General features: G+C 43.1%; 5 protein-coding genes and 1 long non-coding RNA gene across 9 annotated transcripts; 4 read left to right on the top strand and 2 right to left on the bottom strand.

Moving 5' to 3' along the window:
* The first annotated feature begins 13,098 nt into the window (after positions 1-13,098).
* On the top strand, positions 13,099-19,942 carry LOC127312435 (uncharacterized). Its single transcript, XR_007858354.1, has 2 exons — positions 13,099-13,256; positions 19,677-19,942. It is a non-coding gene; the product is annotated as an uncharacterized lncRNA (long non-coding RNA).
* A 1,704-nt stretch (positions 19,943-21,646) lies between these two features.
* On the top strand, positions 21,647-25,166 carry LOC127313756 (uncharacterized). The gene is made up of 13 exons (XM_051344222.2): positions 21,647-22,026; positions 22,136-22,303; positions 22,397-22,513; positions 22,684-22,764; positions 22,867-22,982; positions 23,211-23,312; positions 23,412-23,528; positions 23,707-23,760; positions 23,890-23,956; positions 24,052-24,105; positions 24,203-24,277; positions 24,382-24,414; positions 24,893-25,166. Exons 1-13 carry the CDS (start codon positions 21,928-21,930, stop codon positions 24,989-24,991), a joined length of 1,182 nt encoding a protein of 393 aa, XP_051200182.1. The 5' UTR covers positions 21,647-21,927; the 3' UTR covers positions 24,992-25,166.
* A 292-nt stretch (positions 25,167-25,458) lies between these two features.
* Positions 25,459-29,349, bottom strand: LOC127313757 (uncharacterized CRM domain-containing protein At3g25440, chloroplastic). Of its 4 annotated transcripts, XR_007859197.2 has the most exons (7): positions 29,211-29,349; positions 29,045-29,108; positions 28,483-28,583; positions 26,907-27,498; positions 26,399-26,803; positions 25,996-26,315; positions 25,459-25,825 (listed from the first exon to the last, which is right to left on the bottom strand). XR_007859197.2 is itself a non-coding variant. In XM_051344223.2 (6 exons), the coding sequence occupies exons 4-6, from the start codon at positions 27,324-27,326 to the stop codon at positions 26,124-26,126; spliced, it is 1,017 nt and encodes a 338-aa protein (XP_051200183.1). In that variant the 5' UTR covers positions 27,327-27,498; positions 28,483-28,583; positions 29,045-29,108; positions 29,211-29,349; the 3' UTR covers positions 25,459-26,123. The 4 variants fall into 4 exon arrangements, 3 of the variants coding, with proteins under 3 accessions (XP_051200183.1, XP_051200186.1, XP_051200185.1); XM_051344223.2 differs by having other exon boundaries at positions 25,459-26,315; XM_051344226.2 differs by having other exon boundaries at positions 25,459-26,315; positions 28,470-28,583.
* Positions 29,350-29,545: 196 nt separating this feature from the next.
* On the top strand, positions 29,546-32,151 carry LOC127312785 (probable tRNA-splicing endonuclease subunit Sen2). The gene is made up of 2 exons (XM_051343335.2): positions 29,546-29,679; positions 31,187-32,151. The coding sequence occupies exon 2, from the start codon at positions 31,197-31,199 to the stop codon at positions 32,064-32,066; it is 870 nt and encodes a 289-aa protein (XP_051199295.2). The 5' UTR covers positions 29,546-29,679; positions 31,187-31,196; the 3' UTR covers positions 32,067-32,151.
* Positions 32,152-32,457: 306 nt separating this feature from the next.
* Positions 32,458-35,256, bottom strand: LOC127313758 (uncharacterized). The gene is made up of 5 exons (XM_051344227.2): positions 35,072-35,256; positions 34,627-34,816; positions 33,710-33,916; positions 33,066-33,260; positions 32,458-32,901 (listed from the first exon to the last, which is right to left on the bottom strand). The coding sequence occupies exons 1-5, from the start codon at positions 35,152-35,154 to the stop codon at positions 32,776-32,778; spliced, it is 801 nt and encodes a 266-aa protein (XP_051200187.1). The 5' UTR covers positions 35,155-35,256; the 3' UTR covers positions 32,458-32,775.
* Positions 35,257-42,871: 7,615 nt separating this feature from the next.
* Positions 42,872-60,712, top strand: LOC127313759 (uncharacterized). The gene is made up of 25 exons (XM_051344228.2): positions 42,872-43,055; positions 43,155-43,296; positions 43,388-43,459; positions 43,649-43,750; positions 43,830-43,998; positions 44,133-44,231; positions 45,860-46,009; positions 47,206-47,245; positions 48,698-48,755; positions 49,550-49,638; positions 50,069-50,167; positions 50,241-50,356; positions 51,271-51,389; positions 52,991-53,061; positions 53,580-53,682; positions 54,114-54,253; positions 54,744-54,902; positions 54,997-55,100; positions 55,204-55,379; positions 56,267-56,456; positions 58,455-58,554; positions 58,941-59,109; positions 59,578-59,660; positions 59,744-59,820; positions 60,119-60,712. Exons 1-25 carry the CDS (start codon positions 42,996-42,998, stop codon positions 60,288-60,290), a joined length of 2,859 nt encoding a protein of 952 aa, XP_051200188.1. The 5' UTR covers positions 42,872-42,995; the 3' UTR covers positions 60,291-60,712.
* Positions 60,713-70,512: the final 9,800 nt, after the last annotated feature.

The raw sequence follows: 70,512 nt of genomic DNA on the forward strand, positions 1-70,512 counted from the left end.
CAGCATAGACCTATATGTAAGACAATGAACTAATTCTACCAAATACATTGGCAGAACTATCATCATAAGATCAAGCATATCAAAGTCCAGCAGTTAACAACATTATCATTTTCAGACTACTACTATTTCCTCTTTGGAAGTATATATTATTTAATTTCGTTTGTGAATGCTTACTGATCTGATCCATGGCGTTTCTCTAAAGCAAGAAAACATAGCATCATGGTCGCAGCTATTTCATACTCCTTTAAAAGTACATAGCACGTGCAAAATGTAAAATCATAGGTCATAACCAGGCGAGCTACAAACATGCAGAAAACATGCGAACTGTGAGCACCATGTACATACATAATTGTACTAACCAGAGATAAATATTGGTGGAAGATTATGTTGCAACGCTGATATGTAACATGATTTTCAGCAGAACTACAACTGCTTATAAACAGCTCTCATAATGGATGCATATGCCCGTGCCACTACTTAAAATCTACACCTAGGACATTGCAAAGTCAGCGAGGTCGCAGTCATCGATGCTTTGTCCCTTGGTGCTGCCAGGACATGGCTGACCACACAGGAAAATACACGATTACAGTTTCAGCAAGTTGGTAAAAGTAAATAAGATCATCGAATAGGCTGAATGAGGTAGTTTGAGGCCAACCTAGGGCAGAGAAGATTTTAAGAAATGGGACAACTCAAGAGAAGTTGTTCAAGGCCTAGAATGGTTGTTTGCATCACAAATTGGTTACTTTTTCATAGATACCTTTTGTAAGACCAGCAAAAATTATGTGGCGTGTCCTTGCTGCACACCTCCAATAGATCTTCATGTATGGATTGCAATAACAATATGCTATTTCAGTGGGTGGCTGCATATATGCGAAATGGATTGATATACCAGAAAAGAAGGGAAGAGGCACTGTGGCGTACATACTGGAATTGATTAGCATCATGCACTCCCCAGTCCCCTGCCTTGCCACACCATCTCCTGCTCCAACAAAGACGAAGAAAAAGCTGTCAATATGAGCATATTCCAAGAGAACCAATGATAAGGCAAGAATAAACGATAGGAGCAAGTAGATGCGGTGAACACCTCAAACCAGTGGGGATTAAGTGATGAACAAGCGAACCTGTCCTCACCGTGAGACCCCTTTTCCTGGCGGGATCAAACTACAGCAGCGGCCATGCTTTGCTCTTCGGTTATTGCTAGTGCTATTGTCTAACATTTGATTTTTAGTCATGCGAGAGCGAATTTCACGGGATGGTGCGCCATGGCACACCCCAGAATAAGTAAAGGTGGAGAAACCGATAAGAACACATGACACCTTAAGAAATTCACTCATACGAAGCCAATCTTCTACTATGAAAACAAATAAAATATGCAAATGATCGAGTTGCAAAGAAAAAGAGGAAGAAGCGATGACCTTAGTTTTTACGCAATTACTGAATCTTCCACAAGCACATTCGTGGTGTGTAGCTGAAGGAGTTTATAAAAATGAAAAAGTTATCCACTATCCAAAAATGGATTTCGAGATGAACTTATTAGAAAAAGTGAAACCTTGTCCAAACTAAGAAACGTATGAAAACATAATTATAGGTAGCAATAAAAATCACATTCACGTGGTTAGAAACATCCTGAGTTTCTTTCTCTACCTTACAAAGCTGTAACTGACAACTCCTAATAAGCTTACATACTTTGTAATAAAAATCACAGAAATCAAGTTTGAAGTTTCTAAAATGCTAATAGGCAGGACAATGAATAAAGCACATCACACAAATAATAGGTAAGAGCAATATAATTCTTGGCTGAATAAATGTCATAGAATAGAAGCTGGGATGCATTACAACAAAAATGAATTGCATAATCGAGTCACTTCTTGTTATTGATCAGAAATAAGAACAATTGCCAATAATCGAGGGAAACATGAAATACTGCAACAATCCTCAATGGTGGAAGGGTTACCTTAAGTGTTCATCATTAGGAATTGAGTTTTGTTACGGACCAGCCAAGGTGAGAACAAAAATGCAGAAACACATGAACATAGGACACTGTTGATTTCTCTAGAGAGTTGACGCTGAAATAGTAGGAGAATTAAATATTTAGGGTACAACTATTCAACCTACAAAAGGGCAAATGCACGAACACACAAAGCATATTTAAGATCAACAACTATAATGACTGGAAGTAAAGCACACCAATATTCTCAAATACGACCGCTGAAAGTAAAGCAAAACTTTAATTTGGTACCAAATATAAGTTATCCAAAGGCAAAAAATTACTCACGCAGAAAAATTATATTAAGGCATATGTTTGATCAACTTCATTATAGGAAAACAAGCATAACAATCGATGAAATATAAAAATTATATTACCTGACATCCAACAATCTGACCAATAAATAAAAGAGAACACTTCATAGCGCTAGTCTCATTTAATCTCTGAAATAGAAAAGCATAAGTTTTATTACAGATGAATAGTCCAAGTTGGTATACATAACTGTACTATACGTACCGTAATAGAAGAGAAAACAGCCAGGTAAAGTGACATTTTAATCTCTATGGTGTGTAAGCTAAAGATCATTTACGACATCTCAATATAACAATTATTACCATAGCAAATAATTCTTGGATTCTCCCTGTACATATAATTGATTAATTTTAACTAACTGCTGTTGAAGGTCAGTGTTGATGTGCCCAACGCCCACAATTGTGGTTGAAGGTAGAACTGCTGTTTTAGTAAGTGGATTTTTCACAACAATATACTTACGGAGAAGTAGCACTTCCTTTTTAGTCTATCTCGCCAATGTTCCAAAGTTCTACACTTACAGAGTATATAGTCTACACTAATTTTCATAAGAAAAACAACCAATTATTCAGAGAAAAATATTTAGTAATATCCTGGAAAAAGCATGGTCCCCTTATCTAAGCAATATATTCATCATAACAACCTAGATCATAGGCAACAGATTATTACCTAGCGGGAGATGGGGTTGAGTTGCCAAAATAACAATGTGATATACTACATATCCATGATAAAATTTATTCATGATGTGTAGTATAAACAAAACCTGGGGCACGAGGCAACCAACTGATAGGTGCTTTGGAGATTTTTTATCTGCACACGGCATGTAATGTTGCCGCTGACCATTGCAATACCGCACCTGTGAGCACCATCACGTGGGCACCTGAAATTAACGGGAAACACAAACAGTAGCCTGAAATTATTTGTAAATATGCTCTAATGGAATGTGCATCATGTCCAGCAGTGAAATGAAAGGTACCCAAGCCTATCCTCTGTTTGGCAACAATTTCAAATTTTTCTTTTGCGAATAAATTGAAAACTTGATTAACTTGCAAATTTAATTGATGCACGTTGAAAAAAAAATACTCCATATTCATTTATATGCGAAGATGCAAAGGAAGTTGGGAAAAGTAAATCTCACCGTATGCATTTCCTATTAGCAGTAACATGCCAAAGCATTAAATTCATAACCTTCTTCTGATCTATAGAACTTGTATAGGCTACTACATAATTGGACTGCTAAAACACTGTTGCTCACCTAAAGAACACCACAAAGAAGAAACATTATATTTCAAAAACATGTTAGACCACAGACTGCTAAAACATGTCGCTGAATCTGCACTTCTTATATAACAATAAGAACTATTCCAGCAATATTCTAGAGCAATTTTGTAGTACACCGTCGACCCCGAAGGGGAAAATAAGATCCTTTACATCAACTAACTTTGCATTCAATAGTAAAAGTGCTTCATTACAGAGAAATAAATAACATTTGAGAAGAAAATCCAAAAAGGGAGAAAATAAGTTAAAAAATGCTCAGTTAGGAATAATGTTCACCTGGCTCTTGTATTTGTCAGTTTGTATTCCTCCATGATCAATGATAATTAGAAAGCTCAACACTGAAAAAGAAAACAACAATTCAGTGATATTAGTAGTTGCATACCAAATAAACAAGTGACATTGCAGCGGTCATCTAAGAGGAAATCTAGAAAAGAAAGATAAATCACCTTAAGTGTCGATGCCATCATGCCAAATATCAACTTCAAGTCACGTATCTTCTCTGGTACATGTCCATAATATAGAGTCAAATTAGACCAAGCAAGCCAACAACTTGAGCATGTGCTACTCAAACAATCATAGAGCCACGGACCTAGATAATGGATCTTGCTAGCTAATTGATGTAGCCAAGAACCTGACCATGTATCGCAAAAAAAAAAGAACCTGACCATGTGCTAGGAAAAAAATCACACGGCAACCTAATCTAGCCAAGAGCTTGAGCATGTGCTACCAAAAGAATCACATAGCCATGGATCTAGGTAATGAAGCTAGCTAGCAATCGATCTAGCAAAAAAATCACACTACAAGCCACAGATCTAGATATGGAGCTAGCTAGCCAATTAATCTAGAAAAAAAAAATCGGACCAGCAACGCAGGGAACTGCGGGATCTGGCCGCAGGCACCATGTGCTCTGCCGCCGCACGCGCCATGCTGCCCGGCCGCCGCGACCACGAAAATAGAGACGATTAGCACTCGAAAAGAGAGGGTGTGGGATATGTACCTTGCCAAAATGAATGGTCGACGACCTGCAGGGCCGGTTCTGCTCCCATGTGCTCGCGCCTGTACCGGCGGCGCCGGTCCGTGACACAGCGTTGATCCTCCATCGGTAGCCTTGGCGGGGCTGCTCGCGCGTGCTCGCGCTTCCACCGGCGGCGGCACCCCCGCGCGCCCGAGAAACCACAGGCAGCGCCATTCTCGTGACCTCACTCATGCCGGCTCCTGCGGAGGTCGCCCGCGACGAGGTCGCCTGCGCCGCCGGTCGCCCGTGCCGCCCGTCACCGGCGCAGGAGGGGATTGGGAGAAGAGGCGCAGGAGGGGGAGGTGGCGGCGGGATGGGGGCGCGAGGGGAGAGGAGGAAGACGAGAGAGGCGGCTGGTGCGAACGAACGGGTAGGGTTTGGTCGGTGGGCTCTCTGATTTTGTCTCACGCACAACCACCCATGTCAAATGACTACTCTACCCCTGGGAGTGGAGATCTCCCACGCGATGCCTGACTGGACCAAACCGCACCCACAATCACCGACGAGTGGACCCGGCCAATGGTGGGACCCACACGCGATGCGAGGTGGGTAAAAAACGGCTGTTGCATGGGGTTAGCTAGTGGGAGGGCCAATTGGAACACTCACTTTAAACGGATGAGATGCAAAGTGGGGCAAAGATGGGGTGATCCGACGGTGGAGATGCTGAAATCGCTGTGAGAGCCCCATGGGGGTGCAACAATTATACCTTTAGATGCAAAAATGGGATTCCATCATTTCGAGGACAGGCCCCATGGAACCTTTATTGTTATTTATAGTTAACATTTTGAAGTTTTAAAATTTTTGGAAAAAACACAAATGTAGATAATGATAAAATCTACCCGTTTGTAAAACCCGATGCGACATACTATGTATTTTGAGAAGTTCAAAATTTCCTGATCGGAGGTAGTGAGCAGCGCAAAATTCAAACACCTTTCACATTTATCAGTATTTGTCTTTTTTTTGTATGCCATAATGCAAACTAATTCTCTTTGAGATTTTGCACAACCGTAGGATACGACATTATCAACATCTAGGATTGTTTTCGGAACTTTCTAAAACTTCAAATACCAATTCTGTAAAACTCAAAAAGGGCTCCAAGGAGGCCGTCATCCAAAGTGACTTTTCAGGCCAACTGGTTACTTGCTTTCGCTAAGTTGTGAGCTTCGTCATTTGATTCCCATGGCTAAAGAAGCAAACAGCACTACAGAATTGTGACTTTGGTACATATTATTATTGTAATTATCATATCACTTTGTCATAGAAGGTGTTGGGATTCTCCCACGGATCGATTACATCAAACTAGACGAACACACGCAAACACAAAATTTATCGCCAAGGGTGCATGTCACACCCTATAATTTTCCTCTCTTTATTGTTTTTCTGTTTTCTTTGTCTCAACTCACGATACAAACTTCTACACCTTTGCTACGTATATAAAGAACCTGGACCTAGCTAAAACGTTCTGCTAAACCTACTCGTACCCGAACGTGTAAATCGACACGTACTAGTACTCCTAATCCAACTTGGAAACTAACCTGACTAGGACTCTAACAAGGACCAAAACCAACTAGAGATTACAACTCACGAACACAACACGGTTTGGCATGGAAACCAAACCTAACATGGACTCTTACTAATTTGACTCACAAGTCTAATACTAGGAAAGATTATTGCTAACAATCTCTCTCTAATCTTGACTCTTGGTCTTTCGTGCTTCTCCGATCTTGACTCCTTTGCATATCTGCGTCTTGTCTAGGCCTCGCTCCACGACAAGTTTAATTGGCTCTCCCCAATTTTAACTTGGCGAATTTACGGAACAACTCAAGCTTGATCCGGACTACCCAGCCACGCTAGCAACCGTGGAACACACGTCCACCCTAGCGCAATACATGCCGACTACCTCGTGGACTACACCATCCACTCCAGCCTCATGTAGAGACAGGTTCTCATTAAAGAGACTCCCCTTCACTGGTTTACCGCCCCCTTCACACTTGACATTGATCCTCTCGTCGAGACACGTAGACGACTTGGTTGAGGCACGCTGACAGCTACCCGCTATCCTCTTGTTGCGTCTTCGCCCATGGTGATATCCCTCACCGGACAGTCCCTCAACCTCCACACGCTTCAACTGCAACAGATCCTCACAGAGACAAGCACTTGGACACAACGACGACTCACAGACTCGACGACGACCCGACGTGCCAACTTGCACGACCACGACTCCTTGACTCATCAGACTCCTCCGAAGACGACTTTGACGAAAAACCCGCGGACGACGATCTTGACGAGACTCCCGGTACCACACCTCGGCACCACCTCTCCCACCAACGACCATCCACCACCTCGCCTCGCCAACGACAACACGCTGTCAACCCTTCCGTGTTGCTCCACCGAGCAACGATCGCCCGCTGCCTCGCTAACAACAGCGCAACGCCTGCTCCACCCGGCCGCTTCGCCGAGCGACGGTCGCCTGCCCCGAGGCGCTAGTAGGGTCGCCTCCCCGGGGCAAGCGTAGCTTCAAATCTTCGACCTCGCTCTGATACCAATTGTTGGGATTCTCCCACGGATCGATTACATCAAACTAGACGAACACACGCAAACACAAAATTTATCGCCAAGGGTGCATGTCACACCCTATAATTTTCCTCTCTTTATTGTTTTTCTGTTTTCTTTGTCTCAACTCACGATACAAACTTCTACACCTTTGCTACGTATATAAAGAACCTGGACCTAGCTAAAACGTTCTGCTAAACCTACTCGTACCCGAACGTGTAAATCGACACGTACTAGTACTCCTAATCCAACTTGGAAACTAACCTGACTAGGACTCTAACAAGGACCAAAACCAACTAGAGATTACAACTCACGAACACAACACGGTTTGGCATGGAAACCAAACCTAACATGGACTCTTACTAATTTGACTCACAAGTCTAATACTAGGAAAGATTATTGCTAACAGAAGGGACCAGTAACCTCGCATACCAGGGGCGTCTGGTCATTGTCTCGTATATATATTTGGATCTTGTTACGATAATGACATTGTCATCAGATTAAGTTGTGACAGAAGAGACTAGAAACGTGTCCTGTCATGGACAATACTGCGTTGTCAGCTGCCAACATCCATAGGCCGGCAAATCGACATATCCAAGTGGCTCTGGATCAGAGGCTGCTGTGAAGGGCGGCGAAGTTTCTTTTGATTAATATATCAGGGTAGACAGTATGGTTAACGGTTGGGATCGGGCGGTTGCGTGGCAGGATGTTTGCCGCCTAATCGAGGATGACTGCGATGGACAAATCTATCTATATCTATACCTAATAATAAAGGAGCTAAGGTTTCCGTGGTTTGGTCCGTCAAGCTAAGGTTTCTGCCAAAAATTTCGTCAACGCTTTTTATTGGACTGTTTTGCCCTCCCACCAAAATACATAATACATCAGTTGCCATGGTACCGGTTCGACGCTCCTTTTTTCTAGCCCCCGAGTTCCTTCATCCCAGACCACAAGCCGCCAGTTCACAAAAAAAAAAAAGACCACAAGCCGCCGCCGGATCAATCTGGTTGACACCTGCCGAGCGTGTTGTAGGTTGGTGCTCCAGAAGTTCTCCCACGAGTGGTCTCCGTCGTGGCCGCCGTCTCCGTCGAGTTCCAAGACAAGCGCCGTCCCAGGTCCCGAGCTCCAACCCTGTCGATCTCCGGCCATAACCCCCCGCTCGACCAGATCCGCAAACCCCCGCGGCGGTTGCGCATGAGAATAGGCGGCGGCCCGACCTGCCGGCGTTCTGATGAGCAGACGGGTGGCGGAGGTGGCGTTTCTGGCAATTGGTTGCGCAGGAGAATAGGCGGCGGCCCGACCTGCCGGCGTTCTGATGAGCAGACGGGTGGCGGAGGTGGCGTTTCTGGCAATTCTTTTGTTTCTGTTTCTCGTCCCGTTCGAGCGGCCAAACCGGAGTGGCTGAGCTGCCGCCAGCGATGCCAACCGGCGCCCATCAGATCCCGCTCGCGGCGCCCCACAACCAACTCAGGAAAGAAGCAGATCGCTGTTGGACGCCGACGGGACGGCGGACGCGGTGGAGTACGACGGACGGCTTCCCCTGGACGACGCAGAGGACTCGTTGGGACGGCCTGTCGGGGATGCAGAGCAGTTTTCTTGCTAAAGCCGTGCACGAACGTTAGTACAACATCGCCAGGGGCTTTCACCGGCAAGGATTTTCGCTGGAGATGGGGACATCGCAGGCAAGCAGAACAGAAGTTCTCGCTGAAGATGTGACGTGTCCATGGTTGAGATTAAGAAGTAGGCAATCAACGATGCCAAAGTTGCAGGAGCGCGCCAGGCACAAGCTTTTCTGAAGCGGAGGATATTTGAAACGAAGCCTTTGACTCGAGCACTGAAGAGGAAGATGATGTGATCCTCTCCAAAGCTGACATTCGGTTGATTATGGATAGGTCAAGCGCAAAGTGCAACAGATTCACCGAGAGACTCCGTGCAATGCTGATTACGGACTATAGCGCGGCTGATTTAGACGATTTTGATAATGAAGAGGTCGCCCATGACCATGCTAATTAAGGTTGAGGATGCCCCGTATTACAACTCACACATGGCCCAAGACTAATGAGGTCGGTCCTGTCCAGCCTGGGACGAGTAACCATCTGAATATCCTACGCAGAGAGGGCCGCCTAGACGCACACGAGTCTGACAAAGGAAAGACTACGGGAGATGAAACAAAACTACCTGGGTACATGACGAGAACATATGCAAGACAATCCCACCACGCCGGACCGACCACACGCGCAAAATTGCATGATGGCGTTCAGGCGAGCCGAACAAGCTGTCCTCTCCTTATCACTCAGCGCCCGGCGCACAATCCAGCATAGTTCGAGAAGGATATTTCGCTACAATCGAAAACCCAGAAGAGAGAAAATCTTATAATGCCATATAATTAGGAGTCCTTTTGTTTTACGGTATGGTACTTACAAAGTCATCCCTACTTGAAAATTTGGTATGTAGTAATCCCTTAGTTTATTTTTTCTTTGTGTTTGTGTTCTCCACACGTGCAGGTGCAGCCTGGAGGTAAAGTATTTACAGACATCTCAATCTCGCGAGCTTTCAAGAAAAAGTAAGTTAATATTTTTGGTTTCACCTGAATGCTTATCTATGTGTCATGAATAATTGTGCCATATATCGAACTTGATATTTGCAACTCTCGAAAAAATTATTAGTTAATTAGTTACTAATTATCTCAAATTTTTAAACTCTTGTTGATGCTCTCATGTTGTGGATGCAACTCTTCTCTAATCTTATCATAACCATGCAACATTAGTTGGGGGAAGACTGAATGCCCAAAGCACCACACAACTATGATTAATTTTAAAACTTTAGTGTAGCTGAAAGCATTTTAAAGTAAATACTTTTAGTCATGTGAGTTGATCCGTAGCAACGCACGGGCTTTGTCCTAGTCTATCCAAAAATCTGGCCCCATTTTCATGCATGCTTGTCCGCGACATCTTGCCCTGAAAGATATTCTCCTGGCATTGACACCCTCGTGGAATTTCAGTAGCATATCAAGTCGGGCATGCATCTGCATTCTGCAGGTTTGAGTAGCATATTTGTTTGGAAAATTAAAGGAGATGCAAACTACAAACTGGGTGTCTGCAAACTACAAAAACTACCGAGTAGCCTAGCAAAAGTTGCCTAGATGTAAGATGGCTTCTCATTTTGTTAAACACATACACCGCCTGGATACGCGCGCCTGCATGGCAGCTCTGATCGGACGAGAGGGATCTCTGCTGTTCTGCAACGGGACTAAGAGTATCCCGAGCAATGAAGCAAAGTTTCTAGGTCGATCAAGAGACACAACAAAAACAATAACTAATCAAACACATTTGCTTTACTATTCGCAAAAAAAAAAAACACATTTGCTTTACTAATTAGTCCCATAGCGACAGTGACAGTGTGGTGAATATATGTGCAGCGCGGGCTTGCACATGTGCGTGCGTGCGTATCAGGCCAGCTCTTGGTTCAATCTGATTTTCTATTCTTCTTATTCACTTGTGCATGCTCTTGACCATCATAGTTTTCTATTTGTGGAGTGATTTCTTAGGACATCTTCTGTCATGTGTATGCAAATCATCATAACTTGAGTGCTTATATTGAAGGAGATAATTTTGCCTCCAAAAGAAGTATTCTTGCACGAGACTCTTCTATGAGAGTTAATTATTATAAATTTTAAAGCTTTTAAATATCAAGTAAAAAATAAATGAAGTAATTTATATATAACAGTGTGCTATATTAAATTGGCATGCAATTACTAAAAAAAATGTTGCAGTCCAGGGAGGTTTTTTTGGTTCCATAACTCTAACCTGATAAATAATCTAACATAAATGCTCCAGTTCTAAGCCGACTTTGCGTTTTGGTTATATATAATATAGTTCATCTCATTGTCCAACCATATTCTGCTTGTCCTATGGTTTGGTAGCATTTTTTCTATTTCTCAGATGTCCTTCTTTAACAGAATATATATAATAAGTTCAATGCAACAATATAGAACAACTTGACACCTAAGCCCAAAATTTGAATATTAATATAAACTTCTGAAAAATTAAGATTTGAATACAATTTTGGCCTTTTTTGGCTTAATTATATTGAAAAAACTTAACTTGGTCTCATCTTTACCATCGTCTCCGATGCCACAAGTGGTTGATCTGGTCCCGATTCAACTATGGCCCTCGTTGATCCATTTGCACACCGATGTTCTTGTGGGTTTGTGTTTGCACTGTGGTAGATTTTGATAATCTTGTTTGTGAAACCAATTTTTGGTGTGTTTAGGGTATGTTCAACCACTTCGTGCCCACTTTTATTTGTAGTTCTGTGCAATAGATTATATAATAAGCACAACACCCCCATCTAGCCTTGTCTCCAGCCTCGTCGTGCTCTATCCGCATCTTGCTTGACCTAACTAGTGCGCCTCCCTTTAACACTAACCACTGGAAGCTTAACCTCCGCCCTTGCCTGCACTATATTGCTGCAATTACGCTATGTCGCGAGTTTGCCACACCCATCTCAATCCAAATCTCGGCTTCACCGATGCCACGCTTCATGCCGTTCTTGTCTTACCCACATTCCAAAAATTAATCTACTAAAGAAAACTAATATAACTTCTTCATCTAGTATCCAGCGAATTTGTGCATGCTCGCAGGCATGGCGTAATAATGCGTGCGGAGAAAAACAAGCTAGGAGTTCGGAAAGCAAAGAAACTTCCTTTTCTTTCTATTGTTTGCACCACTTCTAGCACTACAAACTGTCGTCGATTGGAAAGGAACTGTCAAAGTTTGGGAGCTAAGCTATGTAAGTACTGGATACATGGGAGGTGGTGTTTTCGCACATAGGTGCATATGAACCTATTTTATAAAATGCAAAAAAAACAAAACTTAAAAATGTCAAAAAAAATCTGAGATAAAATTCCGCGTGTACATATGGACATTTTATATTCGCACACAAGTTTTCGGTGGAAACAAACATTTTATGTGGTCTATATAAATAGATAAAAAATGAGTCATGTTTTGAACATTAAAATTTGTCTTTTTTTCCATGAGACATAAAAAAATGTGTGTTTTCCCGAAAACTTGTGTGCGAACATAGAATGTCTATATGTACATGTGAGATTTTATTTTAAAATTTTCTAATATTTTAAAATATGTTTTCACATAACGAGTTCATATGCACCCTTGAGCCGAAATAAATATCCCTTGGGACATGGCTTTATCTCTTGGGTGCATATGCTTCCTTTTGTTTAAAATGCATTTTCAACATAATAATAAATGCTAAAGTATTCAAAAAAAATGTTCGGTGCACATTATCATATCCTACGTCCTCACAAAGATGTTTCAAGAAAACTGAATTTTTATGTGGCATATGAAAAAGGACGAAATTCAGTGCTAAAATAGGATTTTGGGGTCACGATTTTTTTCCTGTTTACACATGCCATGAAAAATGTCATTTTTTATTGAACTTTAACTGAGCATATAGAACATTGTGATATACGAGCCAAAAAATTCAGAATTTTAACATTTTGAAATTTATTTTTAGGTAAAGGAAGCATATGTAGATGGGCTCAAAAGTACATTTCCGGCATGTTTGCACAATCTTTCATTTGACTAATACTAGTACCTAGATGGGTAATCGAGATTCATCTACATAGCGATCGGATCGATCGACTGAAAGCAACCCAGGCACACCTGTCATGTACATAGTATGTTTGTATTTTGTGCTGTGAAAATGACATTATTATTATTGTTGTCGCCAAAGTGTTATTATTCCATAATAGTGACTGGAAACGCATCCAGTCCCGGTCAATCCGGCGCTGTCAGCTGCTCCCATATCCATACAATGATGGCAAACGACTTGCCCCAGTGTCTGATGTGAAGAAGCTACTGTCGGAAATATAAGTGGCGATTGCGTGACTGATTGGGTGCCCAATCGAGAGTATATATGGTGTATGCGTGCGTGTGGACGATTGGGCGGGCCATGCAGAAAATTCAAGGCGTAGAGATGCAAGTACGCTAGTTGAGCGCCGCACACATTCGGATGCCATGCTTTTGTGTCCACAGTCGGATAGCTGCCGACCTCGATATTCAGTATGCAATATGTTCTTGTGGCTTCGATATTTTGGTGGTACGTAGTTGTTTGAAAATTAAGAGCCTATTTGGTGCAAAGAATTGTTATAGAAAACTTATAGGGTTAAATTTTATGAGAAATTTATCATGATGGTTTTTTTCATTTGTAGGATTAATTTCTATAGGAATTTTCCAAGCAATCATTTGTACTTCCTCCGATTCGAATTAGTTAACTCAACTTTTTTGTTTTTGCGAAAATTCCACCGATCTATTAATAAGCAGTACAAAGATGCATAAAAGTAATAGAAATTACAAATAGGTCATTGGACCACCTAGCGATGACTACCAACACTAGCGCGAGCCGGAGGGGTGCCACCGTTCTCGCCCCTCCATCACCGGAGCCAGACAAAGCTTGTCGTACTAGAGCTTGTTGTAGTAGACAGACGGGAAGTCGTCGTGCTAAGTGTCAACACCCGGATTTTTAAGTCCGGATGCCTATTATGTCATACATCGCAATCCCAGGAATATTGTTGTTGCGAGGCATAATAGTTAAGTATCACAGTCATCATTCATTACAAACCATACGTCTTACAAATTTGGAATCACATGATCCATATTACACGAATAGTTGATCTATTGATCAACGAACAAACACAAGTTCATAGTTTAACATAGCGGAAGCGTAAGATACAAGGACTCTCTAGTCCACAGGTCAACGCTTGACGTCGGAAGACTCCTAGTTGTCGTAGGCATCCTGTTGGTCATCTCCTTGTTCATCTTCATACTCTGGCCATTTGAATAGCCAGGGACAAAGCCGTGAGTATTTCAAGTACTCGCAAACTAATACTAATGTAAGTGCTAGACATTCTAGTATGGTTTGCTAAGCTCTAGTTTATTTGCAGAAAGCTAGTTTTAGTTCACAATATCTGAGAAAAGCTTATTCAAGTGCTAACTAACTCAAGTGGGAACATTAGTGTCATTCCCATCATTCCAGTGGTGATTTCAATTCAATTCACCACAAGTCATTTCACCATCACCTTTCAACATCATTTTCAAAGATATGACATCGGAAACTGTATGGCCTTTCCAACCGTCCGTAACCGTGGACGCGGCTATTCGAATAGGTTTACACTCTGCAGAGGTTGCACACTTGTGCCACAACATTTGATTTCATCCGTCGGGATTACCCCGAATCATCGTAACACAGTACGCGGATCATCAACCATAACCTTTCACTTACGAATCCTAGTATGAGCACCTCTCCCCATGAGCTTGGCCTCCCAGTGAAGACCAACTGTCAACCTGGGAACTGCACAGGGCTTGGCCGTACAATTCACCTCAATTTCACATCATTTCTCAACAACGGAGGCAGCCTCAAGCGTAACCCCTATGACGTGTGTTCAGAGGGAACCCATACTAAGATGCATAAACTTCCAGTTAAGCCCTACCCATAATCAGGTATTGTGGGGGTACTTAATAATTGGAAAGGTATCGCATTCAAACCAGCATCATTGTTTATCAAAAATCACCATCTTCTCTTGGTCATATTCACCTTCAAAAATCATTCAATGGAATGCATCTTCATTCCAAGGTTTCAAAATTCATTTCAAATTCACATTGTTCCCATCTAGAGTAGTCAAGTTTTATTTCATTAGCACTAGCTCTAAATCATGAGGGGTGCTATCTTGCTTTGCTTGATTTAGGTCAACTTCACTACTCTAGTAACCAACTTGTACTTTGACCAAAGTTAACTATAAAAGTAACTCATTTAGAAAACAAGTAAAAACTTGGGATAGGCTCATATAAGAAAAGGTAAGAATCATGGTGCCTTGCCCCAAGGGGCTTTGCACTTTGCAAGAATAATAGCTTGCCTTGGTAGTTCTCAAACTGTTCCTCCTCCTCCTCTTGGTAGCAACCTTCTTCTTCGGTGTACTCTCCGGTGCTACCATCTAAATTTGAATACGAGTATAATTACTCACTAATTCAATGGCTATTCCATACATCACATATAAACACACAAACTATTCTATGCACACAAAATAATCTACTTAGGGTGCATGGGTTGTGTTGTTTAAGTAGAATTCACTTCTTTTTATTTAATATGTAAATGATAGTTTCCATAGGGTTCTTGAGAAATAATTTCCTCTCATTGAAATCTTCTTAAGATTTAATTTCTCAAACAATCATAGATGGACTCATATTGACCTAAGTCACATGTTCATCATCATCATTTAGGAAAATGATTTAAATGAGGTAGATCACCCTATATCATTTAATAACACTACATATGATTTAAATCTCAAGTAATTCATATAAGAGAGTTTGGGACCAGGGGTCCAAACATCTCATGAACTCATGTGAGACAAGTTTAAATGAAGTATAAGACTCCACATAATTTACTTTAATAGTTTTGGACAATATCAACTAGTTAAACTAGCCATAGTATCCATTCATTAAACTATGGCATGATCATACAAAGTGACCACACCATTTTATTGCAGAAACAGTTAGTGTAAGTCAAATGTGAGCTATTAGAGTTGGAATTAACTTAATATCTATTTTGGTTGATTTTTAAGAATTATTTGAATAGGGAAAAGTCTCTGCCTTGTTATTTTTATCACATTAATTCTACAAAGAATCTGGTCATGGGACCAGTGGCATGTTGTAGATAATTTCTCTAGCTTTCCAACAATATCAAGTTCATCCAATTTGGTTTAGCCAATTTAAATCTATTGAATTTCAAAGGGACAGCAGTATTGAAATTCATTTGTAATTTATTAAACCGGATTTGAAATAAAAAGGCCGGCGGGAAAAACTACTAGGCCAAATCATTTAAACAGGCCCAAGGCCAGCCCAGCCACGGTCAAGTGCCGCGCGGGCTGCCTGACAGTGGGGGCCACCCGTCAGTGGGTGTTTAAACCCGAAACGGTATGGGCGAGTCTGGGGCGTTGGATTAGATCGAGGATCTACGGCCGTGGTTCATCGTCGTCTTCGACGAGAACCCGACGATGCGGCGACGGAAGTAGGGGGTCGGCGGGCTAACCAGTGCTCCAGCGAGGGATGGCAGTATGCGTGGTGAAGTTGTGGACGACGGCGGAGCTCCTGGTACCGGCGGCTCCTCCTGGAACAGCTCCAATCGACGGCGGCGACCTCCGGGTACTGGCGGCGTCGATCTTCAAATTGGAGCAGCTCCGGCGATGATTGGGTGAGTGGTGGAGTGGTGGAGAGGCAGTGAAGGGTGGTGAGTGCGGGGGTGTGCTCCGTTGCTTCCAGGGAACGTGCTATTTATAGGATTGAGAGAGGGTGGCGGGGCAGTGATGCGGGCGACCATGGCGCGGCTTCTCCGGCGGCTGGTCGAGCTAGGCGAGGGTGTAGAGGTGTTCTACGTGTCCAGGCGAGGCGAATGGCGGCGACAGCTTGGTCGGGGAGGGCCTGGTTGTGTCGCATTGCTTCCAGGTCTGTTGCGCCCGCGGCGGAGCAGGGTTTCCTCCTCCGGCGGCGGTGGGCGCGGGTCGTGGTTTGACGGGTGTCTGGCGGCGTCCAGGTGTCGTGGTGGTGCTCAAGGCGTCGAGAGCGGGTCCAGGGCGAGAGCGAGGTGATGGCGCGGCGCGTGTACTGGGCGTGTCCGTGGCGTGCATGCGCGACGCGAGCGGCGTCCAGGGCGTGTGCTGGGCGCGCGTTCTCCGGCCGTTGTCGTCGTTCTCGTTGACCATGGCGATGCTAGGCGAGGCTAGGCGATGCGTTGGCGTGCTGTGGCGAGGTGGCCATGGCAGGGAAGCAAGGGGAGAGAGGGGAGGTCGTCGGGCTCGGCGACATGGCCGGCATGGCCATGCCCTAGCTGCTCTCCTCCTCTCCTTAGCATTACTATGCACCATTTAGGGTTAGAGGGGACCAGGAGACACAATGGTGTAGGTTAGGGTAGTTTAGGTGTAATACATTCACTATTTGCAATAGTTGCAAATAGTGCCCGATTTTGTAATTTGGAAAAATATCTAAATTTGAAATAATTCAAAAGGTGAATCTTTTTGAAATGTGAGTGTTGATACAAGTTGTATTTGACCAGAGGTGATTTGAGGTGGTGGTGGAAAAATTAGAATTCAAGAATTGGCAAAAATGGCTAAGTGGAGAATGTTGCATATGTTAAAAAGTTAAGACTTTGGATGAGCATAGCTCTTGATCAAGAATAATTTTGGCATGGTGATCTTTACCAAAGTTGTTCACCTTGATGTTGACTTTGAAATGGTGCAAAGAGTTAGCAAGAGTTGGTTTGGGAAAATTGAATGGCAATGGCTCAAAGTGCTGATCAGACTATAATTGTCAATTTTGACCATTATCATATGTGAGCTAGTTTTGTGTTTGAATTTCATTTGAATTGTGATTCTTTGATTCCAAAAGTTGTAATAAGTGTTTAATAACATTACTCAACTATTGGTGAAGACCAAATAGGTCTAGGGTCAAAATTTATAAAAATGCCATAGGGCATATGTGAGGGTTTTTAGGGTTTTTCAATTAATGGATTTTCTCCTTCTTTGATTTATTTGGTTGGTGATCTTAATATGATCACATTAAGGTTTTAGAGCATATCAAATACAAGTAATAACAATCATCATGTCATATCACTCAAATGCACAGGTCCTATGCATGGTACTATATGCAAATTAAAAAGTTTTTGTTGGTTTGACATTTTGCTTTCTGGAATTCTCTAACTTTCTTTTTATTGAAATTTGGGGTGTTACACTAAGGCCCCTAAGAACCAGCGCACTAGAGCAACAACCATCGCCAATAATAAAAACCGTAGATCGGAAGAGACTAACCTGAAACCACACAATCGAACACGAAAGACGACCGGATCATAGGAGATTCGCGGGACACACAACTCCACGCGTCCTTCGCCGATGCTAGATGCACCACTGGAGCGAGGATATGTGGGGAGGACAGGAAGTAGCCACGGCCTCACCATCCCGAGGAAGCCACTGAAAACAAACTAAACGAAGAACTGGAACCTTTCCACCGGCGAGAGGCCGCGGTTCGCCACACTTCCAAGGCCCCAAGGCCACCGAAGGCGGATCGGACAGGCAGCGTCGCCAACGAGAGGGACGAAACCCTAGATGGGTTTTAGAACTGCCTCTTGATCATTAGTTGACTCAACTTAATGTATTTAGATGTGTTTATTAACTAGATACAATCTATATCTAGATAAAGTTTGGTCAACTAATATGAATCGGAGGGAGTACTAGATTATATAAGAAATCTAACATATCAAACATCCACTATATCTCCTTTTGAGAGTTCTTAGCTTTTTCTGTGCTGAAATCAAACAATTTGGTTCATACGAATTCCTGTAAACGCATGCCATTACAATCCTTTCTTGTTACTACTTTTTTTCTACCCTGCCGATTAAACAGACACTACAACGGATGGTGATTAGGGGAAGCTTGGCCCGGGAGTTTACAAAATTAAAGCGGAATATTCAGATCAGAACAGAACAGAACACTGAAGCATAGTTTTCAGATCAGAACAAAAATATTAGAAGCACTGAATAATTGATCACGGAGACAATGTCGTGAATGTCTGCAGAGCAGGGCATGCACATATGCGTGCTTGTGCGTCAGGTCAGGGTCATGATCAGAATCGCACACCATCCTATCAACCTGTAAACCGTCCGTGCCGTGTGTCGTTTAAAAGCATCACATGCCCTCAAATATTGTCTGTTTGGTGGCGTTTGGATACGGGTCCTGGCCGATGTGGACGCATGTCCCAAACAGACCATCCATTTATTTATAATTTTCTAAAAACATTTAAATTCAAAGAAAGTCCAAAATTATAAAATCAGTTTGAATATAATGAAATTTGAAGAAAAACAAAGGCCAAATTTCATAGCTTGGGCGTGGCTAGCGGTAGGGCTAGGATACCCGCTACGCGAGCTCGTGCACATGCAACACCATGAAATGATTCCGGCCAAAGCCATAGTGGCATTAGCCAGCCTCCCAATTGTCGCGCCTCGACATCTTCCTACGTGGCGTATGTGGTGTCGATGGAGGCGATGGAACCGATCCGATGGCACGCGTGGGCTAGATAAGGACATGTCAGGCATAGTAGGTATCCTAGGTACGGTGGTGGCCGCACGATGTTCTTTTTACTGAAATGCCGGTCGAGGTGGGATGGAGACGACCTACCAAGGATCACGAACTCACCCCCTTGAATTAATGATCTAACCATGCAAAAGAGAGTTATTGTGCGGTGGCTTTATTGCAAGGGAAAATTTGCTGCGGGACACCGTTATTTTCGGTCATTGTGGCAAATACCATTATAGTTTTGAGGTAGGTTTGCCAAAGCACATTGGATACCCAAAACGGAAATATTTATTATTTGCATCAAAAACTTACTATATTATACATAATCAAATCGGTTTTCCTTCTAATATAGAGAAACTGAAAACCAAACCAATCTGAATATCTGATTTGGTTTTCTTCCGTAGGTGCCAAGCGACAGCAGGGGATGAAGCCTTGCATCCGCGCCCTCAGCCGCTCTCGCCAACGCCCTCGCTGAACAACGATCTGTCGGCGGCCATGGATGGCGGCAGGGCCTCTGTAGCCGAAGGGTGATTTAGTATTAGCTCACGTCCATGGCTGTAGGTAGCCCGATGATATTATTCATCAGTAGTAAGAAATTCTGAATTTGATCCAGAGACATTTCATGGTGCCTCACGTTTGTGTCTTGATCAGTATTCAGTAGTTATATCAATCAGTATTGATGATGCGATCTAATAATTTAGATTACCCTGACCAATTATCTTTTTGGAATACGAACTGACAAAGAAAAATCCATCTTTTGCGTTAGAAGACCGGGCAAAAAAATTAACTCCCAAAAAACCAATCCAAACCGGCATAGAAAATTATTGTAAACAAAAAAAAGTCCGTTTTAGGCCATATAGTGTGTTCTGGCAAACGTATGTAAAATTGTAATGGTACTTAGCAAAGACGCCATCCGAGGGTGTGTTTTAGCAAAGACCGGAAAATAACAGTGTCCCAAAGCAAATTTTCCCTTATTGCAATTACCGAGAGGTGTTACACAAGTCATTCATAGCTTCCGCTTCAAGAGTAGAGATAGCCAAACCTGATGGAACTGATCGACCATCACAATTAGCATATTAACAACGGCCAAAAGTTAGCATCAAAATAAAATAATGCTTGATCAACCAAAAACTTAAAACTGATCCCGGATGTATGTGCATCTTGTATATATAAAACATACTTTTAAAAGCTAAAAAAATAGAAAATTGTATTTGTATGTGGAGAGACATGTTCTATGTGCGCACGTAATGTTTCACATAAAACCGATATTTTGTATGCCCAAAATTTGTCTTTTTTACACACGGCACAAAATATGTTGGTTTTTGCTGAAACAACTTTATGAGCATGTAACATATTAAGATATACACGAGACAACTTTTTATATTTAAAATGCATTTCAAATAAAAGGTGCACATACACATGATGCAGAAACACCATGTCCTCGATCAATACATAGTAACAAATGGATCCACATGCCCAACGAAATAAAATTAAATAGCAACGGGGAGATCAACAACCAGTAAACAAAGAATGGACATTTGTAGCTTCCACAATTCAAAAACAAAACAGTCGTAGCTTCCGAGTTCCAGGGAAACACAAAAGCAGTTGTGGCTTTGGTACATGTCATTTTGATTATTAATATACTAGCTCATTTTGATAGTGGTGAGAAACAAGAAATACGAACACACGAAGAACTGTGATTTTGGTACAGCCCATTTTATAGCGTAAAAGGGCCGTCAAGGTCCTTGAAAACACAACAGACTGAGCCAAGCCCAATTTATAACAGTGAGTTATGGGTCAGATGGACTAATGTCAACTGAGTCAGACCAGTAAGGCGTCTTCACATTTTTCATTAATTTCTCGAAACACCCTAAAAACACTAATTTCTCAAAATGGAAAAAGCTCAAGAGTATTACTATACTACTGCCTCCATCCCAATGCTTAAGCCCTATATTTTTTTCAGAAAGTCAAACTATGTTAAGTCTGACTAAGTTTTTATCAAATATCATTAACATGAAAAGTACAACATCAATATCATTAGATAGATAATGAAATATATTTTCATATGGTACCTAGAAAATATTATATTTATTCATAAATTCTTCTAAAAGTTTGATCAAACTTAACTTCGTTTGACTTTCTGAAAGAAATATAAAACTTAAGTCTTGGGATGGAGGTAGTAGAACCTTAGGTGCGCTTTAGTATCGTGTTTGTAGTACTCATATAAAATCACAAGTGTAATTCAAATGAACAGCTAAAATTACTATTATAACTAGTATTAGATAAGTCCGAGGCCAATCCCAACGCACAAGAGGAGAGCACGTTGACCGGTCTCTTCCAGCAAACTTCTCGATTTGCTTCCATTCTATCCAATTGAAAAATGTTGTTTCCTTACTCGAATGAAACAATGTACTACTATGTGCAGTTAATGGGTGTAAGAAGTCAAACTTACGCCTCTCTATGACCGACGCAAATTAGGACTAGTTAAGCTAATTAAGCTCCTCATCTCCTTTCTCCACATAGAAAAAATTAGTCTTCTTCTCCATCACAACCTATGACAGCTAGCTCTTCTCCTACTTCACATCAGACAGACCTACGTAGAGTGAGTCAGTGAGTGAGTGAGTGAGTGGGTGAGCCAGTGAGCTGTGAGCGAGGATGAAGAAAAAAGCAATTGGCCCAGCTCTGACGGTGTTATTCGCGGCGGCGTTCGGGTTCTTCCTCGGCATCTCTGTTCCTGCAGCAATCACGCCAAAGGTAAACAAAACATCAGTTTGGTAGTATAGTATTAATTTTGATTTCACACCATCAGCTAAGATTGATTTGAAGTTCTCTGAGCTACTAAGATTGATGTACATGCCTGCAGCTTCAGTGTGGTATACTGACTTGGAGCAGCAGCAGTACTGGCGCCGCCGCCAACTGCAGCTTCGGCGACATCGGCTCGCTGGGCAGATTTTGGGCACCACTCGGCAGAAACATCACCAGTAGTAGCACCTCAAATCGGATTCCTGCCACAAACGCCACCAGCTCAGGGGTAAATTTCTCAACTTTGAGAATGGTTCAGGTTTCTTCACAGCTAAAATGGTCAGCGTTTGCATGAAATTAACAATCCATTGGTAATTTGTAGAGTGCAGAGGTTGTGACAATGAACCCTGAAGCCGGTGCGGAGAGGAGGCTGCCGCCGGGGATCGTGGTCTCGGAGACGGACCTTCACCTGCGACGGCTCTGGGGATCCCCAAAAGATGTACCGTCTGCATGCTATTTCCTTATCTGAAGTCCGAATCTGACTGACTGAATTCATGCATGACATTGCAGTTCACTCTGAATATGGATCTTATTTCATTTCATCTTAATTTCATGGTTAATTTGATTTCCGAGTGTGACTTGTTCCAGTGTCTGTGATGTGATGTGCAGGACAGCCCAACTCGCAAGTACCTCCTGGCCCTCGCGGTAGGGTACGACGAGCGAGCCAATATCAACGCGACCGTTCATAAGGTAAAGAACTACCAACATGAGATTTGGTCAAGTTTGAAATGTTTCTAAATGTTAATTCCATGGTACTCAAATGGCACGTGTGTGTGCGCACAATATATACAGTTCTCCGACAACTTCGACATCGTGTTGTTCCACTACGATGGTCACACGACGGAGTGGGATGAATTTGAGTGGTCTCGCGAGGTCACCCATATCAGTGCGAGGAAGCAGACCAAATGGTAAACATAACACATCTATTCCAGCCAAATTCAATTAGAATCCAGACTCTGTCAAGTGTGCTCAAACATGGGTTGGATTTCAGCCAAGTTCAGTTGGAAACTTCAGTCCTCTGGCCGAACTGAAAAACAAAAAAATTATAGAAATTCCACTGGTGCCCGAAATATATCTGAATTCTAAACTGCAAACAAATGCGCTGACAATCTTCAGATTTTTACCTAAATAAAAAGGTGGTTCGCCAAGAGGTTCCTGCACCCGAGCATTGTGGCGCCCTACGAGTATGTCTTCGTGTGGGACGAGGACCTTGGCGTCGACAACTTCAATGCGGAGGCGTATGTCCATGTGATCCACATGCCTCCTATGCTTTCCCCGAGCTCCAAATATCTCTCTGTGGTGATGGATGATGAAGTTCAGGTTGTGCATGGTTGTAGGTACCTTGACATCGTGAGGAAGCACGGGCTCGAGATCTCGCAGCCGGGGCTGGATGCGACCAACGTGGCACCAATGTACGACGTCACAGCCAAGAAGAACAGCAGCGAAATGCACAAGTAAGCATGCCGGCCGTGCACGCAGGATGCACCTATAATGAAAGTACATTTGTAGTTTTTTAGCACAATCTGAAGGTGCACACATAAGTAACCTACCAAAATCATGGTTATTGAGAAGTTGATGTTTTGGATAATGATGATCTCTCTGAAATTCTGGTTGTTTGTTATGAATGAACAGGACAGATGCAGGGGGTGAGCATTGTTGGAACGTGCACGAGCGGCCATGCAGCGGGTAATTAATTGAATTCTTCGCTCAGTCACATCCAGCTTGTTTTTTTATTTACGATCTTTTTATGTTTGAAAATGATGATTTTAGAACCTTTTATTTGTCATGACCTATCGAATTTACATATGGATGCAGATTCGTGGAGGTTATGGCGCCGGTCTTCTCCAGGGATGCTTGGAGATGCGTGTGGCATATGATCCAGGTAGATACGTACACTTGTCGGAATTTTAGCTATCACATGATTGGCATTTATTAATTGTCGCATCTGAAATGAAGAGTTATTGGTTTTAATTGCAGAATGATCTCGTTCACGGATGGCCTATTGACTCCCATTTCTGGAGATGTGTCGATGTAAGCAGAGTCTATAATAATTATTGAAATACGTTTGAAAAATATGCTACAGTATGTATAAATACTTAAGAATTTTGTTATATTTTTAAATTGGCAGGATCCCGAAGAGCAGATTGGCGTCGTAGACGCGCAGTACGTAGTCCATCGTGCAATTCCGACGCTCCAAGGCGAGGTGATTGTTCAAGTTTCTCAACAGTTATAGCTTCTCAAAAATCGATTGCTTGGGTTTTAATTACACTCATTTTTTTTGTATGATTGTATTTCCTTGGCCTACAGGGTGAAAAAGAAAAGCCAGGAGGCCATTGGGAGGTACGTATGTGTTTCCAGTGTCTTCACAAAATACTTCAACTGTTTGCTAGTCATGGTTAACACATATATGGTTGTGTTAACCAAGATTGAATTGTTATATTCAATAATGTCGTGTGAGAAGCTAGAGTTTGAGAGTCTTTGTATGTCGCTGTTTGTTAGTGACCAAACACATAATACTCTCTGCGTTTGACTGTTAACACAAAGCATGATGGAAAGGCTTTTGAACTCCGTAGACATCTCGGCTATTAAGAAAAATGCTACCCTTTCGGGTAGGGGCACAAAACATTTGAGATCCATCTTGCCGTGAGGGCAGATCTTATAATGTATCAATGTCGTGTGGCTTTGTTGTATCTAAACTATTTTTAACCAATCAAACATGTAAAACTTTATTCTTGTCTCAAAAGGAATATTCAAAAAAATTGTGTAGTATTAGTTCTTTCAATTATACCTTAAAATAATTGTGTGTGTCTGCTGCTAGGTAAGAAATCGTCAAATTGAGGAGCTGAAAGCCTTTAATACCAGAATCAGCAATGCGGACAAGGAACTCGCCAACAGATCATCGTCAACACTGAATTAGTTCACATAATTAACTTGTAGGGGTTGACTCCTACCTTTTTTAGTAGTCATACTTGTGGAGGATGTAACTGATATTTGACCATTAACTAACAGACCTCTATGATGGCATTTCCCTTATAAATTACAAGATACTAATTCTGGACCAGATAATTAACCATGATGTTTTTGCTAGAGAAGGATGACATGCTTTCGGTATTATCATATCTACTATATTTGTTCAGAACTATCCAAGGTTGGGTTGCTTCACTGGTGCCCATGTGCACCAAATGTCCGTCCATATTTTAGCTTCTTCAGTTACACTCAAAATTGTTACGCGTGGGTTATGGTAGAATATGATATCTCAGACAATCGAGCGGACCGCCTGACAAGCAATCAGGGCATGTACAATAACCCTCTTTAAGAGTTGCCACGTCAAATTTTTCATAGTTGGAGAACAGAGAAATAAGGAAAAAAAAAGGTCAACGTGAAGACTAGAATATTACTTTATATTAGTAACTAATAATAATCTTAGAATACTACATTTCGATCTAAAAGCATCAAAATTCCATATGTTACTATGATCTAATTGAGAGCTAGGTAAATCTTACATGTTTATATTTGAGCAGATCCTTCTCCAGAAGACACGCAATTTGATTTTCATAACTGACAATCCAAGGAAGCTCATTTCTGATGAAAGATGCAAACGCAACTCATCTCGCCTGCTATGAGCATCCAAAGCTCATGTTGCGTTCAAATGCTGCTGACTCTGAACTTCAGTATCTCTCAGTGCGACTCTTAGAGCTCAGTCTATGACAGGTGGGGTACAATGCTAGAGAAGACCGAATGCTTGCCACACCTAAAAAAAAAAGGACGTACCCAATGCTGAGAGCTCCCGCACTGTGCGGGGTCTGGGGAAGGTGTTAGTTGCAAGCCTTACCCTCATGAAGTGCAATGTGAGGAGACCGCGACTCGAACCTGGGATCTCTCGGTCACAGGCGGTGAGGCTCTACCGAATGCTTGCCACACCTGTCTACCAAAAAATAGGGAATGTTTGGTGGCAAACCAGATGCACTGAAATTTAGGGTAGCAAGATCATATCAAATCTCCATTGTGAAAGGATCTGCGCCAAGGTGCCAACTGATCAAGAAGACGATTCATTCAGTATCTGAGCTAGATGTGAGATCATCAACATCAGCGTCTCCGTCACTGATCTCCTCAGCAATAGCCCCCTCACGCTTCTTAAATAACTCAACATGCTTCTGGTAATCTTCAAGCTCCTTCTCCAGTTGCTCAATAAATTTACTGGTATGTTCAAGAGATTGTTCAAACCTATATTTCTCCAAGGCCTATGTAGTACAGGATAAAAAATGTCAATCAGCTGAACCTATCAAATGAATATGGCAAAATTGGCTTCGGTAGTGATGATTACCTTCTGCTTGGACAGAGTATCAGGAGGCGACATAACCTTCGGTTGCACATAATTTTTCCCACGATAGAAGATAATCGTATTATCCGGTTTAACATCGATGACGGTCCCCTTGCTGAGCCTGGCCAGCTCCTCGGCGTACTCGTACACCTGGCCAGGCCGGCAGGGCTTGCAAACCACCTTCATGGTCTCGTGCCTCTTCCAGTGGAGGTGCATGTTGAGGACCACGCCGCCGAACACCCCTCGCCTCCCGACGGGGACGTAGTTATTTTTCTTCTCCCCGGTTCGCTTGAGGTAAAACCTCTCCTCCTCGGTCAGAATCTCGGGGTCATGGACCGGCGCCGGACCCCTCCAGGGCGCCTCGTACTTCCGGAGCTTCTCGATCAGCCACTCCTCTTTCCTCTTCGCCTGGACCGGATCCACATTCAGAACAGCAGATTTACAATGCGGCATTTCGGCATTTCTCTCAATTCAATCTGAAGAATGTTGAGGATGAAGGGAGGGGAGAAACCTTGTCGAGCTTGTATCTGATCCGGACCTCAGGGTTGGGCGACTTCATCTTCTTCTTGGCCTTGAGGCGGAACCACTTGAGCTGGTTCACCTTGGACTTCTTCGACATCTTCTTCTTCTTCTTCCCCTGCGGCTGCGTCGTGCGCAGTTCGTCTCCGACCGAGAAGCGCGCGAAGCCGCCGTCCGTGTCCAGCGTCACCGCCGTGCTCCCGCGCCTCGCCGAGGACTGTATCCGCGCAGCTGTCGCGAATCCAGCAGCCGCACGGGAACGCTCGGGCAGTGCGCCGAGGCGTGGGGGACTGATGGTGGTTGGACCGTTGTGAAGAGGCGAGGCAATGAACCGTAGGTAGAATAGAGCCGTGGCGGAGGGCTGCAGAGTCTGTCGGCAGCGAAGGAGCAGCCAGGGCAGGATGGATGCCATCGCGACGGCGCCGGAGGAATGGGGGCGGCGCTCAGCTCCGGCGGCTACAGACGTGGGTTTTAGGCAGGCCGACTTAGTCTGTTCCTCAGTTTGGCTGGGCTACCAGGGCCGCTCCATGGGATGGTTATTCTGGGCTGGGCTACCTCCTGGCCACCTCCAGTTCAGCTCCCTCCTACAAACAGAATGCGCACACTTAGTGGCAGAAATCACTTGTTCAGATACCTGACAAGCAAACCAATAATAAATATAAAGATCTGCACGAAATGGCTCTCAAGTGCAAGGAAGCAACCAAAATATAGGTTTCCCAGATTTAACGTACATCATCAGTGTTGCATAGTCAGCAGATGATGATGAAACCTAATTTGACATACCAACTTTGCCACTAATGAGAAAAACAACAGTAAGAAGAAGCAGTCCACAAAAAGCAACAAGGCACCCAAATCGGACACTCAAATCCAAGTCATGTTTTGAAAGTCATGTATGTATCCAAGTAACATTCAGGTGCCTACCGTTTGCAGTATAAGGACATGAAGAAATAATTTGAATAGTATATGTCCATGTCCATTTAGCGGAATCAAAATTCTGTACCTCCCAGCTAGCAAAACAATTGAATTGTTCTAGCACCGGTAAAAACACAAGGAGTGAAAAATATAATCAAATCAACAGCAGAAAAAAAAGCTCTTTCTTTACCAGCATCCATCATGTATGCTTATTCACAAGACGAAAAGATAAATGGTCTCTCCACTTTAAAAACACCAGTAAAATGAAAATAAACTCAGGTACCGATCGAGCTCAAGAAAAACATGAATGAATCATCTTGAACCCAGGCATACATGTATTTTGTGCATACATGTTGTTGTCGCCCAGGTTCTGAACTTGGGACAGATACATAGCACACACACTATGTATGCCCAGGTTCTGAACTTGCAACTCCCAGCCTATGTATGTGCACCAGACGAGGACAATGGGCAGAGGGAAACAATTGCAAAGAAGTGCAACGCATGTAACCGCATTCCTCAGTGTATGATTATGAACTAATTGCTTCACTAGGTAATTGAATTTTTGGTACAGCATAAACTAGACAAGTCTCAGGAACGATTTGTGCTATGAATCTACTTAACCTTCAGCTTGTTATATTACCACCAGTATGATTTACCTGGCCTGTATGAGGGCCTGAACAGTCCTTTCCTCTTATGTAGTTCTCTGATCTTGTTTCTTCAGGTTGCTTGGAAAATGAGCACATGGCCATCTTGGGAGCTGGGGTTGATTACATGAGCAACACAGCTACGGAAATTAGTAGTGTGGAGTAGAAAAATTCTGGGAGATTACTTGTCAGACCACATCTACTCCAATCCTATAGTAAATATAGTAGTAGTACATCTTCTGAACTTAGCACAAGATGGATTTATATAGGGTTTGCCTACGTCTCAGGTGTGACTGAGTCTCAGTCACCTTAGAAAAGTGCAACTGCAGTTCAAAAAAATATGCAACTGGAACGAATTGCACTTTTCTGACACAAATGTGCAATTGCACTTTTCAGCCAGAAATGTGTAACTCATGTACATTTTTTTGGGTGACTGAGACTTAAGAAATTCTCAGTCAACTGAGACTTAGCAAAACCGTTTTATATAACCTGGCTGTCCTGCAAGATTGGTTCGTGTTGCAACAAAAATCCTGCAGCTGCAAATCTGTGCAGGACATGGAAGAATTGGTCTCACCTGCGTCGTGCTACCAATGCATCCCGCGGACGGCGGCGACCATCAGCAGCCTTCCTCCGGCTGCCTGTACGAGGAAGATGCGATTTTTTTTTCAGAATTGGGGAGAAGAGGATTCTTGAGGATTGGGGGGTTGCGCGCGAGTTGTGGGTTGGGGCACGGCTCATACCTCAACAGCGCCGGACGGTAGCGAGGTCGGGGTGGCCCGGCTGGAGGCGAGAATGGAGCGCCGGACCTGGGGCGAGGTCCCGGAGAAGCGGCGTCTCTCTAGAGGTCTGGGCGGCGGAGGTGTGGGTGGACGGCGAGATTGAGAGGTCTGCGCGAGCGACACGACGGAGATGGTGTCGGTCGCTGGCCCGTAATTTTGGACCGAAAATCACGACGCTTAGCCCGATCCAAAAGGTGTACACTTTTCAGGCATCCAGGACGACCTAGCGCCTGTCTTCCCTCCCTGGACTCCCCTGCCGGCCGCCGCAGCCACCGCCGGCCGGAAGGCGAGGCGAGAGAGCGACGCCGGCGCCTGGATCTCCCGCGAGTTGCGGAACATCGCCGCCTCCCCGCCCCTTCCTCGGGCCGGTGCCCCAAGGAGGCTCCGCCGCCTCCCTCAACGCTCGCTGCCGCCTCGTCCCCGCCGCCAGGTTCGTCCCAAGAATCCTCCACTCCCTCACCCTACGACCGGCGGCACTGCCTAGAACGATTCGTGTAGTGGCAGTGGCGCTCTCTGTCAGAGGCATCATCGATTCCTGTCTACCCCAAATCCCCAAACTAGGGCTCGGTCTATTTGGATTTGGCCCTGTATTATTGTGCAATACTACACGAATGGCACCAAATGCACGCCATTTCTTTCTTTTTGCCAAACCTGCGTAGGATGTGTCAATCGAGACGCCGGCATGTGAATGTACTACATCCTAGTGTTTATTATCTACTCTGATCTGATGCGGTGGTAAGCATCAGGTTCCAAAGTTCACGCATAATGGCGCACTAATAGGAGCCTTGGTCCTTATCCCTTCCCCGCTACAGTGAAGGCGATTTTCTGAACCCCTCCTCCCGAGCCAGCTCGCCGGCGGCGATCCGGTCGTTTCCTCACCGTCCGGCAGCCGCTCCGGCGGCGGGACGATGGGGAAACACCGGATCCCGTCGTGTACATAGTCTAGGGTCGCGGAGGTCCTCGGTTGGCGGCGTGGTGGAGGTGGCCGCGCGGTTGACCTGGTGTTTTGAGGCGGTCGTTCCCCTCTCCGGCGGTGTGGCTCTGTGGAGCTCGGCCGTCGAGCGATCTCCTTGTCGGCGTTCGAGGCTCCTCGGAGCGGTCGGGCGCCGTGCGTCTCTTCCTCCTCTGGATCGCGAGGCGGCGCATCCAGTTGTGGATCTTGAAGCTGCTGTTGGTGGGCTCGGAGGTGTTGCTGATGGAGTAGGGTGGAGGCTCTCCGGAGTTCGAGGCCCGACGACTTCCCGTCCGCAGGAGGACATCTTCCAATCCAAGGCGTGTGTGGAGATGCAGCGGCGGCGCGCCATCGGCACGTCCTGCTCCGTCGCCGGCGACATCGACCTGCAGAAGGACCGTTCTGTAATTTCTATCTTTGTGTTGTTCCTCTCTGTAATTTATGAGCTTTAATCCAATCAGTGGTTTTCTCGCAAAAAAAAAAAAAAAAAGGTTCCAAAGTTCACGCCGAATTTGCCTTCTTTTGGCAATGCTAGCCTAGGTGTGATCCGTTCTCCCCTTCGGCGTTAGTAATTATCGCTGGATAGTTTTCGGCCGGACGCACGGCGAATTGCTGTCCCTGCACCGCCCCACATGACCAGCTCATCGCAGTTCGTTGCAATACCGCGCACCACAATATTAGCCCCGCACCCCAAGTCCCTAATCAATGTTGGGGAAATCGTTAACTGGTAACTTATCGGTCAGTTGGTGGGTTGGGGATTAATGGGCGAATCGGCCAGTTAATCAATTAATCGACCGATTTGTCAGTTAATTGGCTACTCGGTGACCCTCCGAGTAGGGATTAATCGGCGAGTTAACTGGTTAATTGGCCGACTTTTTTGAACACGGCTAAAAATAGTGCCGAGTACAAGTTTAACACTACTTTGTACTGTTTCTAGTCTTTTGCCTTAGGTCATATCTTAACACTTGTGTTGTTGTGTTCTCAGCTTACTGGACATGGCGGGTCCGAGATGGAAAAAGGGCAAGGACGGCAAGGATTTCTCAGCTCTAGCAGCAGCTAGCCCCATGTCAAGCATTGTTGCCGAGCTGCAGTCTTCGCTGAAACGCTCTACGCTCTTGGCCACCTTATCTAGCCGTGGCGGGGACGCGGTTCTTGCAGTGAACCCACAGCAAGCTACGCTTCTGAACCGTGCCGCCTTTGGCCGGTCTTTGGAAAATGCTGGAGCAGAGGAACACTGGTTCCAGCTGGGCGCCGAGGAGGTCTTCTATCTTTGCCATGCTTTGAAGTGCGTCTCAGTCAGCAAGTCAGAGGGCGAGATGGGGTTGAGCGAAGGGGAGCTGTGGCATCACCTGTGCTCCGCGTCGGAGTCGTTTCCAGAGATGTACAAGGCGTACGCGCATCTCAGATCGAAGAACTGGGTGGTGCGGTCAGGTCTGCAGTACGGTACGGATTTTGTGGCTTACCGTCATCACCCAGCGCTCGTCCACTCAGAGTTTGCTGTTGTTGTTGTTCTGGAAGGAGTGGAGTTCGGCGGTAGGTGTGGCCGACTGAAGGTGTGGTCTGATCTACTGTGTGCGCTCCGAGCCTCTGGCAGCGTGGCCAAGACACTGCTGGTTCTGACCGTCTCCAGCAGTACCTGTGAACTGAGATCACCAGATTGTTTGGAACTACTGGTCGTTCATGAGAGGACAATTACAAGGTGGATAGCCCAGCAGTGCCGTGAGCAGCGATTTAAACCAAGCAGAGAAGAAGCAAATAAGGAAGACCAAGGTCACACAAGAGAAACTGTAGTTTTAAACTATTGGGGTGTAATACTAGGCTTCACAGTTCTTTCCAGCTTACTTGTATACAAGCTGAGATTTTGACAATAAAGCTTAATATTTCTGTATGCTTCTGTTGGTGAGGTGTAGCTTTTCATCTTTATGCAATCTTGTGCCGTTACCCTTGTGAGTCTTGGTTTGGTTTCTAGAAATGGTGCCTACATATATCCATCCAACTCGATTTGACTGCAGAGGAACACACTATCAATATTATTCTATACGGTTAAATCTTCTAGATATCTCAAAGAACAGCTCTGGAGAGACATTTTTTGTATTTCAAGTAATGCAGGACAAGAAATTTCAGTCTCCAGCTGACCACCACCACCACACTCCAGCCTATTAAAGAGAAGAGGTACACTAAACGCATTTTCTTCAAGTACCCTTAAGAATTTTTTCCCCATATAGTTGCAATGTTTAGTACTTCGAGTCTTCAGTATACATCTTGCAACATCAGAGTCGATATCTACTATATAAAGAAATGAATATACAGTTTCTGTAGTAGAACAGGTGATCTGCTTACAATGATGGCACCTTGCAGTCTGTAACTACACATATCATATTATGTATATATTCAATAATTTGATTGGATTTGTCTCTGAAATGATAAATCTGCTTACAATAAATAATTTAATCACCATAATTAGAGGATCATTAGGTGATCTTAAGGGCAACTGTGGAAGTAACAGCATGCACAGTGGGGTAGTTCTTCATTCTTTCTTCCTATTTGAGGCTCCCTTCTTTATTTGTGCATTGCCTACTCTATCTGGTAATGCACTGTGTGATCCTTCCATATACCACTCTCGAGGTACTTCTCGTATAAGCTAGCTTCACCATCGTAGTTCACTGAAAGAACTGCTGTGCTTCTTGTCCCGTAAAGCCCCTTTGCAAAAATAGGAACATGTGAAAAAAATGTAAATAAATATAGTATTGATATATGCTTCTGGGTTAGAACATCAACATGTTATTTCAGTTTTAGTATGTGTATTTATTCAGACAACTGAACTCTGATTGCCCTTGTAAACTGAAATTTGGTCGAAAACTCACTTCGTCAGTTTGCACCTGGATGAAGATGGAGCTCAAACCGTGCTCCCAGTCCGGATCACAACCGGTGTTTGGCAGCATATCCTTGTCAGCTCTTATGGTGTCAGTCATTAGCCTCTCAACTACGTCCTTCGCTACAACTTCCTCATCACCATGCTTTCTAAGAAGCTCCCTGAAGTTTTTACCAAGGCGAATCGCCTGCAAGAAATATACACAAATATGAAAAATTATCTGCATTTCATTCCTTGGGCACACTCTTAGTATATTAAATGGTCCCTAGGACAGAGTAGCTTGCAATCATGTGTTATATACACTGCCTTGCTTCCTGTACTTGCGCTGCTATTAATTGAGTTAAATGCATTGCTGCCTATAACTAGGGAAGGAAGACTTGAAACAGCTTGCATGTTGCTTTCTCACAGCTGCCAGCTCAAAAAAATCCCTTTATGATTCTTAGCTTTGGTGTAGTTAAACTAAAATTCAATGAAGGACACCCCACTGGATGTCCAACATTTCTTGCCTGATACTGATGTTTCCAGGATTGATCAAATAACAGCAATACAGCATCCTGTGCATTTCTATCCCTGGAGCACTCTGAGAGTTCTATCTATCTCTAGGGTGTCAATTGGATATGGAGTAATTCTGGTTACCTTCTGCCAAGGGCTGTCTAGCCTTGCATTGGAGAGCACATGGAGCCCTGGTGAGACGAGTTGAATCGTTGCAGGCTGCCCCTTTGGCCGGTTTGACACATAAACCATGACATTGCTGGTTAAATCAGCTAGTATAAGGTTGAAGCCATTGTACTCATCAGCTTCGTTTGCCACTTCACTTGCAACTTCAAGCGGGCCTTTGGTGCCCTGCACAATACAGATTCTGCCGGATCATGCTTTTGCAGTAGCGGAGGTGGCATTTTTTTTGAGGTATGACCAACCCAAGCAGCCATGTACACAATAAAATTGAAGTTGAAAATTTGTGAGTCCAACACATATAGGGTGAAGTTGGAAAAGTTTGAGGTGGGGTGGAGGCCAAAACCTTGCCAGATTGCTGCAATTGCCACTGTTTCTTTGTGGAGGGGTATAAATTAAAGGTGATTCCGTAAGGTACATCCTAGGAATGTTTTCAGTTGTAAAACAACGAATCATGATATGAATGCTTATTTTGGAGGGACAATTATAGTTCAACGGTTGTTATAGGAGCTACTTAAACTGTTTTAAATGGTAAACTTCAGATTTCTAAAAATGGGAATGCATGTCTCTGTCTTCATATTTGTAATCTCTGGCCCAATCACTGTCAGAACTGAGAACAATGGAATGAACGCTAGACAGACAGTGACCCGATAGTGACTATGTCAACTGGTAAAAACTGATTCTGACTAGAAAGCATAGTAGAGAAGAACAACTTGGTTTGCACAAGAAATAAAATATATCCTTATCATGTAATTATCTCCTAGGAGGTTGTAAACCTTATTCTATCTTTTCAATGAAATGAAGCGCAAAGGTCCTTTGCGTTTTCTCGAAAAATGTAATTATCTCCTACAGTAGAACCACCAAGTTGGGTTTTGATTTACCTGCAGGAACCTGAGGGGCAGGTCTCCCCTAGTTCGTGCGCCAGGGATCGCATCAGGCTCGAGCACATTAGTCAGGAAGGCAAGCCTGCCATCTTTGGTGCTCCCCATCCATGTCCCTCCACCAAGCACATCCCTGCCCCCAAGAATCTTGATTGAGCCCTCCCCCCACCACCCTACTGCCTTTGTAGGCCTGCAATTCATCAAGAACAGCAGATGAAAACACAACATTGTTATTGTGCAATAGAAAATGCTTTCCTTGAAGAATTTTTCTATGCAGCAGAGTGAACAAGGTGACTTGTGGTTCATGGGGATTTTTTTCTTGGAACATGCAATTCAGAAGGGAGATGAGCTATACTCCAAAACAAAATGAGACCTCACGATGCAGAGCTATAACTTTCAGCCTGGAGTACTGCAAGGATCAGTGAAACTAAATGAAGTCCTCTACCTGCTATGAAACTCATCTCTGTTGAGCAGGAGGAGGAGCTGGTGCTGAGGATGAGCCTGCCAAATCCATGCAGCGATACACATGGCTTCTTGTGTTCCCTACTACTCCTTGCTTCCAAATATCTCTCTTGTTTTGCAACCGTGCACCTTATGTCTCTGTGTGTGTGTTTGCCTGATGCTTCTCCCCGTGCATGCCTTTGTATTTATAGGAAGAAGGCTGGAAGGAGTATAGGAGCCCACAGAGAGTCTTACATTATTGCCTGCAACCAGGTGCTCTGTAATCTGTTATTCTTATGTCAGAGTTCCATCCTGTTCGATTACCAGGACATTACCTGGCATCTCAGTTTATAAGGGTCCCCTACTTACCACTAACCTCTTCCCTACATGTACCCCTTGTCCTGTGTTTGACTGGGGAAATATTTTAGTATTTTTCTTTCAGGATAACCACCACTTTGGCCCACGCTCTTAACTCAGAATGGGGACAACTTCTGTTACTGTTAACACTGACTATATCACCTTTAGTGCTTGCTTAGAGATGCAATTCTGATACTCTTTTCCTGTAACTCACTGTTCTAATATTTTCTTGGGACAGAAAACACCTGAATCACTGTAACTCTGATGTCTACAATTCCTATTTATTTCTCTTGCCGGCTCTGGAGAAATTGTCTCGCTGATCTATATCTGAATTGGAAGTGCTGATGTTGACTCGATCACTCTCCTAGATTGGTCTGGAATTGGATATACACAAGTGGTAAACAACGTCCTTCGCTTTCCAAGCTTATGACTCGGCGCCGCAGCGTATTGAAAACCGCCTACCTGCTGCATCCTGTGGGTAGTTGGCTTTGATGGTTCCATTCCACACGTGTCACTCCAGCAAAACAACATGACTTTCAGCCATGCGTCATATGCTTTATCTGCTTTCAGATAGGACACTTTCATCTGTGTACTACCAGGTATTGTTCTTTGTTTTGCCATTTTTCAGATAGACATGTCAAATGGAGTGCTTACATAATACTGATCCTTGGCAAGGTTTTCGGAGATCATCTACACAAACGCCGCTGTTTTAGGATTTGCCGAGGGATCGTCTATTGTGTCCACTGGTATGGTTTGCCAACTTGTTTAATTGTATACTGTTGAAAGAGAAAGAGCAACTAGTAACCTGTTGGCACGGGTTAATTATACCTCCTTAAGATAACATTCTGGCCACCATGCTCTTTAATATCCAGTACACCACTGCCTTTTAGAGCTGCCGTGGATTTGGATGTCATACCAAACAAGGTTCAGGAAAATTATTGGTTACTGTTATGCACTGAACTTCACTGCTGAATTTCACCCACATACCTCTAATTTCTGGGTTGTCTCCATCGACGCTTGGCTTCATTTAGCTATGTGGTATGATTGACGCGTAATTTTCTTGGTGTTAGGATGATCGATACCGGACATCTGGTGTGGACGATCGAGTCGTGTAAGCGGTTGACTCTCACTAATACATTCTCAGCAGATAACTTTATACTGTTTGTTAGGTAGGCACTTGATAGTTGTTGTTAGTGCTGCCCAAATGCCCATACCACAATAATAGACTTTTAGAGCTCGGGCGACGGCAGAGAGCTCGTTTTTTGAACGATTCAAAAGTGGGGTTGTGAAGTTTCAGAAAATTCTTACCGAAAAATTTAGATGTAGAGAAAAATGTAATCTACCACCACGAAAAAATCTCACCTAGAAATTCCCAGTAGTTTGGGCTGCACAAAAATGACAAAATCTTATATCTAAAGTAGTGAACAGTGCAAATTTTCAAACCTCCCAAATCTGTCAAATTTTGTCATTTTTATTAAGCCTAGAATATAAGGTATTTCGGGTTGATATTTTGCATGTTGGTAGAGTACAACATTATCTATGCCTAGAATTTTTTGAAACTTTGAAATCATGTTTTCGAATTTTGAAAAATACCTGAGCTCCAAAGCAAATTTCTGTGCCCATACCACAATAATAGAGGCAATAGCCTATTTCTAACTTGCAATTTTCCCTAGAGAAAAAGAAAAAAAAAAGCTAAAACATTTATTGTGGGTCAGCAAAATTAGAGGGATAATCCGTAGGTTGGGGGTCACTCACTCAGACCTACAATGTCGGCTGCCCAATTACTCTCTCACCATGCACTGCCATTATGCATATGTATGGTACGACGACCATCCTTTGCTTGCCAATGGCTAACTACATTTTCTTGCCAACCCTCATGCAGCCTTAGTTATTGCTACCATAACAATAATGCATGTGATGAACTGCATGCGAATCAATTCTCTGGAAACAAAGGAGCCGATGGAGGAAAAAGTTGGTGAGACCCTTTGGCTCTCCCTGCAACCAGAATTAGTATGTGACCCGGTCCAACTAATTTTTTTGACCGGTCAATAGTTAGGATGATTATTAGTAGGTCCATTAAATTTATAGGCTGGCCCGTTTAAGGATGGCAAATCCGCTAAGGCTGGTCATAGTGCATAGTAACTTCAACTAGTAACATGTACATGACACTAGTTTATGTTACTACCCTCATAGTGCAAAGTAACATCAAGTTACTACTCCATTAATTAGCTTATAGACTCATTGTGTCTTGAAAAGTGTGATGTTACAGTAACTAGCTATGTTACTCTATCATCATCTCTCCTCATTAACTCAGTGCCACATAAGCAAATTTGCTGAGTTGGCTTCTAAGAGTTACTTGCACTATGAACAGTCTAAGTATAACGTGCTTTAAGCATTTGCGAGCCATTCATCTATGATTTCGCTTAATTGGGCTATAGATGAGCTGAACATTTGTGGAACCATTTGGCCCATTAAACACGGTCTTTTTTTAAACACATCCCATTAAACACGGTCTAATAACCGTCCGTTATCATTTGAGCATATTTAGGCGACACCAATGTGTAATAATTACAGTTAGAAAATATTGTGCGAAAGGTAGATACAATCTAACTAAATATTATATCAGTTTCAAAGCTTTTAAAAAATATTACAGAACTCATAGAAATTAAATGATAATTAAAACTAACAATACAACTGCATTACGATAAACAAGAAATTAAATTATTGTGTGTCTTATATAAACGATCACATCGAAATAAAACAAGCTCACTTTGTTGGTACACTCATTGAAGATGGCCAATATTTCCCTTATTTCTAAAGAGAGTTGTTGTTACTCTGCATCAAGACACGACCAGTCATAAACATATATGAGTTCCAACATGATAAACACTATGTATGTAGAGGCCTAGAGAAATATAAAAGGTATAGTTACTTGAACCAAAGCAGGTAGTTACTGGCATAGCTTACGACGAACCAGATAGAAATAATAATTATATTTTTTTTGTAGTACCGAAAGCAGACAAACATGTTGAGTTACTTTCAAATTGCCATGAACTACTACATAATAACATGCACTTACTTTTGTATCAAAGAATGAGCCAGATAAAAATTATAATGGCAACAACCATAGACCAATGAATGCAAATCAACATGCTCAATTACTTGAATTGACCATAAACTAAATAATAGCAACATTTACTATCATAGCTAGTAATGAACCATATAGAAATTATAATCTAAACTTTGTTGAGCATGGAATGTTAATCAATATGTTAGGGACTTAAATTCGTAACGAGCAACACATAGAAAGTAGTTAATGTCGTAGCTTGGGGTGGACTAGCTATAGAATATAGTGGCATCATCTGTGAACTTGTAGACGAGGGAATGCAAACTAATATGTTCAGTGTTCCATGTGCGAGCGACATACGAAGTAAGAGAAGCAAGTTAATGTTGTAGCTTTTGAAGAACCAGATGGCACACAAAATTATTATCACAGTAGTATGACAATTTTAAATTCATACTATATGCCAGATTGCAGAACGTAGCATGCAGACACTAATGGCATACATTTATTTTAGTAGCTTAGGACGAACGATGTAGAAATAACAATAGAAATCATACCAACATGTTCACTGGCTTCAAAATTGACATTAACTACATAGTAGCATGCTATTACCTTTATTAACTACATAGTAGCATGCTATTACCTTTGTAACAAAGAATGAGCAAGATAGAAGTTATAATGGCAACATTTATAGAGCAGGGAATGCAAATCAACATGTTCAATTAATTAAATTTGGTCATTGACATGGGTATGCCTTATTGGGCACACGCCTTGCGTAACCTTGGTACGTATCCGGGAGAAGCCCATGAGACCAGAAGACGGAGGCATCCGAAACCCAGAAACTAAATCGCGTCGAATAAGGAAAGGCTCATCAGAGGAGCCGACATAAATACAGCCGTGTATGAGACAATTGTAAACCAACCCGAACTGGACTCCGGGATCTAGCCTCCTATATGAAGGCTAGGAGGAGCCAGCGGGAGAGATCATCCCTTTGTTGTAACCCAAGATTTACTCTAGTATTACGACAACTTTGCCTCATAATCGATATATTGTCGGATCGCCTTGTTTGTCTGACCAGCCGATGAAACCACTAGCGCACCTCTTTTCCCCAAAACCCTTAGTCCATCATCCATGGACATTGCCGAGGTTACCCCTCGTCGGCCATGAACGAAATAATAGCACTGTGTTACTATCATAGCTACGAATGAACTTGTAGATCTTTACACAAACAAGCAAGTGAAACAAGAACATAGCACTAAAAGAAGGGACTTACAATAGCTCTTTGTGCAGTGTCTTTCAGCTCATCTAGGGGTTGGTAGATCCGTTGAAGAAGTCCACTACACCTGGTACTTGGAGTTGGAGAGACGACACTTCCACTTCATGGTTGCTCATCTCATCTGCAAAACGTTAAGGCGAGTCGTGAACACAAACATGTTCCCTCAAGATTAAACAAGAACTTCCATGCATTAATAGAAAATCGACAGTAGAAGACTATAAATAGGTGTGGTTCAGACATTGTGTCTATGAAACAAATCCGGTTCAGGCACGACGGTGTCAGTGAAGCGGGGTCGGGTCAAATGGGGGAGGGAGTCAGTGAGCTAGATTCGGTGCGGTGGACGACAGCTTGGGGGAAGCGACTCCGATGGGGTGGACCAGACCGCAGCTGAATCCGCTGCGGTTTCGAGGTTCGACGGGGATGATCGGAAACACTTAGCTTCTAATATGTAGAAACAAGAGCAACTTGTCTTCAATTTCCAGGAACTTGTTCCTCTTAACAAATGTATTCCACCCATCACCCTAATGCCATCTTCCGAAATCGTGTTGACCCTCTAACCACAATGTTAGGACTTAGGATGCCACACAAGTGTGATGTCACCAGACAATGGAAGGCCTTCGGAAACAACAATGGAGGGGATATTCTGTTCGAAGAACATAATTTCAATTATAGGAATAGGCGTGATTTTTAGCAGGTCTAGGAAAAACAAATATATACAACAAAATAGTATTTTCTTACTAAATACCGTTCGTCGAAGGACTTACAAGTGTGTAACAGTACCCAGCATGGTGCACCTGGCCTTCCATTTTTGTGATAGCACATATTTTCTTCAAAATAACGCACGGGATTAACCACATGATGCATCATTCTCTAGTTCACTCCGGCTAAGTACCGAGAGAATCAAATAGTTGACATTGTCTCTTTGACATATCATAATATGCTGTCAAATAGGAAGAAGAAAAGTTATTTTGGGTTTGCTAGAACTAGCAAGAAATTGACAGTTTTGTAAAATTAGCAAGAAAATGAAGATTTGTGCAAGTAGCAAGTGATATGCAGCTGCAATTCAGGAAGAAAAGAAAGACTGAGTCTGCATGGATGAATGATTGGCAGAATCTACGAGAATACAATTTTGTTTTTATGTCCCTATGTATCTTACTAGTTAAAAATTGCGTCCAAATATGAGAATTTTTCTTGTCAATTTTTGCTCGAAACTACCTCGAGATCGATACAAGCTGAATATTAGCCAACTTTACGACTCAACATTTTGCTCGACTAAATGATAGCTTGCCTGAATTGTAAGACGAGCTGAGCTGAGTCTAGTGTAACTCACTCGAATTCAACTCGTTTGCAACACTACTCACATTGGGACAAAGTGAATATGATTTTTCTGCAAAATAGTAAACACATGCCACATTCCAATTTTTTTTGAATGGCACGATCTTGGATTCAAATGAAAATAGTATTTCACCATAGACCAATTAATAATTAGGATTTTCTACAAGGATCAAAAGTACCGCACATACATAATTATAGTTACATCTAGGTCATTCCTGCATTGACTACAAGGAAAAACAAGTACCATCAAATCCATGGAATCAACTTGGGTGACTCTGCTTACTTGTGTACCGTTCATTTGAAATGCAACACATCGGATTAGCTCCGAGTTTGATCTAGAAGTTAACACTGGCTATTAATCACAAACCTTTGGTCTAAATGGAATGGAGTTTTTTCATTTTTTTCGAAACATTTAGTCACCAAGGCTGATGACATGAGTATACCATATCAGGTACTCAGTATTACCATTCATGGTGCAAATTCCACGAAGGAATAGGCGAAGGCCCATGAAGAAACCGACATAGAGTCAAAGCCCATTGCATATGTAAATAGGAAAGTTAGGCCCATATCGGACTAACCGACTTACACTATGTAATTAGATCTCGAGGTGGAATCTGAGACCTAGCCTAGTATATAAAGGCTTAGGAGAAGACACGGAGGGGACATATTAAACTACTGGCGACACCCTGTAAGCTTAGATCTTGAATGATACAATCTTAGCAATTTACCCTTGATCATACTTTTCGTCAGCTACCTAGTTTGGCTGACCGGTCTGGTGATTCGCAGCATTCTCCTTCCTTGAAATGCAAGTCCATCATCATGGGCATTGACAAGGTCACCCCTTCGTCAGCTGAGTCATAAATCCACTTCCCAATAAGGAACTTTAAACTTGTGTAGTAGCCAACGCAACCAAAAGTCAGAATTGCAGGTTGAGTCCCAAAGGCACAACACAATAAGAAAATTGGCAAGCTTATATGAAATGGGCTACACAATCCACTTATACACACATTAACACCTCCCCACGTGTGATAGGAGAAGAAAAATTCAACACCTAGAGTTCGAATGTAGACCCAAGAAGCCTTGTACAAGGGCCAAGGGGGCACCAACAATTTTAGGATAAAATGAGCCACACATGATTCAAACTCGAGACCTTGACTCTGATACAATTTAAGTCCAAACTAGTTAAAACGGCTAGTCATTCAATTTATAAAATATCGACAAATACGATTACCAAGTTCATCACAAGCGCAAACAAATGCATGTACATTGCCGAGGTTACCCCTCGTTAGTCCCGTACAACTCAAGCTTATTGCATCACTAATGTGTAATTATACCAGATCACAAAAGAAAGAAAACCGTGGAATATTATGACATGGGCGGAAGAAGGTGAAGAAGGACTACATCAAGCTTCATGTGGATGGCTTTCGACGTGTTTAAAGGATCATGGGCAACATGGTCGATCCTTAGAGATGAGAATGGAGTCTTGATTGCGGGCAATTGCTTCATCATTCCTTGTGGAAGACACCGCAGTAGCAGAAGCGACAACTCTTCGGGAGGGCATGATACTAGGTGAATCTGTGATGAAATCTCAAAGCCAAACAAACGGTGATGAAATCACTCAGATCCATGCGTGAAGCACGTACAAAAGTATTTCCGGAGATTTTATAAATCTTGTTTTTGCCATGTTTCCGGATGTAATCTCGAACGATATATTTCCAAAATTAATAGTATAAAAATCGCCGTGGGGGTTTTTTTTTTTTTTAAAGAACTAGTAGCAGGGACCAAACATACCTCCGGCACGGAGTTCCAAAACCCCGGCGTAGGATCTCCTCTCCCCCGGTCCGTCTCTCCGCCCGGCAGCCACCGCCGCCGTGCCGCGGCACTCCGGCCGCCGAGATGAAGAACCCCATCCGGCCGCGCGCCCTCCCTCTCGTCCTGCTGCTGCTGCTCGCTCTGGTACGGCGCTCTGCTCCCACGCCAACCTAGGTTTCTGCTTAGATCTGAGCATTTCGCCCCTTCTCGCCCGGTGTCCTGACGCCACTGTTTTCGCCGCAGGCTCCGTCCCCGGAGGCGGCCGAGCCCACCACGCCGGGGGCACAGACGCGCAAGATCGGCCGCGCCGCCCCGTCCTCGGTGTTCTCGCTCTTCAACCTCAAGCCCCGGAGCAAGTTCTGGACCGAGTCGGTCATGCGGACAGGTCCTTTTCTTGTTCTGTCTTTCCCGGCGCCTGCTTGATCGTGGCATGGTTTGGTCGGTGGTACTGATGGTGGGTTTGTTGATTTTGGCAGACTTCGACGACCTGGAGACCCCGGCCTCGCGGGACTCCAGCATCAATTTGCTGCTCAACTTCACACGAGCTGGTGGGTTTTTGTGTTGGCTCATCAATTTTTTAGCGCTAAACCTCGCCAGTGCTTTTTTTGTCGGAAACTTCAGTTTTCAGCAGTTTATAAGCCATAGCCCCTGCAGCGATACTTCTCTACTGCTTATCAGAAAATATAAGATCTCTTCAATATTGTGCCAATCCTCTCTTATTCTTCTGTTGTATTCAGGCACTCTTGCAAACTATATGAATCTGCCGGAAGTTGATTCGATATATCTTCCAATCCCTGTGAATTTCATCTTTATGGGATTTGATGGAAAAGGAGGCCATGGTAATTATCTATATGCAATGATACTGTTGCCTTTATCTGTTTGTTCATGCAAGAATTAACAGTTTCCTTGTATGCTCAGAGTTTAAGTTGGGTCCTGAAGAAATGGAGCGCTGGTTTACAAAAATAGATCACATATTTGAGCACACAAGAATTCCTCCAGTTGGAGAAGTTCTTACTCCGTTCTACAAGACTAGTGTCAATAAATTAAAGCAATATGATCTTCCTTTAGTGAGCCATGTGAATCACAAGTAAAGAATCTCTACACTTATGACAATGATCCAATTTATTGCCCAAACTTTTCACGTTTTTCCGTAATTAGGCCCATGGTTTGCTACCAGAATTTGTAATCCAACTATTTCATCTTCTTTTCTACGTGGTGCAGTTTTTCTGTGCATGCCATACACATGGGTGAAGATGTCATGTCTGTCTTTGAACATGCTATAAAAGTTCTATCACGCAGAGAAGATCTCATGGATTCCAGGTTAGCCCTTCTTCAAGCACGCACACCTTTTTGCAGTTGCAATTTGGTAAATTCTGACAAGACCTGTCATATAGTGCAGGTGTAGCAAAGAAAGCAACTTTAGACTATTACCGAAGAAAAAAAACAACCTTTGTGTGTTACCCAAATATGGTTGTACCTCCAAAATAACATTATAATATTAGTCTTGCTCTATTGATAGAAATGCAGTGGAGTGCTTCTTAAATCATAACACTGCCAAAGTTCCGTTGTTTTAGCATTTCAAGATTTTTGTGTGTTTACTAGTTGAATACCATTGCGTTTTTAAGGATCAATGAGTTTGATTACCTTAACATGTCAAACTATCCTTTTACATAATCAGACACATTTCACAGTATTATAACATAAGTATTCATGTATAGATGGGCAGTGTGAACAGCCTGCCACCGGCTCACTTAAGAAGTCTGATAATTTTTCATACCAAAACAGTGGTTGGTCATCACCAACACTAGCACCCGAAGTAGCCAGCTCGTGGGGTAAAGAGTTACTGAAATTCAGCCGCATCAAGGACTTGATCTCTCTGAAGATAGAACTAGCAACGGGAAAATCATAAACATTAGAGCTAAAGGAAATCACCATTTGGGCATCTGCTTCAGTCGCCTAAAGCCTTTGGTCTCTCTGAAGACAGAACCAGCAAGGGCGAAATCATAAGCATTAGAGTTAAAGGAAATTAACCAAATTTGGAGCATTCGCTTCAATCAGTACCATGTGCAACCCTTTCTCGCTAATCACATGCAGCACGTGGTACCCGGACACAGCTTACACTCCTTTTCTCTTCTTCCCCATTCTCCCGCTCGAGAAATCTGGTTCCCGCTGGCTGCTGCTCTGTCTATGGCGTCCATCTTGTCCCAGGGCGACACCGCGACACCCTACGTGCCTGAAGAGTGCTCTAGACGCTTCAAGGCGAATGACTTATGCTGCTGTATAAGGTGAGCTCGACGCCTTGCCGTCAGAGGACGCCCCAGCGCGTCGCCTTACAAACTATGACATGGTTCCTGTGATGGCCCTGCGGGAGATTGAGTGTGACGTGATGCGGTGGTAAAATAAAACAAGGCAGCGATGAAGAGGATCAGGCGGAGCTAAGACTTAGCATGACAATTTGAATTTTGAACCCAGCTGAAGGAGATTGAAGACCGGGGGCAGGAGAAGGATTGGGAACAGGGGGAACTAAAACTTCTAGGGGAAGAAGGAACTACTTGTTGCATGGTCCCACATGTCAGGCTGAGAGGATGATGTGGAGAACTAGAACATCTAGAAGTGAACGGATGACCACAAACTTGAATCTTTAGTAGCAGGGAATTATCTGATGATATATGCCTTGGTCTATACAGATGAAATTTGTTATTTGCTTTACCTTTTATATCATAATAACTTGCTTATTTTTTCTTTGATATGCTTCATGGGCTTCTCGCCACACCTGCATGATTAAAACTGCTAACCAGTTTCCATGCAGTTACTTGGAGAACCCTTTGTGGTGTTTTTTTTTTTTTTTTTTTTTTTTTTTTTTTTTGCAAATCTCACTTCTACGTTGCTCCCTTGTATCCCCTCCATTTTATGTGATTCATAATATTATTTTGTTTTATGTTGCACAGAGAAAATGGGGTGCCATTTTGGCAGGTGGACAGTGATCAAATGGAGCGTTTATTTTCAACACTTGTCGATCACCTTCAGATACAAGAAGCATACAACATCTTCATTCTTAACCCCAAACCTATGGAGAACAGTAATCAGTATGGTTATCGGTGAGTTTGCAGATACTTCTATTACATTGCAGCATGTGCAGTTAACATAATCTGGTTCTGATTTAAGATGAACTCATTTACATTTGGCGACAAAATCATGATAAAACAAGAGCATGATGTGTCATCTTTTGTAACTTTTCATGGTATGAACTTGTTGAATTTCATTTGCTGCGCTGCAATGGATTTGAAGTATACTTGACATTTGAGTCGGTATGGCCTGTAGTTTTGTTTTAGTTGAATGCCAGAATTTTGCATTCTTGAAGAATTGGTTTGGTACAACTTTTCTCTAAATGGCACCGTCTTAGTTCTAGATTATTTTGTTTTATCTTCACTGCCGGCTGGATTCCCCGGCGCACATCTTAGTTCTAAATTATTTTTTTAGTAGTCGTAAACTCTTATCTTACTCAAGTATACCAAAAATCTACTTTGATATATGAATCTGATTGTGGCATGTTGCCATGTATCATGTACACACGTCCTCTTCAGGTTACATCTCATTTCCAAAGATGCGTGAACTTGGAGCAATTGCCACAAGTGTGATAGTATATAGAGAACAGTATTTCACCTGTTGTTCGAACAATTGTACATCGTATCTCTATTGTCAACTAAGTTTTTTTTCAATTCTATTAAGTCATGTTATGGTAACTTGAAAAGCATCTGGTCAAACTTCTCTTACTTTGACCACTGTACATGTAAAAGAGTCACTACAGTTGCAAAAATTGTAATTCTTTTCTTCAATACTTCTTCCTTCCTAATATTGCAACTTTCTTACAATTACGGTATACAAAATTAGTATTGAAGTTGCACGCTTGGGACTACAAAAACTGAAAAGTAACATCAAACTGAAAAAAGATGCATGAAAGCTCATTAGAACAATGTGTTCTAGGGTGGCCCAGAATTATGCGATAGATACTGTTTAGTTCAGTACCATTTATTTTCTCATTGCAAGGCAATACTTTTTTTCTCTCCACATCTATTAAGTTAGCTATTGCCCTTTTTGAAGTCATCTTTTTTTCTTTCAAAATCCCATATTCTGTCGTAAGATGGATAGAAAAAAACTGCACACATTGTCGATTCAGTGTTCTAGGTAGTGTTTTCTGCATTTCTGCCATGCTGTTTCATCATTCAAGCGTAAGTGGTACATATTTGGCAAACAATAGCACATCTTCTAATTCTTTGCGCCATATATTTCACAGGAAGGGCTTCTCCGAGTCTGAGATCAACTTGCTCAGGGAGGTATGCTTGCCTGCCAGGAATTGAGGAATATTACCATGGTTATATCTTGTTGAATATTGATTTCGTAAATATCTCTGGTGTGCACATTGTTGTTATGTCATCTGGTACTCCCTTCGTCCCATAATATAAGATATTATTACAACCAATATATTCATATATTGTTATAATAACATCTTATATTATGGAACGGAGGGAGTACATATAAAGATTTTCACTTGGTATCTGTTGGCAACAAGAGGGCATCACGACTTCTCTTGATACTTTCTATTTGACGTGTGATGCATTTATATAGGATGCCTTAGTGAATGTGACAAAAAACTTGGTCTAGGACTCTAGTTGTGGCCCATTGGCCTGTAACTCGCTTGCAATGGAATAATATGCACAGTTGTGATTAGTACATTGTTGTCGCAAGAAGAGGTGTGGCACCGTCACATGTCATTCCAGGATCCCCGAACGGTCATATCACACATGTCATTCTTAACATTCTATTCAGGTTATAATTTTGCCAAAAGAGATATATTCAGGTTGTAACTGTAGTATATTCCAGTTACATTTTCTCTCTGCTCTCATTTGAAAGTCAACAAGACTTCAAGAGTGTGGGCCTGTGGGATGACATCCTTGGTTTACGTGCATGGAGTTCTTTGGGATCTTAATAGACTTACATTGTTTTTTGTTTTTGTTGGAAATGCGAAATCAGTTGTTGTCAGTCAGTACTTTCAGATAAATTTATTAGAGAAGATGTCACTGGTTCTTTATAGGAAGGTGATATGGCTAAACGCCAAGGCTTCATGTGTAATAATTGTAAGGAGGATATGATAGGCAGAGGGAAAGGTTATTAACCAATGCATAAGCTACTTTCTGAGAAGGAAGCAATGCAGAATTAATATTAGTCATCAGTTGCATGTGTTCGTATGAGGTTTCCTCTCACATACTTCTATAGCAAATGCACTAGCGACCTTCTATTGGTTCTTAGTAGTCTAGTATCAGTTTTTTTTTTGTCTGAACAGCACTGATTTTGCAAAAGTTTCTGTCTAGGTTTTTTTGCATATCCTTGTGTTTCACTTACTAAATACATATAATCTTGAACATGCTTGCCTAATGATGCCATGCAATGCTTATTCTATAAGTGGATAGCGCTCAAAAGGTTCCTGAGATGCTGATTAGTTGCCGGCTAATCGCCAAGTTGCTTGTAGAAATCAGGCCGACTCGCGACTAATCAGTGACTATACAGCGACTTTTGTCGACTAATCGCTGACTATACAGTTGACTCGCGACTAATCAGAGCGCTGGCAACGCGACTTGGCCCGGCGACTCAGAAACCTTGAGTGTGCAACTTTATGTTTACTTTAATACTTCAATGTGAATTTCCCTATTGATCCTTAATGTATTCTACTTCTTTGGTGAGTAAAGCTCAGCTGTTGGACCATCACATGTTAGTGCCCATTTTTTCAGAATAAGACCCTGCAAGCTCAGATACTCCAATCTAGAAGTGGCAAAAAACTCTATCTTGGTAAATATTCTATCTCCTTTTTATGCTATATTTAATATTTCTGAGCATCTGTATTATTCAAGATGAAAACATTTATGGAAATGCAAAACTGAAAACTAGGTTTCTGAGTAATGACTGTCTACATATCGCATTAATATGATATATAATAGTTCTTGGATACAAAGCCAGTAGGCCTAGCTAAGTTAATAGATCTAATAATATTGACTTGCATAAGTTGGTTATGATATTGATTAACATAATTTCTGTACAACTTCCCTAGTTTGTTCATGAAAAGTCATGTACATTCTGTCTAACATCCCTTTGATATCCATGTTGAACTTTTTTCCGTTCTCGTCGGATACTTAGTGTAGTGTTAACTTCTAAGTAATCTATATTTTTATCCACTTATCAGCAATCAACATTAGCATGGAGCTGCGTTAATAAGTGAAATATGGCAGCTGCTTTGTTGCAGCCGTTTCATGCATACTACGTAGTGATTCAACGCTAGAAAAACTAGTCTCTGTTCAGGTTTGATGGGCACTGAGCGACTGAGATTTTGCAAAGTATAAATTTTATGAATCCAGTCCTCCGACTGAGAAACAGTTTTTCTTTTACTCATTATTTTACTTTGTGTAATAATTCTGTGCATGTAAATGCAAAGTTGTAGTTTTTTTCCGCCACAAACCTTTCACAAGAGAACACTTGGTAATTAGCTCACTTATAGTTTGTTACAATTGTACGTTGAGCTTTTCTGCTACTTAACTATGGCATGCTACTTAACTGTTATATGTAATTGTATTCTCTATATTAAGCAGATATAGAAAAGGGAGTCAACAAAAGGCCCTTGTACGAAAGTCATCCTCTGTCACCATTTTCGTGGACCACAACTGACAAGTTGGATATGGTATTGTTTTTCAGTTCTGTTTGTGCTACGTTATTCATCTTCTACTTATATCCCCAAATCTGGGTGTTGCATGTGCTGCATCTTTTGACCTAGTGACATATATGTGATTTGTTTGTTTGTCAGTCACTTTAGATTACTTGCCCTGTGTTCTTGAGGCTGGACTTGAACCTTTTGAGTTTAGATATTCAAGGAAAAAATTATGAAGCCAGTAGAAATTATCACCAGTTATTTTGGACTGCTAGTGAGGACTCAGGGTCCAACCGGATTTCCTTTTGAAGTACTCTGTTTAATTTTAGTGCATTTAGTTTTGTTGAAAAGGGTGTACTGTATCGGTCCAGTGGAATTATTATCACGCGTAACCTAAAGTTACACAAATACAAACACCAATGGCAATATTACGTATAACCTTTTTTTTTCATGTCTTGTACAGGGGGATTGGTCACAAAAGTGCAAGGAAGCCTTACACAATTTTGAACTTTTGAATGCAGGAAAGAGTAAATATGACATTGTTTATGACAAAGCTGTTCAGGTGCCACACTTATATCAGTGCACAAAGCTAATATATTACCATATATATGCGTAACATCTTATGTTCTCGTTAGATATTACATGGTGCAAAAGATGAGCTGCATGATGTTCTAGAGAGCGCTCTCATGTCTAGTGATTTGAAGGGTCTCCATGCTGAATGCCTTACAGATATATGGATTGGCAGAAACAGGTCTGCTATTATTCTCTTTTGCTTTTACTTTTGGAAAATGTCAATATTGCCTCCTCAAAGAAGTTAGTCTGCTCTGCATCTAAATGGTTTTGCCACTGGTCAATGTCATGGACTACGAAGTGGGAACTACTTGGCTAATCAGATATGTACAAATTCTTTACAATGGCATGTCTGTGAAGTCCTACTCTTTTTCACTTCACCTTTCTCTTTTGATCTGTTTCTCTCTTCATCTTCCACTGATGGAGGGTCAACATTGGCTGTGGTGTGCAATTTGGATACACTCCTATGGCCAGGTTGAAAAGGGCATGGCCACTGCGTTCACTTGCCAGAGAGCTGCATGACATTCTGTGCTACTGGGTCGTCAAACGCTCCTCCGCTGCCAGTCTGCCCCAAAGATCAAGCGCTGTGGCCTGTCCATCTACAAGATCACAATATGTGTTCCAGGGCTCCTCTTCTAACTCGACAAAATAATAGAAGAGTTCCATCCCACTCTCATCGTCTAAATCCCTGCACTTGCGTAGACATGTTTCAGTTCATATTACAATGTAAGGGAATGATGGAAACTTATCAGCACAGTAGACGAGTAGATGGGAACTAGTGGTGGTTGCAAACAATAGTGTAGTAGGCAGGCAAAATGGACCAATGGTGGCAGATAAATGTGGCAAAGCAATATCACATTAGGGCCCTATGGACATGAAGAGGAGATGAGGAAGAATGGTCCACTGTGGTCCACTGCCACTTCTTCTAGCTAGTCTGTTGGGTCCTTCACAATTATCAGGACCACCATATTCTTTCGATTTCTGGTGGTAAAGCAGATACACCATCAAAGTTCAGGGGCAGTATATACTTTTTCCTGTGCTTACTATTGAGGTTGGGTTAGTTCCCTTTCTTCTGATCAGAACTTCTCTTTACAGGTTTGCTTTTGTTGATCTTAGTGCCGGGCCATTTGCCTGGGGCCCTGCTGTCGGTGGAGATGGCGTTCGTTCAGAACTTAGTCTGCCAAATGTGGCAAAGACTGTTGGGTCTGTTGCAGGTCACTTTTTCCCCAATTATTTCTGTGCATACTATGTTTCATTTCTATCTGTTTCTATACTCCAGAGTCTGGATGCTTATGCATGCATTAAGTATGCGTGGTGTTTGATCTTTTCAAAAGTTATCTCTCATCAATTTCCTTGGCTGCTTGTATGTTCCTAATGTTATATTATTTTTTCTTGCTCTTTTTCGAGAAGCCAACAAACAGTAAGTCATTTCATCATGTAGTGTCAAATTGTCTTATAATTATTCATAGCAAAAGTTATCTGTAAATCATATCCACCTGTTTATGCCATACACCCATTTTTAGCAAACCACTTTCTTAGCTTCATATAGAGTAGAGTACACCAGTTATAAGTTATAACAATATTGGAGCTATTAACTGATAAACGTCTGAACACAAGTTAAGACAGGTATATACTGGTTGACTGAGCTGAAAATAAAAAAATGTTAACAGGCACACTATCTTAAAAGTATGATAGATGGCTTACTTAAAATTGTTAATTTATCATGCTTTTTATGACATAAACGAGGAATTGCTCTATCTAGTCTCGTCCTATTATTCTCTGGATGTTCAATCCCAATTATTAGTGGAATACATGCAAGGGTTGGAAGCCCGGTAACTAACCCAATACTTGCAGTAGGTGTGCCCAATTAATGATGGCCCAAGAGGCACATTCTGGTGGTTAGTAGGAGGTTAGAGCATCTCCACTCATCCCCACCAAAGGGCCAAAAAGCTAAAATAGGGGCGCCGGAGAGAGAAAACACGCCCAGCCGCGTCCCCTATAAACAACTTTTGCGCCGGCGCAAAATTTTCTTTATCCGGCGCCCCCAGGCCAACCCCAGCCCGTAGGGAGGCAACCGGGGGCACTGGCTAACACCGCACCCAACAAAATAGGTCGCGCGTCCTACGGGACCACAAAAAAGGCGAAAATGGGGGCTGTGGCTGGGTCCATACCCCCCTATAATAAAAAAAATCGCCGGCGCCCCCCAATACGAGCAAACGCCGGTCTCGTATGGGGTTCTCACAGAGTTTTCAAAGAGTAATTTTAATAATCCTCGAGGTCTTAAGATATTAACGTCAGGTTAGCCCTTTTGGATGAAGCAACGACAAATAGCCGAGTGACTTGCTGATTTATCAAATTTTGGATCTTGTGGGTGTTATGAGTATTATTAGATCATGACCATTGCTGCATCAGCACGAATACATGTTCTCCCGTGGATGGCAAACTGTTTCAGTGCGCTCGAGGCATTTCCTGTTGTATGCTGTTTGTTGCTGAATGCTCAGGGCATTAGCCCTTCTGCATGGTGCATCAACTCCCTGGCCAATCAATAGCGGTGTGCTGTGTGGACAAGCAAATTTAGAGTAGTAGTATATAATCCTTATGGGTTGTGTATAGCAACTCTGAGCAACTGTGGGGTATCTCTTTTAACATAAGAAGCTAAGGGGGCCAGGTGAGTAGCTAGCAAGTAGCCTGTCCAGTTGGCAGGTTGAGCTGTAGTGAAATAATTGGTTTGTTAGATTTTTTAGTGTATGTCCAGAAGTGCTTTGCTGTGTGACTTGTTTATCCAGCATCAAGTGACTATAGTTGATCAATGCAGAAGTGACAGAAGAAGAGGCTGAAGAAAGACTACAAGACACAATCAGAGAAAGATTTTCTTCTGTTGGCGAGGTACTGTCATCACTCTTTCAATATCCATGTAGATATTCTGTTTTACTGTCAACTCAATCTCATATCAACTGAGGCACCTTTTGTCTCTGATCTTGATGGCCATTGTAGATTTGTACTAAAGGATAGTGTGCTGTTTTCCACATCCCTTTTTGTCTTAACCCAGCCACTAGAGTGAGAAGATATAAATGAAAGATTAGAGTGATAGGAAGAGCTCTGGGTGTGCAAAAGGATACAAGAGAGGGAAGTGAGGGAGCAGAAAGATCTGGGATACACGATACTTCTGATGCCAGAACATTGATAATTCACTTACAGCTGGTCCCTGAAGTCATTAATCTCTCACAGATAATGAATTCCCAACTGCCATTGCTAATTAAACAAACCTCTCATAAGTTTTCTTGTTTATGCCTTTCATTGCATGGACTTGCGCTACCTTTTCGCTTTTCTCTTTTCTGTATTGTGTTGTCACATCTTGAAAAATATAGCTAGCTCTTGACCTGTATATGGACTATTGGGTTCAGGATTACCATGCCGTGGATATCCTATTGGCAGAGATCGATGTGTATGAACTTTTTTCTTTCAAGCATTGCGTGGGAAGAAGGATACAACTTGCCCTTTGCAAAGGTACTTCCAGATGGTCATAAATTCGAACCCTTTTTTTACTCCCTCCAAGGGAGTACTTCTACATAGTGGTAAACTTGCAGGTGATATCTGTCATCTAAGTTGCGCACTTACACTGCTGTTTCATGATACTTTTTCATTTATCCATTTCTGCATATAATCATTAATTAAAGAAGCTAAATATGTTTAGTACCAGGCATTAAGTATATACCCCTGCCCCACCCAAAGAAAAAGCATGACATCATGTTTTTGCATGAATTGCAATTGCTACCAAGTTACTGATGTTGTTTTTTCCTTGAAAATGTTGTCAATATTGTTTTGTTCGTTGAGGTTTTCAGTTTTTATTACCACCTGGTCTTGAATCTTGTACTGGTCATACTATTTGCTTTTCCAGAAACGTCACTCTTTTACTAATTAACTTCTTTTCATCACAGAACTCGAAGAAAGAATGCATGATCTGAAAAAGGAACTGGAGGGTTACAATAGTGGAGATTCTGATGAAACTAATAAGAAGAAAGCTCTTGATGCACTGAAGAGGATGGAAAGATGGAACTTGTTTAAAGAAACCTCTGAGGTTAGCTTTGTCCAACTACTACTACTATGTAGCAGAGAGCATGCAGTTTTGGCAATTTTGGATAATGGGAGATAGAGTTCTTGTACTTCATCTTATTATGTTTAAAAGAGTACAACTATTAAACCAAAATTTGAACCGTTTCAGTTTGAACCAGTGTGTACCGTATGACTGACTTACAAAAGAAGACCTTTATTGCATATGTTTTGGAGATATAATGATTAGATGGACGTTTAAGCCCATAGTTTCCAGCCTGAAGGCCCCAACTAATTGCTTTCCAGAGCAATTTGATAGCTGTCATCAATACTAAAGGTTGTAAGATAGATGGCTGACAAGCAAGATGTAACTAGGTAGTAATGTATAGTGTCATGACATGCGCCCCTGAGCAGGAGGTTGCACAACTTCGATGCTTGCCTGCCGCTTCGGTTTCTTCATCGAATAGCAATGTTTTTACGAGTATTCTAATAGCAGAACTTAAATCTTGTAATTCCAGGAACATCATAGTTACACAGTGGCCCGCGATTCGTTTCTTGCACACCTGGGGTCAACATTATGGGGCTCTATGAGGCATGTAATTGCTCCATCTGTTTCTCACAGATCATACCATTACTATGAGAAGTTATCATTTCAGTTGTACTTCGTCACGCAAGAGGTAATTATTCAATTTCTTTTGCCTGTCTTTTGTATATCAAAAAGCTACCCCCTCCCCTTCTACCTGCCTAAAACTCTTGTCTTTTCTTTCTCAGAAAGTGAGGAATATAAAGCAGTTGCCTGTTAATGTGAAGTCCATCACGGACGGCCTTAGTTCTCTGTTATTACGGTCTCAGAAGTCAATGTTTACCCAACACATGTACGTGTTCTTCATTTTCTCAATCTTGGCTTGCTAGGCCTATTACTTACCTTTGCATGTTGACATATTTTCCTCAGTCTTACGTGTTTGAGTTATATTTTAGGCTGTCATTGTCAGAGGATCCAGCATTGATGATGGCGTTTTCTATGGCATGCCGTGCAGCGGCGGTCCCGCTTCTATTGGTTAACGGTACCTATAGGTCCACAGTTCGTGCATATCTTGATTCTGCTATTCTCCAACACCAGCTGCAGAAGTTAAGTGGGCAAACTTCACTTAGAGGTATATATTTTTAGGATTTTGCTTCTCATAATCCTATGCACTTAACACTGTTTTTTCCTGAAGAATGCCTTTCGGTTCAGGCAGTATTTGTATAGTTCATGATGCTTTGCTGGCCTTTCAGGTGCATGATTGTGTTTTGAGTGTTGCATGGAGTTGCTCATATTTGTAGAGGAACATCACACCAATGTCTTTAGGTGTGTCAGATATAAGTCCTGCATACAATGATGAACCATTATGATGGGATATTTTTGGACACTACCATGAGTGAAAAAACACCATGCATTGGTTCATGCGAGAATTGTGTGCTATTTGATCTGTGGAGGCTAAAATGGAAGTGGGACTTTGGTTAGAGGAAATAGAAGTCAGAAATTCATGAACTGCTTTTGCAACACTACCTCCCTTCATTCTCTTTTATTTGTTGCTTTGGACATCAACTTAGTACTAACACTCCCATTTGTCCATTCCTTTTCTAATTATACATTTGCAGAACTTAACAAAAATCTACTGGTAACATTCTTTGTGCCAAAAGTAGGGATAACTCTTGATTTTTGTAAAGTAATAAAACAAAGCGTTTTCCATGGAAATGGCAACAGTTCTAGTGCACAATAAGAATATTTCCATGTAAATACTTTGTTTTGCTTGTAACTTTCTGGATTTTGTTGTAGCCCTACTGATACCATTTCCACAGCATTGTTCTGGACATTAACTGCATTGTTTTTGTGTCAACATGCACTATGTATTCAAGAACTGATTTACTTTCTATTTTGTTAGTAAAGAAATGGAGCAAGTGTTTATTATGTTGAAGTGCATTTGTATTACTAATGACTTCCCATGCCGCTGGCTTGTTGTACAAATATATGATTGATTATCTTTGTTTCTTTATGCAGGAGAACATTCAAATCATAGGTCAACATTGGAGGTTCCAATATTCTGGTTCATACATAGTGAGCCCCTAATACTGGATAAACATTATCAAGCTAAGGCTCTTTCAAACATGGTCATTGTAGTCCAGTCAGATATTGATTCGTGGGAAAGTCACCTACAGTGCAATGGGAAGTCAATCTTATGGGATTTGAGGTACGATTGCTGAGTATTATATCGTAGTTTTATGAACACAATGGTGCTAAGCTACAATCCACAATTCTAGAGCTCTGAGTTCTGGGGTTGCTAGCTCCACTTGCAGTGTGCTAGCCTTTTTTTCTTTTATCAAATCTTAAGCAATCCATGTTTTCTAAAAGATGGCAGGTTTTAACTTTCTATTTCTATTTAAATTTGTAGTCCAGTTCATTGACTTTAGCCATTTGAAAATAGACAATTAAATCTGGGACTGAACCTGCACCATCCAATGGGATTTGGACCTAACTAACCTTGGACCATGTTGGACTGGATTATATTAGACTTGGAGATCTGTTAAACTAAGGTCCAATAAACATTGGATATTGTTGGGCTCAGGATAGGCATCCACGATCCAATGGACGTTGCCTGCTCGCAGTTGAGTCGTCGTCCGCGACTGAATTAGGCACCATGCCGCATGGCCTCGCTGGTCACAGCTTCCTTGACGCGCTGCAGCTGCTCACCGGACTACGCGAACATGGAAAGGAGCTGGTCCGACGGCATCTTGCTGAACCCGATCTCGTCGGTATGTGGCAGGTTTCTGGTGTATTGGTCGTATAGGCCTTTTATGGACTTGATGATGAGTGATGGCGGGAGGCAGAGGAGCGACTCATCAACGCCGGCATAGGCGGCTGCCCAGGTGTGTGGGAAGCCAGTGGATCCGGTGCCGTCACAAGCGTGGTGCATGGTGACGCGGAGCGCGAGGTCACGGATGCGGCATGGTGGCCTGGGCGCGCTGCGCCCTCTTCACCGATGACAGGGTGAAGGCCCGGGACGAGGCGGTCGAGCTCATGTTGGTGGTCGGATGCGAGGTCGCCGAGGTTGGCACCGTCGTACTTGGCATGCATGAATGCACAAGTAGACGTCCGTGGACATCTCCACCACTAGCTTGAGCTCCTGGAGAAGGGTCTTGGACCTCTGCCCTGGAAGAAAAGCATCGCTTTGACTTTGCAAGAACCAAACTCAGATGCAAGGATTTGGAGCTCTAGAGCTGCAGTAATGGAGGACAGAAGAAAAGAAATGGAGAAGATGTCAGGATGGCAGGAAGATGCGGTAGGTGAGGGATGCTAAGCTTCATGCACTAGCCAACACAACGAAAAGTCCAGACTGATGGAAAGGGCTAGGCAATCTACTTATGCACTTGAACACCCCCTCATGTGTGACGGGAAGACAAGTTAACACGTGTAGAGTCACAGGCAGGCTCAAGAGTCCTATACATGCATATACGAGGACACCGAGGAGGCAACACCAATTTTAGGATAAATTGCGAAAGCCAGGACTCGAATTCGAGACCTTGGGCACTGATACCATGTTAAGCTTCATGCACTAGCCAACGCAACCAAAAGTCCGAACCGATGGAAGGGGCAATTTGCTTTAAGAAATAGCCGAACACAAGCACAAACTCACGATTGAGTCCATTTGGATTTGGATGTTATTCGTTGTTATTTGGACAGGATGTGGACTTGATAAGTATATTTGTACAACAGTTGGATACTTTAATTTTGGACTTGACATTGATCCAATTCCAGGTTTACTTGTAACTTGCCTATTTTGCGTTATGAACTCAAATTGGTGCCACATTTAGTGTGCTTGATTTGAGATCACAAGTGGGACAGGCATCATTTTTAACCATAGTTAATTGTATTACATGACTACATCGGATTTGTTTCATTTGTCACACAAGTTTACCATAGCTCTGTGGCAGCTAAATTGTTGAGCCAACTTTTTTATGGCATACAATAGTAAGGACACCGTATTGTTTGTGATTAAGTCAGCTTAATAACACAGTGAACTTTATCGCTCCATCGTAGTTATAAAAACAAGTAAATTTAACGCTAGACATTATAGCCATAGCTGAAAATTGGACTGGCAAGTTCAATTTCCCCCTCAATCAGTGTCTTACTTGCTAATTTTGTGTTTGATTCAAATGTACTAATGATACTAATAACTCACTGTAAACAGGAAACCAGTTAAGGCTGCTATTGCTGCATCTGCTGAATATGTATCTGGTTTACTTCCATCACATTTGGTTTATAGCACAGCTCATGAAACTGCATTTGAGGTTTGTTACGCATTCATGTCTATTAGTTATACTATTTGTTGACTAATGAGTAACTCCATAAATTGCCAATATTTTGCACTGAGTACTTGTCCATAACTTCACAAATTGCCAAAGTAAAATTAGAGAATTATCTGCTAAACGGCATAGATAAGGAAAAAAATTGTGGCATTAAACATTTTTCTGGGCCCATAAGTGTTGTATAATGTATCCTCCTTTTAGTTATAACTTAATCATGTTGAGTTGTCCATCATTACTTGTTCATAACTTCTGTATTCTCTTCGACTGCAGCTTATCAATCTTTGCATGTAACCCTTTTTTTACCTGATTGCGTAATCCACAAGCTTCTTCCTTCTTTCAGTACCTTCTTACTTTTCTCATATTATTAGGACTGGACATGGTCTGTGGGTTGTAATCCCTTATCTGTGAGTTCTGAAGGCTGGCAACTTTCAGAGTTTCAGCAAGATGTGATTGCTCGGAATTATATTATTACCGCAGTTGAGGAATCTATACGAGTAGTCAATTCAGCAATTCGAAGATTGAGAACAGAGAGAGCAAGTATCCTAATATCGTTATTCAGTTTCTTGAAAGTTCGTTGTGAATAATTCTTTATGCGTGTTTTGAACTGAACAGAAGTAGTATGAATTTTTACATAATGATTCGTAGTTGCAACCAGGAGTACATGCTCTCAATTGACAAAAACCACACACATTTCGAAAATATGGAAAATATCATGGATGCACACTACAAACAAATATGTTTGCTGCCAAATTTTGTGTAAAATTATGTTCTTTTGGGCAGCTTACAACATCCATATATTTTCCATTATTCTGCTACTACACATTTCTTGAACAATGTGCATCCATGGCAGGCAATTGTTGGTCTGACTCGTACTATAGTGGAGGTTGTTGTGGCTTCAAACCTGGCCAAGAGTGCTGTAATGGCTTGTGGAAACTATGGGTTTTTCCTTCAATAGGGATGTTTGCATTAATCACTCTTTTTCTTAATAACCTTAACAATATGTAGCTGAACAAGGCTTTAAAATTTTCAAGACCAAGGAAAGCGTGATGGTTGAAAAGTACAATTCTGTTGTTAACGTGTGGAGAAGGGTAAGTTGCTGCCAGCTATTATGCCTTTTCTACATGTTGTTTACGGTACTGGGGACCTATGTTTATATATATATTATGTATAGGTCACATTTATGTCTAAAGGATTGCGGTATGGTGATGTGGTGAAGCTTATGTCATCGCTCGAGGATGCTTCAAATGGGTAAGTTGTCCTTGAGCTTTGCATACTTTGTATTTGTACTCGAACTTTATTTTACTGTTTATTTAACTTGTTTTGTTATGTGAGAATGTCATAATGTATACTTATTTGTGAAATATTTATATATTGCTGACAAACAATGCAACTGGGTGCTTACAGATGTTATCAAACTCAAGCTTGTTTAAATCATCTATTATTCATTATGCCCGTTTTAGCAAATTAGATCAAAACGGTGTTTGACAAATAGACTGGAATGATTACTTACCTCTCTGGTATTCTGATGTTGTTTTTCCCCTTTCAGATTTTCTCATGCTGTGAACTCAACCATCTTAAATCTACACCCTGCGCAATGTGCCCGTGGAAGGAAGATTGATATGCAGCTAGACTTGACAACAATCCCTGCTTTGATTGCTGTTTTTGTGTTGCTTTGGTTTCTTCTGCGACCAAGGAGGCCGAAGCCCAAGATTAACTGAGTGCAGTAATTTTCAACTTGGGTTTACAATTTTTTAGGACCTCATCCTTAAGTGCGCTTGTACCAGGGTGATAGCTTGTGGTGGAAGTTAAAAAACTCAGACAAGGCAGACCCTGGGCAATACTACATGGCTGAGCAGCACACCCTGGTTCGACTCTCAATTAAAGATAGCAATAGGTCTTCAGGGTCCTTCATATTAGAAGAGCAGATATTTGAAAGTGCTGTAAAAAGAGTGGAACAAGAGCATGCTGTAAAAAGAGTGGAACAAGAGCATGTGTAGAGTGGAACAGGGTTAACCACATCTTACCAAAACCGGAAGTGTGGTTCTATCTTGCCCTCGAACACGATACCTGTGCACTAGTTTCCTTCCCTTTTGGTGATAACCTTGATTTGGGTAGAGTAGCTTGTTGCAGTCAGTATGAATATCCTACTCTTTCCGTCCCCAAAAAAGCTGCTCAATTTTGTCTAGGTACGTAGGTATATACTATATAGACATGCTTTAGTTGTAGATACATTCTTATCTAGAAAAGGTTGAGCAGCTTTTTGTGGGACGGGGTATTACATGAGCCCTTTATATTGCAGAATGTATTTGGTGTCTAGAATTCACAATCCGATGATTCTCTTCCAAGTTTCAGATACTAACTCAATGTGCCCCTTTCATGTGAAGCGCCCTGAGAACTGATTTATCTTTCTGAATTTGTCGAACACTTGGTGTCTTGGTGTAGAAGTCTTGACAGATTCGGTCTCTCCTGGGCCATCCGCTTCTGGTCCCATCTACCGTTTCTCCAAGCCAGACCGGATTATCTCCTGCCGTTGCCGCTGATGTGGCTTATACCATTGACGGCAAAGTGTGGCTTATAGACCCACGAATTGACCAAAGGGAAAGAGGAGAGAGGAAAAAAAAATGATGAACTCACACACGCAGATCAACCCGATACAAAACAAATTAGCTCTCACTGGTTTGAACCACCCTAATAAAATCACATGAGAGATTATTACCACCCTAATAAAATCACATTAGAGATTATTAGGTAGATTATCGGATGAGAGATTGGTGGTAGAATCGCGGGAGAGACTAATCCTTCAATGTCCTTTGAATCCTAGTGGAGAGATGGAGTCGATGGAGTGAAGACCTCCGTCGATGAAGCAAACATGGCAGCAGTAGGAGATGGCGTTGGCATCACCCCCGCCGCGTCGCCCGATGGGCCATGAGCAGCAACGAACGCGACATCGCCTGCGAGCTCCACCATCGTGAGTTGCCCCTATTTCACGCTTAAGGCGAATGGTATCACGCCTTCGTGTTGGCACATCCCAAGGTGAAGGTGCGCCGGCCCAATTCCGAGTAAGCGCGTGGCCGCGCTCCAGTTCTGCACTGCTAGCTTTTTCGTTCGATATTTTTGTGGCATAAGGGCATCTCCAACCGGCTCACCCAAATAGACGCGCTGGGCCGTCTGTTTTGGACCGTTTGGGTGGCCGAGCGGACGCGCGGACGGAGCCCCGCGTCCGCGCGTCCGTTTGGGTCGCGCCCTGCGCCCAATGCGGCACGTTTGGGTCGCGGCCCCGTACAGTACTTTTTATTGTAAATCCACTATAAAAACACAAAATAAATTGTAGAAAATTTATAAAATAGTTCAAATGCTCAAAATTTATTACACATTACATTGTCCACGTAATGAAGGATAAAGTATTATTCTAAAAAATAATGAAAAAACGATACAAATGATCTAGGCTTCCAGATTTCCTTCATCATCGTTGTTTGCAGCATTGTTGCCTACATGCTGCCAGACGTGCTCGATCAAATCTGCCTGCAGCTGGTTGTGTACAGCTAGATCTCGAATTTCATGGTGTGCATGAAGAACTTCCTGGAATGATGCCGGGCCACGTTGAGGAGTAACCAACTCTCCCTGGCCCTCCCAGTCACTATCATAGAGTGAATCATCCCGCTCTACCTCAACAATCATGTTATGCATGATTACACATGCGGTCATCACCTCCCACAGAGTTTGCACATCCCAGGCTCTGGCAGGGTGTCTGACGATAGCCCAACGAGCTTGGAGGATGCCAAACGCCCGCTCGACATCTTTCCGGGCTGCCTCCTGCTCTTTGGCAAACCTTGCCTCCTGCTCTGAGTTGGGTTTTCGGATTGTCTTCACAAGTGTAGCCCAAGGTGGATAGATACCATCAGCAAGGTAGTACCCCTTGGTGTAGTGGTGGCCATTGATCTCAAAATCCATATCAGGGGACTGACCGTACGCTAGCCTATCAAACACCGGAGAGCGCTGAAGCACATTGATGTCATTGTGCGAGCCAGCCATTCCGAAGAATGAGTGCCAAATCCATGTATCCTGTGAAGCAACAGCTTCAAGAATGACTGTGCACCCCTCAAAATGGCCACTGTATGCCCCCGCCAACCAAAGGGGCAGTTCTTCCACTCCCAGTGCATGCAGTCTATGCTGCCAAGCATCCCAGGAAACCCCCTAGAAGCGTTGATTGACAACAGACGAGCTGTGTCCGCTGCATTAGGTTGCCGGAGGTACTCTTCTCCGAACGAACCGATCACAGCTCTGCAAAACCTGTACATCGCTTCCAAGCCGGTAGACTCACTCATGCGCGTGTACTCATCTACGAAATCACCGGCAACACCATATGCAAGCATCCTAATCGCTGCCGTGCATTTCTGGTACGAAGAGAGGCCTACCTTGCCAATTGCATCCACTTTCGCGTGGAAGTAGTCGTCGTAGAGCTTGACGCCATCCATTATCCGGCGGAACAACGGTCTGGACATCCGAAAACGACGGCGAAACAAGGCCGGCGTGTACAATGCCTTGGGTTGGAAGTAATCGGTGAAGAGCTGGTCGTGGCCGCGTTCTCTTTTGCGGTCCAAGGCGGCGGCGCGCCCCGGCAATGACCCCCGGTGCACGGGGATCTGCGAGACAACGTGATCGTGGATGATCAGCGCAGCATCCGTGAAAAATTCGTCGTCCGAGTCCTCGTCGGACGACGTGTCGATGAAGTTCTTGAAGAAGTAGTCGTCGTCGCTGTCCATGATCTACAGATGAAGAGGGACAAATTTTAGTATGCCCATTTCATCGAACACCTCGCACGCGGAGGCCATCCAATGCGTCCGTAGGGACCTGCAGGCCATGGTCGTGTCGGCCGACTTGCGGTCTGCGAACACGGTGCACGAGAGCTCACCTCCGGCGGCAACGACGCAGCTGCGAACGGCGGGAGGTCTGGCGACAGTGGGAGGACAGCGGCGACGGCGACGGCGTCCTCCGACTCTGCTACGACGCGGCGAAAGCAGCGCGGGGCCGCGTCCTATGCTTCCGCCCCGCTTGCCGGCGTGTCGGCGACGGTGGCCGGCGTCGACGCCTCTCCCAAATCGCCGGTCCTTGGCTGGCGGCGGAGCGGCGGGAGATGTGTGCGAGGGGTTTGTGTTTTGGGAGACAGACAGGCGGGCCAGGGGCGGACAAGGGGAGGACGCGAGCGACCAGCATCCGGCGTCCGCGGCCACGCAAACTCGTCCCAGATTTGGGCCGGGTTTGGGTCGTCCCGGACGCCGCGGCCATCCGTTTTAGGGATAGGTCCGCGCGCTGGGCCGCGTTTTTGACCGGCTCGACCCAAACGGACGCGCGGGCGCGGTTTGGGTCGCGCGGTTGGAGATGCCCTAAGGGTATCTCCAGTAAGGCATGACGCAAACCAAACGCTGAGCGATCGTTTATATCCGCCGGGCCGGAAAATACGTCTGGTACCATTTCCAGTGGGCGATGCAAAATGATCGAACCGTCCATGGCGACACAAACCTGGTCCAAATGTACGCTTATGATGCATATCTGCGGACGTTGCATGAACACGCAGTGTCCGCTCGCGTCTGGCGGACGTTTCATCGGGTCCGCCTGGCAGTGACCTAGACTCGATGCGTCTTCTCAGCGGCGTCGGTACTGGCGCCGAGGCGTCGCTTCGGCAGTCTGCGCCACGTTAATGGCGACGCCTCGCGTGGTGCGTGGCCATTGCCTACCTCTGCGCACGAAGTAATGGCGATGCCACGTGCCACAGGCGTCGCCTGCCTCTATATAAACAGGGGCGCGCGCATCTCATCTCCTCCCACACTAACCCTAGCCGCCGCACAACCTCCACCGTAGCGCCGCTGCCGCGCAACCTCCACCGTAGCCACCATGAGCAGCGCCAGCCGCGGCCAGGCTACCGCGACTCCACCTCCATCTCCGAATCCACCTCCCTCGGCCTCGAGCTCCGACGAGGACTTCGACGATGATGATAGCACATGCGACCTCCTCGACCCGGTCAGGGACGCCAAGTTCCTGGCTGACGCGGCGAAAGAAGCAGAGGAGGAGCTGGCGGGCCACGCGGCGTTCGATGCCGAGATGGAACAACGCAGGGTGGCGGCCGCCGCAGCCGCAGAGGATGACTCCGACATCTCATGGTCCTCCGACAACCCTGATGGGTCTACCCCGGAGGAGAAGGTCGAGACACTCAAGGACGACGCCGCAAACGCGACGCTGCGGCAGTGCCTGCAAGAGGAAGTGGCGGCGCACCGAGCCCTAGCGGCCACACGGTAGGCGGCGGGGAAGCAGACGAGGGAGGGGTGCAACGACGGGACCGGGCCTTCGGGTAGCAGGTAGTCTAGGTTTCTACTTGTATAGTTTCTATGTAGTAGTTTCTATGCTTTTTTAAAATGTTTGCAAAACAAAAAATGGGTCGCCCCGCTGGGAGCAGGAAAATGGATGCGCGGACAAAAAATGTCCACGGGGTGACGCAAACAGATTCTTGCGACCACTTTTGGGCGTCCGAAATGCGTCGCCCCGTTGGAGATGACCTAATGTTTCAACTCTACTACCGTATAGCCTCTCTCTTAGAAAATGTATAGGACAATCAAATCTGAAAAGTATTCAAACGATGAAAAAAGTTCAGATTCAAAATTTGTTGAAACCTAAAAAATATTCAAATCCTAAAAAATTTCAAAATTTGAAAAGGTTTAGATTTGAAAATTGTTCAAATCCAAAAAAGTGTTCAGATCTAAAAATGTTCGAAATTCGAAAATATTCAAATCCAAAAATGGTCAAATTATGAATAAAGAACTTAATGTTTATTTTTTTAAAAAAATCATATTTTAAAAATGTGGAAAAGTTCATATTTAAAAATGGTAAGATTTAAAAATATGTTAAGATTTGAAAATATTGGGATTTAAAAAAGGGATTTCTATTCTCGTGCCCTCAGGTTCTTAGTTGTACTCAGTTTTTCTCAGCTCCTTAGTTTTTTCTCAGTTTTCCCCAAGCCCTTGTTTGAAACCCGCAGAAGGAGCTCAGACGACAGGATTCCCGTTTAGTTGACCGTTCCGTGCTGACTTGTGGGGCCGCGTCGCGTGGGGCTGGTAGAAAGGGACCGCGTGGGACAGGACGAGGCAGCGTTTGGCTGCACGTGAGCAGGAGCTGGGTTCTGTCTCTCTCGGCCCAAATTGGCATTTTTAAGAGTACCTTTTCCCCATCTTTCTCTCTGTCTTTTTTCACCTAATTAGTATCAAATCTAGAGAAGCTTGCATTTCTGTCTTTCTTCAATTATTTGTGCCTTTTGGCCCCCGTCGTTTGCCCAATATGGCAGCAAATCTAGCACTCCCTCTGGTCCATATGCATGTAGTTAAATCTAGAAGAAAATCTCCAAGGTAATGTACGATAAGTTCACACAGTCATATAGTAGAATAGGGATCCCTCCCTAGATAATAAGCTGCATACAGCAGCCATAATAGTAACAGGTTCGAGGTTCTTCACAGCACCATCATACTAACAACATAACAACAAGGGATCCCTAGCTAACAATAAAATAGAGGAGGCAGCAGCAGCGCACGTCCAGGATTCCGCCTACCCCATCTGGCTCTGCCTCCACTTGTTGCTCCCCTTGGGCACCTTGGGCTTGAGCGGAGGCATGCGCCTGGCGGCGATCTCCACCCGCTGGAAGTTGCGGAGGTGCATGCCGAGCGCCTTGTGCTTGGCGCGGAAGGAGTAGACGTTCACCGTCGTGCCGACCTTGGGGAAGGTCTTGCCGATGTCCTCGGCATGCGTGAGGAGGCAGTTGAAGTCGGTGCCGCCGAGTCTCCTAGTGCAGAAGGGGCACCTTTAGACATCCTTGGCGAAGTAGGAGATGTACTAGCCGACCTGCAGCCTCCGCAGCACCTGCCGAGTCTTGATGTGCTGGTCCTCATCGTCGCTGCCAGACACCTGATCCATATCAAACGGAAACTATGAGCGAATGAGTTGCAACGATTACTAACGTGCATGATAACAAAGTTAGAAAAAACAGAGGCAGCCTCAGTTAGAATGGACACGATTATATATCTACAAGGACGGTGTAAGCGAACCAAAGCTCATGCACAACAAATTTGTACACAACAATGGTTCGCTGAACCCTCCCTGTAAAAATTTGTGCCCAACGATTCATCATAGGCAAAGAAACATATTCCAGATCTGAACTTGAACACATTACAAATTATTTGCAAAATTAAACGGTTGATATCTTTTGATTCGTGCATAAAATAACTAATTGAGATCTCATGATTACTTGCATAAATTAACTGATTGAGATCCCATTATTACTTGCATAAATTAACCGAACGGCCGAACCCCGAATCTTAAACGAAATCAAGAAGGGATCAAAACAAAAGGGAATAAAATCGGCGCAAATATTAACCCAATACTCATCCATCTACAAATCCATCTATACCAGCAAAAATTGGGTTAAAAAAAGGAATGGGGAACAAAAAGGGAGCAAACCGTAGTTACCTCGTACCATGGGTCAGCCATGCAGGTGTCGTAGGGGTTCGGGGGCGGGTTGTACGGCACCTCCTCATAGGGGTCGCATCTCAGCCGGATCTGACCGCCACCGGCGGCAGACTCCGATGCACCGGCGGCGACGACGACGACCGTTGAGGAGACGGCGTCGAAGAGGGAGGTGTCGCGCTTGGAGCCGACGGCGTCGTGGACGATGGGATTCACATTCTCCTTGTCCATCTCGCCGGTAGAGGAGAGGGAGAGGGTTTTTTTGCTTTGGAGAAGATGATGGGACGTGAGAGGCGGCGTTGCGTGAGCGAGTGAGAGTGACAGAGATAGTGCGAGGAGGCGTCTATAAAGGCGAGGGATGGTTAATGCGACCCGCGTCCTACGCGTCCACCGTTTCACGTCTGCACGTCTTTGACTTCTACAATGCGCCACGCGTCCACGATTGCACGTCTTCGACTTCTGCACCGCGACCCGCGTCTACACGTCAACAATTGCATGTCTTCCACTTCTGCACCGCAACACGCGTCCTCGAGTCTAACCCTGGAAATTTAGATATACTCAGGTATACCCTGGAGTCTTATACTAGCATTTTTTGTGTGCTTAGTTTTCCCCTTGAGTGCTAATACTAGCTAGTGCAATATACTCAGTTTTACCCGCAAGTGGTATTAACTAGTTAAATGAGTCATTTAATGTGCAAAAAATTCCGAAAAAGAGTGGCACTTACTCATGGAGTCTTCTTACGCGACCTGCCACGTTGGGAACCATAACAATCATAGATAAATCAAGTTTTACCATGAATTGCCACTTCTCAAATCACCTAATAGCTATGAAGGTGCATGGTTTTCCACAATAAGCCCTTCCCAAAACAACTTTTCCCAAAACATACTTTTTCTAAATGAGGCCACAATTCTCACACTCATGTATATTTGTATTGCAAATAGTTTGAGGTAGGCCAAGATGGATTTCATTGTACAAAACACGCATTTTCTATTTTTTGAATCTCGTATTTGAATCCCTTAGTCCGTTTACTACTCAGCTGCCCTTGGTTTCTTGATACTACTTAGTTTTACCCTCTCCCTTCACAAATTCTCACAGACGTGCAACATTGCCCTGATGGTCTAACCCATGTCACGCGGATCGTGCCCGCCGACCGTTGATCGTATGATCTAACGGGCAGGATAACCCCTCTCTCTCTGATCGGGGCCACCACCATCTCTCTCTTTGTCAGCGTTAGCTTCCACCCTCTAAGTATGCTAAATGGCGGTTATCTGTATTATTTTTCACGCGCTAAAAATTATAAACTCTTTTAGGTATTACTTTTCACGCAAAAAATGATAAACTATCACCGATTTGTTGTAGCCATTACTTTTCACGCAAAAAATGATAAACCATCACCGATTTGTTGTAGCCATTAATTTTCACGCAAGAAATGATAAACCATCACCGATTTGTTGTAGCCATTACTTTTCACGCAAGAAATGGTAAACCATCACCGATTTCTTGTAGCCATTACTATTCACGGTAAAAATGATAAACGAAACAATCTATCTATCTCTGTATTTGAAGTTTGGGACGATTCACCCGATTTGTTGTAGCCATTAATTTTCACGCAAGAAATGATAAACCATCACCGATTTGTTGTAGCCATTACTTTTCACGCAAGAAATGGTAAACCATCACCGATTTCTTGTAGCCATTACTATTCACGGTAAAAATGATAAACGAAACAATCTATCTATCTCTGTATGATTTTTGAGGTCATTTAGAGAAGGTAGAAAAAAATCCCTTTAGAGAAGGTCAAAAAAACCTAACTTGTTACAAAAGCTGGTTTCAGTGAGACCTAACCAAATTTGGCATACATGTTGTCATACCTATAACAACAAGGAATATCTAAAAGGGAAAGTTTCACAAATTTTGAAATTTAGGGTGAAAATGATGCCATACATGATGCTGTTTTTCGAGGTTTTGACCTGAAAATCAAAAAGGTATTATAGAGGGAAATAAAAGTTCAAAAAATGTAAAAACGAAACAATCTACCTATCTTTGTATAGAAGATCATCTGTATAAAATTTGAGGTCATTTAGAGAAGCTAGAAAAAAATCACCTTGTTAGAAAAGCTGGTTTCAGTGAGACGAAACGGCACGCGCTTAAGCAAAGTGATTTTTTTCGAACATCTCCAAATGACCCCAAATTTGCCATACATGATGACATACGTGTAACAACAAGGAATATCTAAAAAGTGTCAAAAAAGTTTGCCGAACCGTATAGCTCTATCAAAAAGAACCTCACCATGGCGCTAGTATAAATTTTAGTTACAAACTTTCGTTACCTAACCTTCAACATGAAACTTGTTTCAAATTCATTTTGGCGTACACCTTGATTCGAGTACCACATCCTACAAACGATGCCGATGCCGATATCGGCATGGTCAGAACGGCTATGCTCGCCGCCACTGCTAGGTCACCGTCGGGATGCACCCTCAATCCCGTCCCCTCATTCAATCACTGACACACCAGAGATACCGCCGAGGCCAATGCCGAACGTACATGCTGATGCCAATGCCGAACATGCATGCATGCCGCCCCGCTATGCTGGACGCCACAGAGCACCGCGAGGTCTTTCCCTTCGCCACCACACTCTCCTAGCACCCATATATACACGCTAGAAAGGAGAGACACTAGTTTTCTCTACATTGCTCGCGTTCATGTCCGACACGGTCAGTCAAAGTTTTGAGGTTGTCGTCGATGTCCTCGACCATTTCTTCTCTTCTTTGCATGGTTAAACACGTCTATTTCATATCTATCTAATGCGTCTGGTCTCGCCTCATGCAGTTTTTTGTGGACATCGATCTCATCTCTGCACCCCGCAGGCCACCTCCTCTGTGCCATCGCTGTAGAGCTCCGTTTAAAAATCTAATCCTACCCGTGTATTGCCCCTTGTATCAGCGTCATGGCCCCACTTGTCATTCGATATACCGAAGCCCCACTCGTTCGCGTTTTGGTTAGGGATACATCGATGCTTACGGTCAAACAAAGATGGATGGTCTGACGTGTCTTTGCGGGCTCTACGTGGCCCCACTAATCAGCAGATAACAGTCAACCGTCGGGGAACCGGCTGTTACAGCACATGTGATGGTTTTAGACAAGGGCTTGGGGAAAACTGAGGAAAAACTAAGCAGCTGGGGAAAACTAAGCACAACTAAGGACCCGAGGGCACGAAAATAGAAATCCCTTTTAAAAATGTTCATTTTTAAAAGAATAACATAAAACAAAAACAGGAAAAAACTACTTGTATTAGATTTAATTGTGTATGAATTGGATTCTGATGAATCCTATTGAATTATGAATTGTGTTTTTAGATTCCTATTGTATCCTATTGTGTATGATTTAGATTCTATGGGAATTATTTCTACACTACATTTTTGATTCATCTGAA

The sequence above is a fragment of the Lolium perenne genome, chromosome 7, assembly GCF_019359855.2.
Source record: "Lolium perenne isolate Kyuss_39 chromosome 7, Kyuss_2.0, whole genome shotgun sequence".
Taxonomy (NCBI): Eukaryota; Viridiplantae; Streptophyta; class Magnoliopsida; order Poales; family Poaceae; genus Lolium; species Lolium perenne.

What these genes read in the sequence shown, in the direction of transcription:
- LOC127313756 (XM_051344222.2), top strand. Translation starts at nt 21,928, where the DNA reads ATGAAGAAAAAAGCAATTGGCCCAGCTCTGACGGTGTTATTCGCGGCG. An exon ending in TCAACGCGACCGTTCATAAG is followed by an intron (nt 22,765 to 22,866) that starts GTAAAGAACTAC and finishes CAATATATACAG; the next exon opens with TTCTCCGACAACTTCGACAT. An exon ending in AACAGCAGCGAAATGCACAA is followed by an intron (nt 23,529 to 23,706) that starts GTAAGCATGCCG and finishes ATGAATGAACAG; the next exon opens with GACAGATGCAGGGGGTGAGC.
- LOC127313757 (XM_051344223.2), bottom strand. Translation starts at nt 27,326, where the DNA reads ATGGCATCCATCCTGCCCTGGCTGCTCCTTCGCTGCCGACAGACTCTG. An exon ending in TCAGATACAAGCTCGACAAG is followed by an intron (nt 26,804 to 26,906) that starts GTTTCTCCCCTC and finishes GATCCGGTCCAG; the next exon opens with GCGAAGAGGAAAGAGGAGTG. An exon ending in ATACTCTGTCCAAGCAGAAG is followed by an intron (nt 26,316 to 26,398) that starts GTAATCATCACT and finishes TGTACTACATAG; the next exon opens with GCCTTGGAGAAATATAGGTT.
- LOC127312785 (XM_051343335.2), top strand. Translation starts at nt 31,197, where the DNA reads ATGGCGGGTCCGAGATGGAAAAAGGGCAAGGACGGCAAGGATTTCTCA.
- LOC127313758 (XM_051344227.2), bottom strand. Translation starts at nt 35,154, where the DNA reads ATGTGTATCGCTGCATGGATTTGGCAGGCTCATCCTCAGCACCAGCTC. An exon ending in AGAGATGAGTTTCATAGCAG is followed by an intron (nt 34,817 to 35,071) that starts GTAGAGGACTTC and finishes GATGAATTGCAG; the next exon opens with GCCTACAAAGGCAGTAGGGT. An exon ending in TGCCCCTCAGGTTCCTGCAG is followed by an intron (nt 33,917 to 34,626) that starts GTAAATCAAAAC and finishes TGTATTGTGCAG; the next exon opens with GGCACCAAAGGCCCGCTTGA.
- LOC127313759 (XM_051344228.2), top strand. Translation starts at nt 42,996, where the DNA reads ATGAAGAACCCCATCCGGCCGCGCGCCCTCCCTCTCGTCCTGCTGCTG. An exon ending in ACAACTTGCCCTTTGCAAAG is followed by an intron (nt 53,683 to 54,113) that starts GTACTTCCAGAT and finishes TTTTCATCACAG; the next exon opens with AACTCGAAGAAAGAATGCAT. An exon ending in TGGGCAAACTTCACTTAGAG is followed by an intron (nt 55,380 to 56,266) that starts GTATATATTTTT and finishes TTCTTTATGCAG; the next exon opens with GAGAACATTCAAATCATAGG.